Source organism: Mobula hypostoma, chromosome 4 (assembly GCF_963921235.1).
Source record: "Mobula hypostoma chromosome 4, sMobHyp1.1, whole genome shotgun sequence".
NCBI classification, from domain to species: Eukaryota; Metazoa; Chordata; class Chondrichthyes; order Myliobatiformes; family Myliobatidae; genus Mobula; species Mobula hypostoma.
The window spans coordinates 118,696,773-118,768,861 of record NC_086100.1 but is presented as its reverse complement, the minus strand read 5'-3'; positions in this window follow the sequence as shown (position 1 = coordinate 118,768,861).

The window sequence follows — 72,089 nt, the reverse complement described above, 5'->3', positions numbered from 1 at the left end:
TGGGGGCGGGGGGAGGTTTTTGACACAAAGAATTGTAGGTGCCTTGAATGGACTGCCTGGTGGAAGTAGATAGGATAGTGGTATATGAGAAGCTGCTATATGCACACATGAATGTGCAGAGAATGAAGGGATATAGATCATGTCCAGGCAAAGTGAAAGAGCAGGAACTGACACCAAGGATTCTACTTTCACTTTAAAACAAGTAGAATCATAAATGTAATCTTCAAAGACCTGAGCAGCTCATATAACAAGTTTTCAGTTTGACTTATTCCACCACTTCTAAGTGGTAGATCACTGATGACAGAGACTTTCTCATTGTGGCATAGTTAAAATAAACAATGTTGAGTTGTTGATATGGTAGCATATCCATAATGATTGCAGAAACACAGAACTGAAATTTGAAGCAACACATTTAATTTCCCAGTCGACAGTCCAACTGTATGTTATGCCTAAAGTCATAATAGCAAAAAAGTACTTCTGCTTCATTGGTTGATATATGTTGAGCACAGACTCTTGGCAGGAAGCTGTACAGCTACTGGGAATACTGGTACAATGTTGTAATGATGTGCGTTATGTTTTGTTACAAAACTTGGCAGTGCCTGTAGAAAATTAACGGTTGCTATGTCAACCACTGATGTAACCTATTTTTGGATCGTGGCGTCACAGGGATTAAATAAGGCTCGAAGGTGTTATTGGAATCAAATGCCTCTGGGAGGGCCAATACAGAATGATATTTAGGCAGCGAAGCTCATGCCCAGTAGACAGTGCACCCACCAGATACGTTTCTATCAACTGGACAAATGAAGCTGCTTTCTCTGCCAATTTCCCTGCAAAGAATTGAAAATTTTCGGTGCTTTTCTTTAAAGCACTCACATTATAGTTGTTGATTCGATGAAAGGGATTAATGTAACATGAGCGGAGAGCAACAAAAGGTGGCAAGGCATACAGAGTAGCCTTGGGGTGAACTGTCCCTGGACAGCTCTTTCACCAAGCCAAGCTGCACTGGTTTCTTCTCTCTGCCTGCCTCACTCGTTCCCTGTCAGTCTGGAGTTTCAGGCCACACAGCGTTCCCAGTGGGGCTAAATGTTGTCTTCTAGTAAAACTTTAAGAATTAATTGCACATCTAGGTCAGTGCAGTCACCCTTGCTTATTTATGCCTGGTTTCCATCCATGTTAGGAATAAGCCTGCTAATTATACATTTTGTACATTAACTTAATCATAACATGCTTGAAGTGGCCTTTCCGGGGTCGGGGAGGGCTGGTAGCGGGGTGGGGGTGGGTCTTGCTAAGACCCACCTCTCTTGGAAGGACAACTTCAAGCATAGTTCTTTCCTGCTTCCTGTTCATCCACAGAAAGATGCTTTATAGGCCCCCAAATAGCCAGCAGTAGTTACAGAGAAAATATGTAGGGAAATGTATAGAGATCACAGAATGCAGCATTAATAATAGGACTATAATAGTATGTGATTTTAAATTCCCTAATATTGACTGGACAGACACAAAACCTAAGGATTAAATGGGATGGAATTTGTCAAGTATGTTCGTGAAAAATTTCTCATCCGATATATAGATGGTCTTACCTGGGTGTCGTGGCATGGGATTAAACTAAGAACATCCTCTTGGGAGATGAGACTGGGCATGTGGCTGAAATGCTAGTGGGGTAGCCCCTTGTTTTAAACTAGTAATAGGAAGTAATGGGACAGCTGTACGAGGTCCAAAATTGAGGCAAGGCTAGTTTTGATAGCATTGGACAGGAACTTGCAAACGTTGATTGAGAGGCTGTTTAGCAGGTAAGGGGACCTCGTTTAAACGTGAGATGAGGAAGCAAGGCTGACAAGTCCCTGTTAGAATGTGGGCAAGGCCAGCAGGATTAGGGAATCCTGTCTGACAAAGGATATTGAGGCTCTGGCAGGAAAAGAAGAAGATATATGTCAGCTCAGGACAACTGAGATCAAGCAAATCAAGAATAAAGGATGTAGGAGTACACTTCAAGAAACAAATCAGGAGATAAGCTGGATGGTCACAGTCTTTTTCCAGGGCAGGAGAATCTAAAACCAGAGGATGGGTTTAAGATGCAAGGGGAAAGATTTAAAGGGGATCTGAGGGGCAAATTTTTTTTACAGAGATTGATAGGTATATGGAGGAAGTGGTAGAGGTGGGTATAATTACAACTCTTAACAGATATTTGGACAGTTGATAGGAAAGATTTAAAGGGATATGGGCCCAGTGCAGGCAACTGGGACCAACTCAGCTTGGCATCTTGTTTGGTAATGGATGAGTTGGGCTGAAGGGCCTGTTTCTGTGCTGTATAATTCAATAAGTCTAAGGTGAAGATTTAGAAAAACAACAGATGATTTAGAAGATTGCCAGAGAGACCCCAAGTTTGGGGGAGGACAAACAGCAGATATAAGGTGTAGCATTTATGGGGTGTCAGGCGACACCAGCATAGATGACTACATGAAATTAAGTGAGGAATATGTTCTGTCTGGTACCACAATACCCAAGGCTCCAGGATTTAATCCTGGTTTGAAAACACCAGAATCCTGTATTTTCTGCGGCTGCACCTCATTCCTCAAAGCTGCCAAATCTCATGCCCTGAGGCTATTGAGCACATAGCCAAGGATACCCACTGCAGCTCTCGGGTCACTTTGGAACCATCAAAAGCAATGACAATCCTTGCTATTATGAATGCTATGGTCCCGTCAGCACCCCAGGAACTCCAGAAAAGGGCCAAACTTCAGGACCATCCCCACAATACTGCACCATCTGGAAACTACGTCGATAGAAAAAAACTGTGACAACTCCCCCATAAAACAGTCCATCAAATTATCTGTGTCTATGAGCATCAGGAACATAAAGCCACCAGCACTAGTAAAGTCTTCCCCTTCAACCATGCTTCCTTTCCTAATGATCATAATTATCCTCTTTGCTCATTAAGGGAATGTATTACCACTGGGTTTGTAATCCTTCAATTATACAAAGACTGAAAAGTACTCAAGTATATTTATTAAACTGACATTGAAAAACTAACACTTACACATTTCAATACATCATGAAGGCCTTAAAGCTGTCTGCTTCTTTTTCAATAAAAGAACCAACCAGTTACCCTGCACCACCACTCTCCTCCATCTGGCAGAACTGAACCTCTGTCTCAACGATTTTTCCTTCGCTCCTCCCACTTTCTCCAAATTCAAGGGTTAGACAAAGGCACATGGATGGGCCTCAGCTTTGTCTACGTATAATAGTCCATGTTCCAAGCCAATGCTCAACAACTCTTCCTCTGCTACATTGACGACTGCACTGGTGCTGCTTCATGTACTCATGCTGAGCATGTCAATTTCATCAACTTTGCCTCCAGTTTTCAACCTGCTCTTAAATTCACTTGGCCCATTTTTGACACCTCCCTTCTCTTTCTCAATTTCTCTGTATCCAGCACTGGAGACAAATTCTCAACCGACATTTTTTACAGACCTACTGATTCCCATGCTTATCTTGACTATACCTCTTCCCACCCTATCTCCTGTAAAAATGCTGTTCCCTTTTCCAAATTCCTTCATCTTCACTGCATCTGCTCCCAGGATGAGGCTTTCCTTTCCAAGACTTCAGAGATGTCCTCCTTCAAAGAATGGGGTTTCCCTTCCTCCACCACTGATGTTGCCCTCACCCAATCTCCTACATTTCCCAAATCATTAGTGCTTACCCTATCTTCCCACTGCCTTAACAGGGAAAGTACTCCACTTGTCCTTACCAACCACCCCATGAGCCTTCGGAACCAGCACATCATACTCCCTCCGAAACTTCTGCCATCTCTAAAGCAGGGGTCCCCACCTTTTTCGCACCGCAGACCGGTTTAATATTGACGATATTCTTGCGGACTGGCTGACTGGGGGGGGGGCGGTGTTCAAGTTCAACGGTGCGTGACACAGGGAATGAGGAAAGGTGCAGCTGACTCATATCGTTTCATATCGCCAAATCTCATGGCCCGGTAGCACGTTCTTTGCGGCCTGGTACTGGTCCACAGCCCGGTGGTTGGGGACCACTGCTCTAAAGGGATCCTACTACCAAATACATCTTTACCTCCTCCCACTCTCTGCTTTCCACAGGGATTTCTCCCTCCATGATTCCCTTGTCCAGTCATTCTTCCTGGCATTTATCCTTGAAAGCAGCCGAAGTGCTACACCTGCCCATTGACCTTACCCCTCACCTCCATTCAAGGCCCCAGACAGTCCTTCCAGGTGAGGCATCACTTCATCTGCAAATCTTTTGGGGCCGTCTATTGTAAATTGTGAGACTGCTTCTTTGGGCACCTCCGCTTTATTCACCAAAAGAAGAACTTCCCAGTGGTCAAACATTTTAATTCCCATTCCCATTGCCATTCTAACATGTCAGTCCATGGCCTCCTCTTGTGCCAAAATGAGGCCATCCTCAGAGTAGAAGAGGAACACCTTACATTCAGTCTGGGTAGTTTTCAATCTGAAGGCATGAATATCAATTTCTCTTTCCAATAAAAAAAACTTTCCCTCCCCCACCACCCCTCTTCTTCTGTTTCCTACTCTGGCCTCTTACCTCTTATCACCTGCCAATTATCTCCTCCTGGTGGCTCTCCTCTTTCCGTATTTTCACTCTTCTTTCCTATCAGTTTCTTTTCTCTTTATCTTTCCTACCCACCTGGCTTTACTTATCATCTTCTAGTGATCCTTCTTCCTCTCCCCCACCTTTTAAATTTTGGCATCTTCCTCCCTCCTTTCCAGTCCTGAAGAAGGGTCTCAGCCCAAAGAATTGACAGTTTATTCATTTCCGTGGATGCTGCCTGACCTGCTGAGTTTCTCCAGCATTTTGTGCGAGATGCATAGAATTCTACTTGTCCTCACCTACCACCCGTGAAACTTCTCATCAAACATATTATTCTTTGCATCCTCTGCCATCTTCAACAGGCCCCTACCACCAAACTGGTCTTTACCTCTCTGCACTATCCACTTTCTCCTGGGATTGTTCCCTCTGTGATTCCCTCGTCCATTTGTCCCTCCCCACGAATCTCCCTGTTGGCACTTATCCCTCCAAGCAGGAGAAATGCTGCGTCTGCCGATTCATCTGATAAATCTGAAAATCTGACTGAGTGGTGCCAAAACAACAACCCCTTACTCAATGTGAGCAAAGTGAAAAGAGCTGATTATTGACTTCAGGTGGAGAAAACCTGAAGTCCATGAGCCAGTCCTGGTTGGAGGATATAGGTAGTGAGGGTCCAGCACGTAAGTGTAATTATGAAGGAAGCACAGCGACACTTCTATTTCCTTAGGAGTTTGTGAAGATTCGGCATGAGATCTAAAACTTTGACAAACTTCTTTAGATGCATAGTGGAGAGTATATTGACTGGCTGCATCACAGCCTGGTATGGAAACACCAATGCCCTTCAATAGATAATCCTGCAAAAAAAGTAGAAAATACAGACCAGTCCATCTCAGGTAAAGCTTTCCCCATCAATGAGGTGTGAACAACATGAAGTGTTGTCACAGGAAAGCAGCATCCATCATCAGGGGCCCTCACTTCTCAAGATATACTCTCCGTCAGGCCATCAGGATTGAATCGAATTGAACGCAAACAACAGGAATTCTGCAGATGCTGGAAATTCAAGCAACCCACGTCAAAGTTGCTGGTGAATGCAGCAGGCCAGGCAGCATCTCTAGGAAGAGGTACAGTCGACGTTTCAGGCCGAGACCTTTCGTCAGGACTAGCTGAAGGAAGAGTTAGTAAGAGATTTGAAAGACTCTCTTGAATTGAATTGAATTGACTTTATTACTTACATCCTTCACATACATGAGGAGTAAAAATCTTTATGTTATGTCTCTGTCTAAATGTGTAATGTGCAATTTATAGTAATTTGTAATAAATAGTATGTACAACAGGATAATCAATATAACGCAGAAATACAATTGTATCAGTATGAATTAATCAGTCTGATGGCCTCATAGGAGAAGCTGTCCCAGAGCCTTTTGGTCCTGGCTTTAATGCTGCGGTACTGTTTCCTGGATGGTAGCAGTTGGAACAGTTTGTGGTTGGGGTGTTTCGGGTCCTCAATGTTCCTTTTTACACACCTGTCTTTGTAAATATCCTGAATAGTGGAAAGTTCACAGCTACAGATGCGCTGGGCTGTCCGCACCAATCTTTGCAGAGAACGTATAGGAGCCTCAGGACTCACACCACCAGGTTCAGGAGCTATTATTACATCTCAACCATCAGGCTCTTGAACTAAAGGGGATAACATCACTCAACTCCACCGTCATTGAAAAGTTTCCACAAACCATGGTCTCTTCATCTCATGTTCTTGATATTTACTGCTTATTTATGTATTATTATTATTTCTTTCTTTTTATATTTGCACAGTTTATTTTCTTTTGCATCCTGGTTGACCAACCAAGTTGGTGCATCTTTCATTAATCCTATTATTGTTATTATTCTATTATGGATTAATTGAGGACACCCACAAGAAAATGAATCTCAGGGTTGTATATGGTGACATATATGTACTTTGATAATAAATTTACTATGAACTTCGAACTCTTGAACTTTCACCTTCTTCATCACCTCCATTCAGGGTTCCAAACAGTCCTTCCAGGTGACGCAATGCTTTACCTGTGAATCTTTTGGGATTGACTACTGAATCCAGTACTCCTGATGAGGCCTCCTCTACCTTGGTGAGACCCGTCATAAATTGGAGACTGTATCATCGAGCACCTCCACTCCATCCACAGAAAACTAATTTTTCCGGTGGCCAACCATTCTAATTCCTATCCTCAATCCCGTTCCGACATGTCAATCCATGTCCTCCTCTTGTGCTGCAATGAGGCCACTCTCAGACAGGGGGAGCAACAGCTCATTTTCCATCTAGGTAGCCTCCAACCTGATTGCATGAACACGGATTTCTCCAACTTCTGTTAATTTTCCCCCTCCCCCTCCCCTCTTCTTCTGTTCCCTACTCTGTCCTCTTAAGTCTCCTCACCAATCTGTTACCTCCCCAGGCGCCCCTCCTCCTTCCCTTTCTCCCGTGGTCTGCTCTGTCCTCCATTCAGATTCCTTCTTTTCCAGCCCTTTGCCTTTTCCACCTATCACCTCCCAGCTACTTACTTCATCCCCCCACTTCCCCCACCCACCTGGCTTCATGAATCTCCTTTTAGCTTGGCCTCCTTCCCCTACCCTGACCTTCTGATTCTTGCATCTTCCCCTTTCCATTCCAATCCTGATGCCTCAAAAGTCATCTGTTTATTCATTTCCATTGATGATGCTTGAACTCCTGAGTCCCTCCACTATTGCTTTGCATTTCCAGCATCTGCTGAATCCCTTGTGTTTTCATTTACACTAATCCCACTTGGTTCTCTTTCGATTCTTATTTCCAAGTTGTACCACTCACCTATACACCTACACACAGTGGCCTTCCAACCTGAGTATCTTTGGTATGTGGGAGGAAACCAGGATACCTAGAGGAAACCCATGCACTCACAGAGAGAATGGGCAAACTCTCCAGAAGTCAGGATTGAACATGGAATTATGATAAAGCAGCAGTACTAGCTACAACAAATGCTTGCAATGCATGGCGAAATGGTGCTGCCTAAAGCCAGGCGATCCAAGCACAGAATTGCTTGAGGTCATCCTTCAAGCCTAGTTGCAGCCTTTTATGCTACAAGACTTCACACTGTCACTAATATCCTGCTTTCACACGTAAAGGGATAGAGAAGACAAATTATTTAGCACATACAATTGAAAATATGAGGGCACTTCATGTTTTCACTGTTGCTGAGGATGTATTCATTCAGATAAATGGGGATATTATATTGCACCCCAGAATTTTAGCTTGTCGATGGTAGAAACACTTTGGGGAGTCAAGAAAGGAGTCGGTTACCACAGAACACTCAGGCACCTGGGCCCACAGCGGTTACAGGCTAAGTAAGACTCCGCTCAAAGTTGATCCCCAGCAAATAGATCCTCAGATGTGTGCATGCAACCCTGAATATTGCTCTGTTCCTGGTGAATGGAAGCACAATTTACCTAATACCCGGGATCTGTCAATGACCCATGGTTCACCATTACATTAAGATGGACAACCAGAGATGACCTTCTCATTTCTTTCTTCCCCTCCTTTTTCACCTCATTCTTCATCTGTTTCTCTCCTTCCTCAGCTCCCACTCACATTCTCCTTCTGGAGTATAGTTTTGAAGGAAGACCATAAGGCATATGATCAGAAGTCAGCTATCTGGTCCATTAATTCTGCTCTAAAGAAAGTCTCTGCATTCATCAAGCTGTCCGAAAGTGTCAGCAGTGGAAATGGTGAGCAGCTTCAAGATCCTGGGCATCAGCATCTTGGGCCCAACATACTGATGCAATCATAAAAAAGGCACGCCATCAGATATGCCCCACTATGAGCTTGAGGTAATTTGATATGCCAGCAAGGACTCTAGTGAATTTCTACAGATGTATGTTGGAGAGTGTTCTGGTTGGTTGCATCACCACCTGGTATGGAGACCCCAGTGGACAGGTTGAAAAAAACTGCAGATGGTTGTAGACTTAGCCAGATCCTTCACTGGTTTCTTCAGTAGTTGAAGAAAAGCAGCCAGCAAAATCAAACACTCCACCCACTCTATACATTCTTGTGTCTCCCCTTTTCCATTAGACAGAAAGTACAAAAGCCTGGAAGTATGTACCACCAGGTTCAAGGTCTCTATTCTGCTGTTGTAAGACTGTTAAATGGTTGCTTAGTTACAATAAGATGGACTCTTGACCTCACAGTGTACTTCATTAAGACCTTTCACCTTATCATTTATCTACACTTCACTTCCTCTGTGACTGTTACACAGTATTTTGTACTATGTTCTACACCTGCCCGTAGACTTCCCACCTCACCTCCATTCAGGGCCCCAAACAGTCCTTCCTGGTGAGTCAACCCTTCACCTGAAAATCTGCTGGGGTCATCTATTGTGTTCAGCGTTTCTGTTCTGGCCTCCTCTACACTGGTGAGACCCATCATAAATTGGGGGACTGCTTTGTCGAGCAGCTCCACACCATTTGCTACAAGTGGGACTTCTTGATGGCCAGACATTTTAATTCTGATTCCAATGTGCCAGTCCATAGCCTCTTCTTGTGCCAAGATGAGGCCACACTCAGGGTGGACGAGCAACCCCTTATATTCCATTTGGGTAATCTCCAACCTGATGACATGAACATTGATTTCTCAATTTCTCCTTCCAGTAAAGAAAATCCCCCCTTCCTCTTCATCTATTCCCACTGTGACCTTTTACTTCTCCTCACCTACCTATTACTTCCTCCTGGGTCCCCTCCTCCTTCCCTTTTTCCTATGGTCCACTCTCCACTCTTATCAGATTCTTTCTTCTCCAGCCATTGACCTTTCCCAACCACTTGGCTTCACCAATCACCTTCCCTTCCCCCAGCTTTTTATTCTGGCATCTTCCACCTTCCAATCATTCCTAAAGAAGGGTCTCGGCTCAAAATGTCAACTGTTTATTCTTTTCCATGGATGCTGCCTGACCTACTGAGTTCCTCCAGTATCTTGTGTGTGTTACTTTGGATTTCCAGCATCTTCAGAATCTTTTGTGCTTGTTATTGTTTTTACCTCAATGTTATGATCTGATCTATATGAATAGTATGCAAGAGAAGGTTTTTGCCTTATTTTGCAACATGTGACAATAACAAACTAATTAAAAACTTTTCTGGAGGAATTTGTAAATGTCACAGTTCATGCTCAAAAACGTACATAGGTTTAGTAAGGCTGCTGACTATATCAACTTACTTTAGAAATATTCCATTCCTTTTGAGCTGGTGGTTCAGGCTGGCTTCCAATAGTTGCAGCTAAACTTACTTGTCACCAGCAGTGTGGTGGTTTCATACTACCTGTTCCATTGGTGAGGACACGAATGGAATCACTGAAGGACATTTGTGCAGGGCATTTGCTGAGGTAGCCAGTGCATGAGGGTGACTATTGGCTGATTGATGGTGTTGTGGTGTAGTGACAATCGTTTTATTATTATTATTTATTCAGGGATTTGGCTTTGCAGGCTGAGCCAGTATTTAATTACCCATCACTAAATGGCCTTGAGGAGGTGTTGGTGACTTGCTTTTTTTTTAAATTGATGCAGTCCTTGAGGTGTGAGTATTCCTACAATGGGATGAGGAAGAGATTCCAGGATTTTCACCCAGTGACAATGAAGGAATGGAAATACACAGTATTTCCAAGTCCGATGGTGTGAAGCTTGGAGGACAAATTTCAGCTGGTGTCCTTCCCATGCTTTTGTTGATCTTGTCCTTTAAATATGTGAAGATTGTGGGTTTGGAGGAAGCTGTCCAAGGAGATTTGGTCAGTTGCTGTAACGCATCCTGTTAACGGTTTGAATGGCTGCTCATGTGTTTTGCTGTAGAGTGAATGAATAGTTGTGCAGGAAACCCTTATTGAATGGGTTGCCTTGACTTACATTGTGCTGAGCATCTTGAGTATTGTTGACCATCCAGTTAGATGTAAAGCATCTCATCATACTTGCAGCTTTGTACACTGCGTATAAAAAGTATTCACTCCTCCTTGGAAGTTTCATGTTTTATTGTTTTACAACATTGAATCACAGTGAATTTAATTTGGCTTTTTTGAAACTGATCAACAGAAGACTCTTTTGTGTCAAAGTGAAGACAGATCTCTACAAAGTGATCTAAATTAATTACCAATACAAAACACAAAATAATTGATTGCATAAGTATTCACCCCGCCCCCCTTAATATGACACACCAAATCATCACTGGTGCAGCCAATTGGTTTTAGAAGTTGCATAATTATTTAAATGGAGATCTATGTGCAGTCAAGGTGTTTCAATTGATTGTAGTAAAAATAAACCTGTCTCTGGAAGGTCCAACTGCTTCTGAGTCAGTATCTTGGCAAAAACTACACCATGAAGACAAAAGAACACTCCAAGCAACTCTGTGAAAAGGTTTTTGTAAAGCACAAGTCAGGAGATGGATACAAAAACATTTCCAAGTCACTGAATATCCCTTGGAGTACAGTCAAGTCAATCATCAAGAAATGGAAAGAAAATGGTACAAATGTAAATCTGCCTAGAGCAGGCTGTCTCCAAAACTGAGTGACCATGCAAGAAGGGGGCCTCTGAGGGAGGCCACCAAGAGACATGCGATAACTCTGAAGGAGTTACAAGCTTCAGTGGCTGAGATGGGAGAGACTGTGCATAGAACAACTGTTGCCTGAATCTTCGTGGTTGCAGCTTTATGGGAGAGTGGCAAAGAAAAAGCCACTGTTGAAATAAACTCACATGTGAAATCTCGGCAAGAGTTTGCCAGAAGGCATGTGGGGGACTCTGAAGTCAGCTGAAAGAAGATTCTAAGGTCTGATGAAACCAAAATTGAGCCTTTTAGGCATCAGACTATACATTATGTTTGGGGTATGCCGAACACCGCACATCATCAAATCGCACCATACATACCATGAAGCATGGTGGTGACTGCATCAGGCTGTGGGAATGCTTCACTGTAGCAGGCCCTGGAAGACTTGTGAAGATGGAGGGTAAAATGAGTGCAGCAAAATACAGGGAAATCCTGGAGGAAAACCTGATGCGGTCTGCAAGAGAACTGCAAGAGATTTGTTTTCCAGAAACACAATGACCTTAAGCATAAAGCCAACGCTACATAGGAATGGCTTAAAAACAACAAGGTTAATGTTCTGGAGTGGCCAAGTCAGAGTCCAGACCTCAATCCAATTGAGAACTTGTGGCTGGACTTGCAAAGGGCTGTTCACTCACAGTTCACATGCAATATGACAGAACTTGAGCAGTTATGTAAAAAAAGAATGGAGAAAATTTACAGTGTTGAGATGTGCAAAACTAATAGAGACTTATCCATACAGACTCAAGACTGCAATTGCTGCCAAGGGTGCATTTACTAAATACTGACTTGAAGGGGTGAGTAATTATTGAATCAATTATTTTGTATTTAATAATTGTAATAAATTTAGACCAATTCGTGGAAATGTATTTTCACTTTGACACAAAAGAGTATTTTCTGTTGATCAGTGTCAAAAAAAGCCAGATTAAATCCACTGTGATTCAATGTTGGAAAACAATAAAACATGAAAACTTCCGGGGATGGGATGAATGCTTTTTATAGGCAATGTAGATAGCAGACAGAAATTGGTAGATAAGAGATAAGCCATAGGATTCTAACCTTTGACCTTCTGTTATAGCCGTGTTGTATATATACAGTACTGGTTACCCAGGATCAATTCCTGCCACTGCCTATAAGGAGTTTGTACATTCTCTCCATGACCGCGTGGGTTTCCACTGCGGGCTCTGGTTTCCTTCCACAGTCCAAAGCCCAACCGATTGTTAGTTAATCAATCATTGTAAATTGTCCTGTGATCAAAATATTGTGCTTTGGCTTGATGAAGCAGAAGGTCTATTCCGCGAGTTGGAGAACTACAAGAGAGGAGGCAGCGCCTAGGTCTGGGAGCAAAGTTTAAAAGGGGAAAGCTTCGTGGGAACTTGGCTATAACCAGCACACTGACCGCGTGTTGGAGAACATGGAAGGTTCAGGCATAAAAGGAAGACACTGCCTAGCGGAACAGTCATCAAAGGAGCAGTCATCGATGGAGTGGTCAGAGTCAGAGTAGTATGGCTTTGGCTTTTTTAAGTATAGAAAAGGTAAAAGAGAGTTGAGGGTAGATATAGGACCAATAGAAAATTATGCTAGAGATATTGTAATGAGAGACGCAGAGATTGCAGAGGAACTGAGTGCATATTTTGCATCAGTCTTCACAGTGGAAGACATCTGCAGTATACCGGACATTCGAGAGTGTCAGGGAAGTGAAGTACGTGCAGTGAAAATTATGACTGAGAAGGTACTCAGGAAGCTTAATGGTCTGAGAGTGGATAAATCTCCTGGACCTGATGGAATGTACCCTTGGGTTCTGAAGGAAGTAGCTGGGGAGATTGCGGAAGATATAACAATGATCTTTCAAGATTCAATAGATCTTGGCATTGTACCGGATGACCGGAAAATTGCAAATGTTATTTCGCTATTTATGAAGGGTGGGAGGCAGCAGAAAGGAAACTATAGACCTGTTAGCCTGACATCAGTGGTCAGGAAGTTGTTGAAATCAATTGTTAGGGATGAGATTACAGAGTACCTGGAGGCACATGACAAGATAGGCCAAAGCCAGCATGGTTTCCTGAAAGGAAAATCCTGCCTGATTAACCTACTACAATTTTTTGAGGAAATTACAAGCAGAGTAGACAAAGGAGATACAGTAGATGTGGTGTACTTGGATTTTCAGAAGGCCTTTGACAAAGTGTTGCACATGAGGCTGCTTAGCAAGATAAGAGCCCATGGAATTACAAGGAAGATACTAGCATGGGTGGAGCATTGAATGACCAGCAAAACAGAGACTGGGAATAAAGGGATTCTATCCTGGCTGGCTGCCGGTTACCAGTGGAGTTCCACAGGGGTCAGTGTTGGGACCGCTGCATTTTACGATGTATGTCAATGATTTGGACTATGAGATTAATTGATTTGTGGTTAAATTTGCCGATGATACAAAGATAGGTGGAGGAGTGGGTAGTGTTGAGGAAACAGAGAGCCTGCAGAGAGACTTAGATAGTTTAGGGTAATTGGCAAAGAAGTGGCAAATGAAATACAATGTTGGAAAGTGTATGGTCATGCACTTTGGTGGAAGAAATAAATGGGAAGAGTATTATTTGGATGGGGAGAAAATTCAACACGTAGAGATGCAAAAGGACTTGGGAGTCCTTGTGCATGATACCCTAAAGGTTAACCTCCATGTTGAGTTGGTTGTGAAGAACGCGACTGCAATGTTGGCATTCATTTCTAGAGGTATAGAATATAAGAGCAGGGATGTGATGTTGAGGCTGTATAAGGCACTCATGAGACCACACTTGGAGTATTGTGTGCAGTTTTGGGCTTCTTATTTTAGAAAGGATATACTGACATTGGAGAGGGTTCAGAGAAGATTCACAAGAATGATTCCAGGAACGAAAGGGTTACCATATGAGGAATGTCTGGCAGCTCTTGGGCTGTGTTCCCTGGAGTTCAGGAAGATGAGGGGAGATCTCATAGAAACATTCCGAATGTTAAAAGGCCTGAACAGATTAGATATGACAAAGTTATTTCCCATAATAGGGGATTCTAGGATAAGAGGGAATGACTTCAGGATTGAAGGACGAAATTACTTTAGTCAGAGGGTAATAAATCTTGGAATTTGTTGCCACAAGCGGCTGTGGAGGCCAAGTCATTGGGTGTATTTAAGGCAGAAATAGATAGGTTCTTGATTAGCCAGGGCATCAAAGGGTATGGGGTGAAGGCAGAGGAATGGGGATGACCGGAAAAATTGGATCAGCCCATGATTGAATGGCGGAGCAGACTCGATTGGCCGAATGGCCTACTTCTGCTTCTATATCTTATGGTCTTATATAAATAGCTAAATAAATAATAAATAGGTACTCCCGTTGAGTTTCTGGTCAGTGATAACCCCACCATCACAATTTTAATAGCAGAGGATTTAGGACATTTTAGAGTGATAGATGAACTCTCTTTTTTTGAATATATCATTGCCTGGCACTAGTATGGTGTGGATGTTACTTTCTACTTCTCAACCCCTGCTTGGATATTATCCAGTCCTTGCTGTATTTGGATGTGGATTACTTCATTATTTGAAGCGTTGTGAACATTATGCTTAATCGGCGAACATCAGTACTTCTCTATTACAAACTTGCGAGGTAAGGTGGTGTGAGCACAGAATTGGAAGAGTAATTGCTTCAAGACTCAGAGTGTTGTGATGATTGACAAGGCAAGGAGCTGATAAATGAACCACTGTGCTCAAATTCCCTGCTTGCTGGGTCATGAAACAGTCTTTGACATTCAATTCCTAATGGTGACATTATGTTTTTACTTGGCGCTCAGTTTGTCATCTTCCTCCTATTAATAAGACTGAATATTTTCTATAGGTGTTTACAGACTCTTCTTTTTTTTAACCTTTTCCATTTTTTTATATGTATAAAACTACAATTATTTATACATTCTTAAGTACAGATTGAGATGATATAAAAGGAAAATAAACACTTAAATAGATAATTATGTACTGTGGTAAATCTAACCTATTAGGCTAAGTAATGGTATTAGTTGTTAAGAAAAATGGTAATAATAGTTTCCATATAACCCTTCTGGACCATTTCCACTGGTCCAAAATGTTGTATGTAAGCCTATGTAACAACCATTGTAGGTGTTTATATCCTAATTTGTTCATGCTTGCTCCTGCCCGCAGACATAATTATCCAATCTCTATGTACTTGTTTACTTAATTTTTTCATTTTTTTATCCCTTTCCCAAATCTTTCCCTTTACTTGTGTTAATTCTCTATTTTCCAAAAGAAAACAAAAAAAAAAGACATTTAGACTAGGGGTGCTTACGTTAGCAATACTACTGTGTTGTTTACGGGCTCCTCAAAGTCCAAGGTCCTTTCATTATCAAAGTAGAGTACATGAATGTCACCATGTACAAACCGAAATTCATTTTCTTGTGGGCATACTCAATAGATCCATAATAGAATTCATGAAAGATCGCACCAACTCGACCAATATGCAGAAGACAACAAAGTGTGTAAATATAAAAAGAAAGAGAAAAATAAATAAATAAGCAATGAATATCGAGAACTTGAGATGAAGAATCATTGAAAGTAAATTCATAGCTTCCCGGAATATTTCAATGATGAAGTGAAGTTGAGTCAAGTTATCCTCTTCAGTTCAAGAGCCTGATGGTTGAGGGGTAATAACTATTTCTGAACCTGGTGGTGTGAGTCCTGAGCCTCAATTACCTTCTTCCTGATGGCAACCATGAGAAGAGAGCATGTCCTGGGTGTTGGGGTCCCTGACGATGGATGCTGTTTTTCTGCAACAGCACTCCATTTGGATGTGCTCAATGGTGGGAAGATCTTTACCCATGATTGACAGGGCCGTATCCATTACTTCTTGTAGGCTTTTCTGTTCAAGGGCATTGGTGTTTCCATATGAAGCTGTGATGCAACCAGTTGATATACTCTCCACTACACATCTATAATGTTTATCAAAGTGTTAGATGTAATATTAAATCTTTGCAAACTCCTATGGCAATAGAGGCACTGCTGTGCTTTCTTCATAATTGCTCTTGTGTGCTGGGCCCAAGGCAGGTCCTCTGACATAATACCACCAAGGAATTTAGTTCTGACCTTCTCCAGCTCTGATTCTCAGATGAGGACTGGCTCATGGATCTCTGGTTTCCTCTTACTGAAGTCAATATTCAGCTCCTTACAACACACAGAGAAAATGCTGGTGAATGCAGCAGGCCAGGTAGCGTCTATAGGAAGAGGTACAGTCGACGTTTCGGGCCGAGACCCTTCATCAGGACTGAGGCTTTCCAACATTGAGTAAGAGGTTGTTGTTATGGCTCCTCTCAGCCACATTTTCAATCTCACTACCATAGCTAATTCATCACTCCCTTTGATTCAGCCTATAATAGGTGTTGTCAGCAACCTTGAACATGATATTGGAGCTGTGCTTAGCCACACAGTCCTAAGTGTAAAGCAATTAGAGCAGGGAGCTAAGCACACAGCATTGTGGTGCACATGTACTGGTGGAGATCGTGGAGATATTGTTGCCCATCCAAACTGACTGAGGTCTGCAAGTGAGGAAATTGAAGATCTAATTGCATAAGGAGTTACTGAGGCCAAGGTCTTCAAGGTTATTGATACTTGCCTCACATATAGTATACCTCAGTAGAAAAACACACAAAATTTAGCCAGGTCCATTCCACTCAGCCTTTTTGAGCACTGTGATTGTTTCAAATTAATAAAAGCTGTGATCTTTTTAAAAATGGCATTAAAATTGATTCTTGTCATAACTCCGGCTCATGCCGTTGGCCAGGGTTCTGGGATGGGATATGATGGTCAGTGAGAGTGTGGATGGAAGTGAAAGGTGAGGTGCGTGGTATTGACTGCCACCCTGTCTCTGCATTCCCACTGTGACTGTGAGCTCTGTGAGTCAGAACTAGAGATATCACTGAGTGGAAAATATGGTTGAATAGACTTCTGGTGGAGGTTCACCGTGCAAGATTTGAGTTTTTACTGTGCAGTAGTAAACTAACAAATCATAAAGATTTCAACTCCTGTGACTTCCATTTATATCTTAGTAATTAATTATTAGTAATAAACACATACAAAATTTAGTTTTGAGAGAAAATTAGAAGCAACAATGATTTGAAGAAAAACTACCGTGACTACCTCTTACCATCAAGCTTGAAAGAATTTGAATTTCTTTTATGTTGCAGAAGACCTGCATTGAAATTCGGAGTTGCAATATTAGTGGTGAATAAGTTCAAACAATACTTAGTGTCTCCTATGCCTGCTATTTTAGCAGAGTTACAGACTCAGAGTAAACAGTAATTTAAAATAGTTGTGATAATGCTGATTCAGTTAAAATAAAGCAATACATGTGGAAAATATTATGAAATACAATTTCCGATTTCATTAATAAAAGAACAAAGTGCTTATGAGAATAAAATCTCCATAAATGAATTTCCTTTATGTTGTTTCCAGAAATAGATGACTTTGTTGATTGAATATCTGATACAGGAATAAATGTTTTAACTGTGTTAATTTATTTAACTATCTCATTGAATCCAATGCATTAATTTAAATCCTTTTGCCAAACTGTGTGTCAGTATGTTAAGCTGTTTTCACAAACGTTTTTCCTTGGGTTCAAAAATCAGTTTGAGATGTTTCAGAGTCATTTTAAACTCATTGAAATCTTTTGGCAGTCAATGTGATAAGTGCCTCAGTTCAGGTGCCAATGCCTGGGCTGAAAATTTGTCTGTGTCAGCACCTCACAATCTTTTGACAGAAACTGTTTCAAACATTCTTAAAATATCACATTTACAATCTTGTTTTTTTATTTTATTGTTGGTTTCTTGATCAAGTAACATCAGTGATCGATGTCTAAATTGGGGGAGCTGTCTCACAGATTAGGCAAGCAGCAGTGAAAAGGGAAGTGGGGGGGGGGTGGAATGGGAGACTACAAATGCCAGAAACGGAAAGACAAAGTGAAAATGTTGGAATGCACCTGGGGCATTCACTTTTTTAACTACTCTGGTGTGCATCATCTATAAAATCCTCACCAAGATTACTCCAACAGCACATCTCAAAACACAAAGGACAAGAGCTGCAGGCAATTGGAAATGCCACTACCTACATCATCACTGTATCTAAATCCTGGAAGCACAGCTGAGATTCTGGAAGTCAGCTGACCTCTATGGACCATCGTTAAGGACCATCCCCACCTGGGACATGCTCTCTTCTCATTCCTGCCTTCAGGGAGGAGGAACAGGAGCCTGGTGATCCATATTCAACATTTAGGAACAGCATTTCTGGGCAGTCCATGAACCAATGAACAGTATCTTACTATTGCTCCATGGCACTATTTATTTGTTAATGTAACTTTTTTTTTGTCTTGCACTGTACTGCTGCCACAATACAGCAAATTTCACGACATATATCAGTGACAATAAACATGATTCTGATTCCCTACTGTCTCAGGAGCAGCATTGGATGGACAGCCACTGAACGACTTGCAGGAGAGATCTGCATCCTGAAATGCGAATAAATTATTAAAAGTTAAAATAAATTATTAAAATTTGTAATTATAAATGTATTAACACGTGACATGTATATCAAAGGAGGTGTTAGGACCACTGTTTAATTCGTAGATTAGACTATTTAATTAATATTTTCTTTGCAGTTTGACAATTAATTATCCGCATTTAACAGTTTGATATGCCTCCAGTGGCTCAGCTAAGTATAATTCTGGGAAGCCTCTTGTTCTGCATTATTTCAATACCTGATTTCTCATTGGTTAACCTTGCACTGCAGCATTGAATGAGTGTTTCCTCATTGGTTGGCTCTTATCTAGAAATTTGAGTTGGATCTTTCCTTATCTGTGGGTATAAAATAGTTAAATGCAGAGCAGTGCCATCTTTAATCTTAGTCTTAATCTTCTTAATTTCTTAAACTCTTTGTCTTTCAGCCTTCTGTTTCTGCTCCTATTTCTTTTGTTTTATCAACGTTTAATAAAATGAATGTGGATCAACAAGTTCTTTGCCTCTTTCCTGACTTCTGAAAGAACCTTGCATCAAAACATCAGAATCCAGCTGGGGGGTGGGTAATGGCTTTCTGCAAGGCATTACTCTTAAGCTATGGTTCGGGAGGAGAAGATGGCAGCGCGCCTGCGTGTGCACAGCCCTCCCATAAAAAATGATGTCATATCTGTTAAATAGGGGCCGTGGACAATTCTGATTTGATGGAGAATGGACTACTGTCGTTACTGTGCGGTCGAGAATCTTTTTGGAGAGTAGGCCTCAAAATCCCTGGCCTTGCCTGCTTTTGGCAACTGAGAAGGAGGTTGAATCGTTTGGACAGAGATGGCGCTCAGTACTCGGTGTTGGAGAGCTGATCAGAGCTTGAAGTTTTCGGATGACTCAGAGTCGGATTGTGGTCGGCATGGCAGGGAGCGATTTTCTTCCTTCTCCTGTCTGCATGAGATGTGGGACATTTGAGAAACTTTGAACTTTACTGTGCTCATGGACTTCTTCATCAAGTTATAGTATTGTGCACTGTTTGCAGCTATATGTTATAATTATGTGGTCTTGTCAGTTTTTTCAGTCTTGGTTTGTCCTGTGTTTTGTGATATCACACTGGAAGAAGTAATGTATCATTTCTTAATGCATGCATTACTAAATGACAATAAAAGAGGACTACATGTCTTCATAATCATATATATATATATATTCAGCTAAATATATCTATGGCAATATTATCCTGGCACAAATGTGGAACACACCAGACAAGTATATATTAGTAATTTAACAAGATGCACATTGAATGAGCAATGATAAATTTAAATGTGTCTAGAATCGAGTTTCAGGATTCTTCATGATCTCTTCTGAAATGTTGTTGATAAATGGTTTTGAACTCTATGGCTTTCCATTGGAATTTAAAGAAAGTTTTATTTGTTTTTCAATTGCGACTTGTAAATTCTGCTTGGATTAAAATTTGTCATTCAGTATTTCCCATCCAGGTTTAGTTTATCAATCGGCATCTTTGAATTTTGTTTTCAATTGCAACCAAATACTTAATGGTTCTGCAAACCGTTACTATAGTTTCTACTCCCAGTTTTGTGAACACAACTTGCCTGGTGTGCCAAAAAATGTGAACATATTGTACTTGTTTAATTTGATTATAGACTTAGTGACATCCATAATTGAACTGATTTTGTTCAACTTTTGAAGCGAAATTTGATAAAATGTGTCTCAAATGTGTTCTCAAACCTATGAAGAGTTCTATGGGTATATACACTATAGTTATTCATGGAAATACTTTGCATTTCAACAGGATGTTGGCTAAGAAATAATTCATGCTGACTTTTCAATATCTCTACAATGCTTGCTTCTTGAGAGCTCTCATTAAATTTATGATTGACATCTTGGTTGCTCCATATGAAGCACAATAATTTCTTACTATTTCCTCAGGGTTACAGACTAGATCAAAATGGAAGATATTCTCAGAAAAAAAAGCTTTTTCAGAAAAGCTATAATAGAGCCAGGTGAAACAGAGCATTGTGCTTGCTTCTTCCGGCAGGAGGGAAAATAGCGCTGGACATTCCACCCCAGGTGGCATTAAAAGTGTGTTCCCACAGGAGCTTGGGCCACTGTCACTGCTACTTGTGAAGCTTCTTTTGCACATTGCAGGATGGTATAGGTCTTTGTGTGAGTCACAGCTTTAGCTTTTTATTTAATGCCTTTTTCTTAATTTGATTTTGTGGTATTTGTATGGTTGGTTTTAAATCTCCACGTAAGCCTGAGGCACAGATGTGCTTTATTATACTTGTGTGGTAACTTTACCTAGCACATGTTATTGCACTTTAATAGGTCTGATGATAACTCAGGAGCTGTATTTTATTTGAAATCTGACTTTGCCTCTGTATGTACAATGCTTTTAACTAAACTTTTGTTTGTAAGTAAAACTTGTTATAACTTTAAACTACCTTGTTGGACTGCCTGCCTTAAAGAGGCCCAGAACTTGTCTGTTCTACTGGTGCAGTAGTTACAATAACATGCTCATATAGACCTCAACTCATCAGCAGAACATTAAGTTATGGGACATGATCCCACGTGCTGCACTTCACTCCATTTTGAGTGACTACTAATTAACACTTGTTGTCGTCGTCATCATCATCTTGTGTTGTACCTACATAAGTGATCCGTGACCATGATTGTTCTTGGCAATTTTTTCTGCAGAAGTGGTTTGCCATTACCTTCTTCGAGGAAATGTCTTTACAATATGGCTGACCCCAGGCATTATCAATACTCTTCAGAGATCGCCTGCCTGGTGTCAGTGGTCGCATAACCAGAATTTGTGATATACGCCGGCTGCTGATATGACCATCCACCACCTGCTCCCATCGCTTCATGTGATCTTGATTGGCCGTCCAAGCAGGCGCTACAGCTTTCCCAAGGGTGACCTGCAGGTTAATGCAGGAAAGGAGCACCTTACGCCTTCTTTGGTAGAGGCATATCTCCACCCTGCCACCAACTGATTAGCACTAGGGTGTTTTAATTCTCTTTTACACATTAATCTATCTCTGGACATGAACATAACTATGATTGTAAAGCAGCTGTTAGTAGCTTTTTCCTACAATTCAGGCAAATGCTCTTTTTGGTTGTGTGAGGGCAAGGGCAACAGGACACTGAGTGCTGTCAGAAAAACAATTGCTTTCTTCCTCTATCTGTGCTAAACATTCCCTAATTCAATTTAAAGTTGTTCATAGAGCACATATGTCCAAAGATAAGTTAGCGCGCTTTTATTCTCATATTAATCCTTTTTGTGATAGATGTCCGGGGCAGATAGCCTCTTTAACTCATATGTTTTGGTCTTGCCCTACTTTGGAAACTTTTTGGAGAGACATTTTTAATATTATCTCCAAGGTATTGAATATAGATATCTCTCCTCACCCTATTACTGCTGTCTTTGGACTACCTAAAATTTCCAGTAATCTCTCCCCTTCAGCCCGTAGAATGATTGCATTTCTTACTTTAATGGTGAAAATATGTATCTTACAACATTGGAAAGAGCTTAATGCTCCAACTACCTTTTTTTGGTTTTCTCAGCCGATATTATGCTTGAACTTGGAGAAAATTAGAAGCAATCTTTATGACTCCTCTTTTAAATTTGAACAGACTTGGAGATCTTTTATTCAATATTTTCATTTAATGTAATATATACCCTTCTTGTTTTTTTCACTGTTTTTAATGGAGGTCGGGATTGAGGACGTGATTTTAAGTTTAACTCTGTTTGGTTTCAAGTTAGCCCATTGCTTTGCGTTGCTTTTAGTTAGTTGCACGGTGGGTTTTTTTTGGGTTTTTTTTTTCTTTTTTTCTATCGATATATATATAAAATTAGTATACTATTATGTTACCTTGGTATATTATGTTTAAATTACATTGTAGTTTTTTTTGTATTAATATCTTCTGTAATTTTATTATATTTTAACAATGTATTAGTGTCTATATGGCTTACCTTTTTGTATACTTACTTAATAAAAAGATTTAAAAAGAAAAACAATTGCTTTCATTCTGACTATCCCTGTGCACTTGGTATGAAGGCTTGCTCAAAATCAGCTCTCTTGTCTGCCTTATCACCTAATGTCTCCATTTGATGCACTTCAGTTTACAGAACATATCATTACAATAAATGTCCAGATTGATCAAATTCTGAACATTACAGTAAGTGCCTAGATTGGTTAAAAGCCGTTGAAACTTTCAATGTCTATTTAGAAATTTTTTTTAAAACAGTGGGTGTCATCCTCATTCTCAAACAGAGCAACTGGTGAGCTCTCATTGGTCTTATTAAATGCATAGTTATTCTTTTCTTTAATTCCATAATAGTCCTCATGTGATATTTGAGCAAAAAGCACCCAAAATGATATTCTCCTCAGAGCTCCTTTTGATTGTAAAGTTGTACCGTATGGGTGGATTGCACATCTTTGTATTCCCAATGCCTTAATAGTAGGTTTTGCTAATTTGTTACTTAATATTGCTTGTAGTGACTTGTGAGCTGTTATTTGAGTAAGCCATCTGTCTCATAAAATTACATGAAATTTCATGATGCCATGTTTGAATTCAAGTGCTTCATTCTTGATCTGTGTTTCACTGTGCTTGCTCTTTGTAAGAATGCAAGAAGCAAATTAAATAGGTTTTTCTTGTCCACCATTCGTCGTACGGCTTGTCAATGCATTGTCACAACTTGATGCCAACTTCAAGTCATGCACGATATGAAAACATAGATTTGGTATATTCAGGCTTGAGTATGTAAAGGGTGCTGTGATCCATTGGGTATGGAGGACTGTGGTCCCAGTGCAGCTCGATGGAGTCGGCAGTTTAAATGGTTGGCCATGGACTAGATGGGCTGAAGGGCCTGACACTGTTCTGTACTTCTCTGTGACTCTCTGACGCTCATCCTGGTTATGGTTCAAAATGCCCCAATTTTGTTTTACTTTCTCTAATTGTTTCTCTGTTCTTTCCCAGCTCAACTCTTTTGAGCATATGAGACAGAACTGAGCTTGAAATAGACCAGCTTTGTATCTATTTTGAAGCCAGAATACCCACCTTTGAGTATGTAACCACAACGTTCTAACACTATGGTGAAACATTTTAGCATCACTGTTGAAAAATATCCTTCTAAACTATCTGGAGTAGCTTCTTTATTAAAATATTGTCTATTTAAATAGGGTATAGCAATGATAGATACCAGGTACTGCAGATGCTGGAAATCTAGAGCAATACACGCAACGTGCTGGAGGATCTCAGTACATTGTGTGTATAACAATGATAGTTGGCTGCACTGTCCATTACATGGAGATGAGACATACTATTTGAACACTTTTGCTATCAATAGCACCTGGCTGCATTCGCAAGGCTAAATTTCTTCACCATTATCAAACATTCTGCGGCAGCCTCAAGGTGAGTGTACCACCTGTTATTTAACATCTACTTAAAAGTTTGTCTGCTGCAATACAGCTTGTGAAATAGATACGGTACAGTCTCACTGTCTAATAAACCTATAAACTATGAACTTTTCCTTTTCTACTGACATTTAAATTGCCATTCAAATGGCTTTAGCTGTTAGTATTTGCTTTGAATCTACAAGTTAATGAAAGTTTCTGTTCTTTTCGTAACTCAAGTATTTGGCTATTCAAAGCTTGTGGCAATTAATGGCTATTGCAATGATATTAACTAATTGAACTCTCTCCTGTATGCCTAGGACTTGGTTTTCTAAAATTCAACATTGTTACCATTCTTACTGCCAACTGTAGATGGGCATGGCTTGACAAAATTCTCAGCACAGCAGAGAAGTGAGTTCTTGAGTGAATATATTTCATCTGTTCACACGAGGAAATCTGCACATGCTGGAATTTCAAGTAACACACATCAAAGTTGCTGGTGAATGCAGCAGGCCAGGCAGCATCTCTAGGAAGAGGTACAGTCGACGTTTCGGGCCGAGACCCTTCGTCAGGACTAACTGAAAGGAGAGATTGTAAGAGATCTCTTACTATACCTCTTCCTAGAGATGCTGCTGGCCCGCTGCGTTCACCAGTAACTTTTATATTTCATCTGCTTATAACTTTTGGAAGTCAGAATTCAGAAACAGCATAATTATGTCATGCAACATATCTAAATTGTTATATGGCCCTCTTTTAGTCAAGGTCAACCACGGATGTTGCATCCTAGTTGTTAAAGTCAATATACAAGTCAGTACGCAAATCAGGGCAGTAAAACTTGGAGATCAGCTGTTGCTTATGCGGCAGACCCTTTTCCAAACAGCTGATGAATCATAAAGAACAACAGACACCGATACAGTTTGGCACCAGCGGCATCGCTGGAGTTGCCAGACAGCGTTGAACTCAATGTACAAGCCTTAGAGACTTCAGCTTTGTGTTTTACCTTCGTTTACTCCCAAGGCCTTCCTCACAGGTTGGTATTGCCTCAAAGCAGCAGAGGCTTAAAATCAGAGTCTTCCTTCTAGGTGCGCTGCCAACCACAGCTGACTTGCACCCTCTGCCCAAAGCGATTGGTTTTAAGGCGGCAGTAACCCACCTTTTTGCCTTCTCCTGTCAGTAGAAACAGTTCCACCTGGCTTAGTAGCTAAGCCACAGGTGAAGACCAGAAGCTGGACTTGGTTGTGAGAGGCTATTTAAAATGCATGCCATTGGGAGCATTTAGTAGGGTGAGGCAGGTTATCCCGACTACCATTTCCCCTCACCCCCACAGCCTGCTTTGACAACCTGAAGCAACCTGTAATGTATCTACGTTACAAAAAGGAAGTGCAGGCTGCCTTGAAACACAAAGGTGAGTAAATCCCTGGAGCTTGAACAAGTTCTAGGGCATTATGGGAGAGTAAGGGAGAAATTGATGGGGGCCTGTGGCCCATCAATAAACCATGGGTGATGTATTGGAAGACTATTGGATGGTGTTTTTAGTTAAGTCTTGCAAGGAGAAACGAGAAAATTATAAGACACTGAGCCCAACTTCTGTGGTGGGAAATTTCTGGACAGGATTTGGCTGCATTTGGAAAGGAAAGGATCTGATTAGACAGCGGGGGCACAGCTTCGTGCATGAGAAACTCTGTTTCATGAATTTGTTTTTCTTTTTGAAGAAGTGACTGAAAGGATTGATGAGAGTGGGGTGGTGGATATTGTTTGCATAAACTTTAGTAAAGTCTTCGGGTAGGCTGGTCCGAAAGGCTAAATCACATGGGATCCAGGGTGAGCTTGCCAATCGGATGCAAAATTGGCTTGGTGGTAGGGGACAGAGGATAGCAGTGGAGAACTGTTTTTCAGACTGGAAACCTGTGAGCTGTGGTCTGCCAATGGGATCTGTGCTATGTCAACTGTTCATCTATACCAACTACTTGCGTGAGAATACAAGTTTGCAGATGACACTAAAGTTGGAGGTGCATTTGACAGTGAAGAGGGTTATTTAACATTATAAGAGAATGTAGGTCATCATGGAAACTGGCCAAGGAATAACAGATGGAACTTAACCTGGACAAGTGAAAAGCGTTACATTTTATAAATTATACCAGGGCAGGACTCACATAGTGAAGGGCAGGTTCCTAGGGAGTATTGTTGAACCCAAATCATGTAGTACAAATACTGTGTAGTATACACAGAAAATGCTGCAGGAACTCAGTAGGTCAGGCAGCATCTATGGAGAGGAATAAAGAGTTCACGTTTGGGGCCAAGATCGTTCAACAAGTCCAGAAAGGAAGGGTGAAGAAGCCAGAACACAAAGGTGAAGGGTAGAAGCTGGAAGGTGCATAGTTCCCTGAATAAAGTGGTGAAGGAAGTGCTTGGCAAACTTGTCTTCATCAGTCAGGGCATTGAGTAACAGAGTTGGTTAGATGACATTTGGACTACTGAATGCTATTCTGCTTATCCAGCTATAGGATTAAGCTGGAAAGGGTGTAGAAAGGAGTCACAGGGATACTACTGGGACTGGAGAGCTTGAGTTAGAAAGAGAGAATAGATGGGCTTGGGCTTACTTACCTGGAGCAAAGGAGACTGAAGTGTGATGTTACAGAGGTAGATACAATCATGAGGGGTTTAGATAAAGTGATTGTAACAATCTTTTTTTTCTCCAGGGTAGGGTATACTAAAACTAGATTTAAATGAGGAGAGTTAAAGGAATGTTTACACTCAGAGGGTAGATGGTAAAAAGAGCCTTGGGACGCTCACCACCAGGTTCAAGAACAGTTACTACCCATCAAACATCAGGCTCTTGAACAAAAGGTGATAACCACTCAACTTAATTTGCCCCATCATTGAAATGTTCCCATAATCAATGGACTCACTTTTAAAGGCTCTTCAGCTCATGTTCTTGCTGCTTATCACTATTTATCTGTATTTGCATTTGCACGGTTTGTTGTCTTCCTCTCTTTGATTGAAGGCCCTAGTTGGGTAGTCTGTCACCAATCCTGTTATCCTACTATTCTATAGATTTGTTGAAAATCCCCACAAGAAAATGAATCTCAGGGTTGTATATGGCGACACACATGTACTTTGATAATAAATTTATGTTGAACTTTGAATGGCAGCCTTTGTATGCTCAACTGGTTTGTTTGAATATTTTCATCTACAAGTGCCCACAAAACCTATTATGCACACCTAGAACTTAAAGCTGCAAGGCAAGGATAAGATTTGTTTTAGAGAAATAATATATTCACCAATGGACTCACCTTGCTCACGGTTGTGAACTTGTGGTTGTTAGTCAGCACCTCTACACTCTCCAGTTTGGCTTGCTGTTTTTGTACTCTCACCTGTAAAGATAGAGCCCATACACAAGCACGATTCTGAGTGGGCAGTTACAGGTGAATTCTGGTGTTCAATCTCACCTAAAATTTGCCATGCTTGAGTCATCAATGTCTTTCAAAACCTCCACAGAAAAACTATTATTCTCGTAGTCAATTTGTACAAGTGAATTCAGATACAACATCTATATCCAAAGAGGTTTATTTGTTAGGCAGCCAAATTCAGCTGTCTACAAAGGTGACAATATTGCAATTGCGCAAAGCAGGCAAATCAATGACTCTTCAAAGATGGAAAATATAAATGTAATTTATCCAAGTATGTAGGCAGTATACAACCCTGAGATTTGTCCTCCTCACAGACAGTCACAAAACAAAGAACAACCATGGAATCAACCCGTTCAAGAAAACAAAACATCAAAAATCAAACCCCCTTAATCCTCCACGCACAAAAAAATCTGTGCAAATGGCAACAAAAAAACAAGCGAGAGCACTGAATACAAAGCACAAAAGACATACAGTATCTCAGTTCAATTCATCTCTGTGTTCATTATCTGCAGTCTGCCCCAATTCAAAAGTTGCCTAAAAAGTAGTAACGAAAGAGCGACCAGAACTAGAACACATAAAAGCGGAATTAGAGTCCAAATCTGCAATCTGCGTTGATTAAACCTAGCTCTGGCCCCATCCGCCAACAGCGTAAAACATGTCTTTCAATATTAAATTTAAATGACAAAGTCATTATTAAGTTAACTTCTGCTCTCATTATGAAATGCCTTCTGGTTTACGAGTATTCATGTCAAGCTATTTTTTTTAGATGGATTCAACATCCTATAAGTGACTAATTGGATATATAATTTTATTTCGATTATCACTAAGACCACGCAGCTCTACGGAACCTTAATCTGAATTTGTAAAAGGGAAGCAAGAGTATTTATATTGCAGTAAGTTACCGGTAAACTTGAATTTAAGCTATGCAGTTATGTATACAGATGAGGAATCCAGCTTCTCAGTTTAGGATTGACAACAGAATAATATTGGATATCTTTGTAATTTTTCTATTGTACAGTTAGCATAAATTGATCTGGGAAGGTAACATCCTCCTGTAACTTTCCATGGGAAATCACTAAATTTACTGTTTAAAATATAGTTACAGTCCAAAACATTCAGCAGTAGTCACTTACAATGCACTGGAGCTAACCAGATAGTAATTGCAAATATATCAGAAATCATACACTATTTTCAATAAGACTAAAATTCTTGAAGGTTGAGTTTCTTCATCAAACAGGTAAATTGTTCAATAAATGGATTGAATTCCCCCCCAAAATGTTCCCAATGGCGAAGAATGAAAAAATCATTACCTTAATTGATTTTTCTATTACATTTTAAAAAATAAGTATACTCAAAAATAATTATACCATTTTGGATACTGTTGTTGGGGGTGACCTTCCAGGGGAATGCCACAGAGACTGGGTTGATGGCACTGAGAATAGGTCTTGGTGCAGAAGGGAAAGAGGGAGAAGAAGGGAGTGGTAGCGATAGGGGACTTAACAGTCAGGGGAACAGACAGCAGATTCTGTGGATGTGAATGGGACACACGTATGGTATGTTGCCTCCCAGGTGCCAGGGTCAGGGACATCTCGGATCACGTCTGCAGCATCTTGGAGGGAGAGGGAGAGCAGCCAGATGTCTTTGTACATACTGGTACCAATGACATGGGAAGGAAAAGCCAAGAGGTCCAGAAAAGAGAATTTAGAGAGCTAGGCAGAAGCTGAGAAGCAGGACCTTCAGAGTAGTGATTTCTTCATTGCTGTCTGTGCCATGCGGCAGTGACGGTAGGAACAGGATGATTTTGGCGGATTAATATGTGACTAGTGTAGGGGGCAGGGCTTCAGGTTCTTGGATCATTGGGATCTCTTCTGTGGGAGGTATGGCCTGTAATGAGTGGCGGATTGCAGCTGAACCTAGGGGGACAAATATTCTCATGGCAGCTTTATTAGAGCTGTTGGGGAGGGTTTAAGCTAATCTGGCAGGGGGATGTGAACCGGAGTGCAGGGACTCAGGCAGGATAGGATGGGTGGTAAAAAAGCAAAGATAGCATGCAATCAGACTATCAGGAAGGGCAGGCACATGATAGGACAAAACTGCAGCAGGCAGAGTGAGTATCAGTGCATTATGGATGCAGAATCAAAAAGGGTAGCAAATTCAGTACTCAAAGTGTTATATCTCAATGCATGGAGTATAAGAAATAAGGTGGCTGATCTTGTTGCACTATGACAGATTGTTGGGAATGATACTGTGGCCATCACTGAATTGTGGCTGAAGGATGGTTTTAATTGGGAGCTGAATGTTCATAGTTACATGTTGTATCCAAGGGATAGGAAGGTAGGTAGAGGGGGTGGTGTGGCCCTACTGGTAAAGAATGGCATCAAATCAGCAGAAAGATGTGATATAGGATTGGAAGATGTTGAATCCTCATGGGTTGAGTTAAGAAACTGCAAGGATAAAAGGACCCTGATAGCAGTTATATATAGGCCTCCCAACATTAGGTGGGATGTGGACCACAGATTACAACAGGAAATAGAAAGACGTGTTAAAAAGGTAATGTTATGAGAGTCATTGGCAATTTCAACATGCAGGTTGATTGGGGAAAATCAGGTTGGCAATGGATCACAAAAGAGTGAGTTTCTTGAATGCCTACAAGATGGCTTTTTAGAGCAGTTTGCCGCTGAGCCTACTAGGGCATCGGCTATACTTGATGGGTGTTGTGTAATGAACTGGAGATGACTAGGGAGCTTAAGGTAAAAGAAACCTTAAGAGACACTGATTACAATATGATTGAGCTCAACTTGAAGTTTGATGGGGAGAAAGTAAAGCCTGGTGCAGCAGTATATCAGTGGAGTAAAGGAAATTACAGTGGTAAGAGAGAGGAGTTGGACAAAGTAAATTGGAAGGAGATGCTGGCAGGTGTGACAGCATTGCAGAAATGGCATGAGTTTCTGTAAAAATGAGGAAGGTGCAGGATAGATGTATTTCAAAAATGAAGGAATACTCAAGTGGCAAAATAGTCCAACCATGGCTGACAAGGGAAGTCAAAGCTAAAGTAAAAGCAAAATAGAGGGCATACAACTAAGCACAAATTAGTGCGAACATGGAGGATTGGGAAGCTTTTAAGAACCTACAGAGAGCAATTAAAAGAATCATTAGGAGGGAAAAATGAACTGTGAAATCAACCTAGCAAACAATATCAAAGTGGAAAGTAAAAGCTGCTTCAAGTATATTTATACTGTGAGGGGATCCAGGAGTGCCCCTATTAACTGTTTGAAGAGAGACAGAGAGAGACATTCATCATTGATGGTTTGTTTGGAAAGGAGAGAGAGATGAAGATTAGCAGTTGGACTGTCACTTAAAGGCATTGGAAGTAACTTTGGATTTTTACTGAGTTTGGAGTTGGAGACAGCACCGAGCAGCTCGAAAGTTGCTATGGTGACTGAAGGCAGTGTTAATTAATGGACATTCGATGTTATAATTTTCAACATTGTTGATATTTCTTCAAGGACTTGTTGCCTGCTTGTGCACTCCTTTACAGACAAAGGAAGGAGGGACTCTTTGAATGACAGGTGATGCTCAGCCTGGTGAAATAAATAGGACGTCAGATGATACAGACTTCAGAACACATGATCTGGACACTGAATGAGCATTGTTATGCCCACAGAGAAAGTGGGTTTTGGAGGATCAATCAGGCAGATTGATCCAAATTGCTATTCCAATTTGAAGGAGGAGGGGTTGACTGGTGGGGAGTTGTCTATGTGTCCACCCTCGCCTGGGTAATAGCTCCACCACAGAAGACCGGTCCCCCTGGTTAAAGTCACAGTCGGTAACTTGTGAAGGATTTCGGAGGACGACGAGAAGATCGGTATCAGCTCACCTGAAGACTCAACTCACTCTCTCTCTCTCTCTCTCCTCTCTCCATCACTACTCAACTAAATACCATGAACTGAACTGAACTGAACTGAACTTTACTCAACATCGTAAGACTGTATCTTTTATCCCTAGACTTAAAGAAGCTTGGTTTTTTCATACATATATATTCCACACTTACTTTTTTATATATATATATAATCATTGCTAACCTGTTTGATTTATTTACATTTATATTACTGTATTGCGTAGTTACTAATAAATATTATTAGTTAATAGCAACACTGGACTCCAAAGTGTTTTCCATCTCTGCTGGTTCTTAACCCCCGTCACGGGGTACGTGACATAAATTGGGGCCTGTGTCCGCGATATGAACAAGTTGGTTGGGAGGCTGGTTTGAATTGATTGGGGAGAATCTCTTTTGATTTGGGCTGTTGATTTGGTTGTGTGGAAAAACAGCAGAAATGGATGTTAGAGACTTTCTGAAATCACCAGACCTAGTGACTTTGAAGGTTGCTACAAAGTATGAGCTGCGGGACATTGCTAAAGAATTGAGAATTGAGGTAAAGAAGGTTGTGACTAAGGTAGAAATTCAAAGGAAAATAGTTGAATATTATATAGATAAGGGAATATTTGATGAGGAGTCATTAGAGTTGTTCGTGGAAGGTGAACCTACTGAGGATGAGCTTCAGCTTCTGTTGGAAATAGTAAACAGGGAGCATGAACTGAAATTAAAACAGCTCGAGAGAGAGGCCAGAGAGGCAGAGAAACAGAGAGAAGAAGCAGCAAGACAGACAGAAAAGGCAGCAAGACAGAGAGAAGAGGCAGAAAGACAGAGACAGCTTGAGAGGGAGAAATGGCAACGTGAAGATCACGTGGCAGAAAGGCAGAGACAGTTTAAAAGGGAGAGGTTGCAGCAAAGAGGTTTGGTGTCGGACCCTGATGATTTTTACAGCTCAGAGGGGCTAGTTTTGTGTGATGAATTTAAAAGTTGTGTTCCTAATGAGGTAAGGGCATATTCAGTGGCACAGGATGCCCCTACCCTGAGGAGATCTCTTGATAAAGCAGACGAAGAAGTTTTAACCCATGAGGTTGAGTTTACTCCAAAAAGGAGTTTGCCAGAGAATAGCTGGGAGGTTCGAGGTGACCTTGAATTTGAAACTGGGACAAGTGATGAGAGCCCAGAAGAGGCAGTTGTTCCGATTGAATGTGTTCAGGTTGTTGAAGTACCTGTGAGTTCACAGGATACTGAACCTTGTGTTGAAACTCAGTTAAAGTCTGAGGTGGCTGACTTGGTTGAAAGAGAATGCAGTCCTTCTGTGTCAGATGATCTTGGTTCAGTGAACAAGGGGTTAACCTTGGTACCAGTGGAATGTGAGGATTCTCAGTTATTTGTAGTAGACCATGTTTTAAAAGTTGGTCATGAAATGGAACCTGGTGAGGTCAATGTTGCTGGAAGTAATGGGAAAAGTGCTCTTCCTGGACTTTTGGATAAAGTGATGGAAAAGGTTGGATTGGTTGCACGACCTTTGACCCTGCTTGCAGGACAAAGGCCTGCTGAGGCAGGATGCACTAGGTTGTTGAACTTTGTTTGGACATTTGGAAGTAAGCACCTGCAAGGTCATGCTGTTGTTCAGAAAAATTGTTGTGGTTTTGGAGTGAAAGTTGCCATGGATACAAGTTGAAGTATAGGTCATAATGAGATGGGTAGTTTATTTGGTCTCTTTCATATTCTCATCAGCCTGATGATGGTACTGAGTTTGGTAAACAATGGAGGCATGTTGACAGCTCTCCAAGATAAGAGTATTTCGGCAATTCAGCTAATGAGCAAAGTTGCTATTGAGACCTGTGATAGGAAAACCAAAGGTTTAAATTATTATGATGTGTTAGAGACTTTTCTACCTTCTAGATTTCAGCAGGACTTAGAGGGTAGTACAGCTGATAAGGGTAAGGTGTATAAGAAAGGTTTGTCTTTGTTGAGAAAGGACTGTATCGAGGAACAGAAGCAAGATTCTGGAATGGTGGCTTTAAGGGAGATGGCTCTCACAGGAGAGGAGGAGAGGAGGTTCAGAGAGAGTCAGTGGGATGTTACCTTAAAAATGTGGTGTTGACGAGGAGGTGGAGACCAGCCACAGTGCCTGCAAGTCACGTGGTGGTTCTGGAAGGTTACAAGGCTGAAATTTTAAACATGGCCTACAATATGCCTTTAGGTGGACATCATGGAGTGAGGGAGACAGGGAATAGGATTGTGAAGGAATTTTACTGGCCTAGTTTAAGGAATGATGTAGTGAATTGTGTGGGCCCATGGCAAAAGACTGCAGCTGGTTATCAGTATGTGTTAACAATTGTATGTGCTGTGTCTAGGTCCCCTGAAGCAATGTCTTTTGAAAACACCAAGAACAAGACTGTGGTAACAGCATACAGTAAGTTTTACACACTGGCAGGTCTGCCCAAAGAAATTCAATTTGACCGGGGTAATAACTTTACTTCGAGAATGTTCCAGGAGATAGCTAGAGAATTAGAAGCTAAACACATGATGTTATTTACATGTCACAGAGAATCCAAGGGAGCCTTGGAATGACTGAACTCAACTCTTAAGACAATGATTAAAGCACATTGTGTGAGAAATGAAGAGAATTGGATCAAGGGGGTTCCCCTCTTCTTATTTAGTGGTGGAGATTCGATTCAGAAGGCAGTAAAGGGTAATTTTTTGGAACCTGTGTTCAGTTACAGGCCAAAAGGACCTTTGACCCTACTCAGAGAACTTTGGAAGGGATGTAGTAAGCTTTGTGACTTTGCCAAGGAAAGTTCACAAAATGGTCAAGTCAAAATAAGACACTTGTTTACTGAAATTGCAGCTGTGAGAATTATTGAAGTACAAAATGGAATGGAAAAACACGTTTTCTCACTGAATCTAGACTCACCAAAATGTCAGAATTCCATTGTTTTGAAAAATATTACTGATAAGGTCCATCAGTTGGACCCAAAACTGAAAAAACAAGTAGAAGGACTAACTGATGTTTTGAAATGGTATCTTCACAGAGTGAACTTTGAGAAAAGTAAAATGGGTGGAGAAGAAATTAGAAACAGGAAGGAACAAAGAAAGAAAGTGGATGACTCTATTGATAGAGTGGGGAAGGCTAAATACCTTATTAAGATTGACTTGTTAAAAGGATACCGGGGTGTTTCTTTAACAGAGACGGTTGAAGAGATATCAACATTTGTGACACCGTCTAGACTGTATGAATACAATGTTTTACACTTCGGGATGAAGAATGCTCTAGAAACATTTCAAAGGATAATCAATTTGGTGATTGGAGGATTAGAAAGCACAGGAGTTCATATTAATGACCTAGTGGTTTGGAATGATACGTGGGAAGAGCATATTGCAGTGGTAAAGAAATTGTCTGATAGACTTTCCAAGGCCAATCTTACTGTGAACCTCGCTAAAAGTGAGTTTGGCCATGCCACAGTTACATATCTTGGCTACGTAGTGGGCCAAGGCCAGCTGGCTCCTTCACAGACCAAGGCTCAAGCTATTGCTGAAGTTCCTGTTCTGACTGGCAAGGAAGCTTTAAGAAGGGTTTTAGGAATGGTTGGGTATTATCATAAGTTATGTAAGAACTTAGCTGACATTGCTTTCCCCCTAACAAAACCCCTAGGGAAGAGTGAAAGACTTGAATGGAGTGATCTTTGCCAGGAGGCATTTGAATGTCTGGAAACCATCCTGTGTTATCATCCTGTGCTCAAAGCACCTGATTTTTCAAACCATTTTCTATAACAACAAGTGTTAGTGATGAAGCTGCTGGGGCAGTACTGTTACAGAAGGGAGTGAATGACATTGAATATCCAGTAGCTTATTTCTCAAAGAACTTTAATGTACAACAGAAAAAATATTCAACTGTTGAAAAGGAATTACTAGCACTTATTCTGGCTTTACAACATTTTGAGGCCTATGATCAGAGACCTCAATACCTTTCTGTTGCTCAGAGACCACTTGTGGTTTACATGGGTTATAATCTGTTGATGTTTCTAACTAAGATGAAGGATAAGAATAGGAGGTTGTTAAATTGGAGTCTAGTATTGCAGGAAGGTGACTTAAAAATCAAACATGTTAAAGGTACTGACAATATTATAGCTGATTAGTTATCCAGATGTTAAGTTGAAAACTGTAACCATTTTTGCTTTGTCATCTGATGTTTTTTTTCTCTGTATTGTTTAAAACCCTGTGATGGACATTTTAAAAAAATCGTCTTCGACAATTTTTTTCCCTTGAGGAAGGGGAGTGTGAGGGGATCCAGGAGTGCCCCTATTAACTGTTTGAAGAGAGACAGAGAGAGACATTCATCATTGATGGTTTGTTTGGAAAGGAGAGAGAGATGAAGATTAACAGTTAGACTGTCACTTTAAGGCATTGGAAGTAACTTTGGATTTTTACTGAGTTTGGAGTTGGAGACAGCACCGAGCAGCTCGAAAGTTGCTATGGTGACTGAAGGCAGTGTTAATGAATGGACACTGGATGTTATGATTTTCAACACATTGTTGATATTTCTTCAAGGACTTGTTGCCTGCTTGTGCACTCCTTTACAGACAAAGGAAGGAGGGACTCTTTGAATGACAGGTGATGCTCAGCCTGGTGAAATAAGTAGGATGTCAGATGATACAGACCTCAGAACACATGATCTGGACACTGAATGAGCATTGTTATGCCCACAGAGAAAGTGGGTTTTGGAGGATCAGTCAGGCGGATTGATCCAAATTGCTATTCCAGTTTGAAGGGGAAGGGGTTGACTGGTGGGGAGTTGTCTATGTGTCCACCCTCGCCTGGGTGATAGCTCCACCACAGAAGACCAGTCCCCCTGGTTAAAGTCACAGTTGGTGACTTGTGAAGGATTTCGGAGGACGACGAGAAGATCGACGGTAACAGCTCACCTGAAGACTCAACTCACTCTCTCTCTCTCTCTCTCCTCTCTCTCTCTCTCTCTCTCTCTCTCTCTCTATCACTACTCAACTAAAAACCACGAACTGAACTGAACTTTACTCAACATTGTAAGACTGTATCTTTTTACCCCGAGACTTAAAGAAGCTTGGTTTTTTCATACATATATATTCCACACCTACTTTTATATATAATCATTGTTAACCTGTTTGATTTATTTACATTTATATTACTGTATTGCGTAGTTACTAATAAACATTATTAGTTTATAACAATACGAGACTCCAAAGTGTTTTCTATCTCTGCTGGTTCTTAACCCCTGTCACGGGGTACATGACAATACCAAAAGAAATTACATCCTGCGTTATTATATCCTGCATGTTTAAGGGTTATTTTGCCAGATAAGTCATGTAAGTGGTTTAAATCAGTGATGGAGGCATGTCAATTTCTTGAAGAGCTTGACTAACTTTCAACTGTTTAATAAATTTACTGTGTTCTCATGTTTGAATGTAGTTGTCTATTAGTTTAAAACTAATGTGTATATTTGCCCTTAAAGTTCGGGAATTCTCATTCTTGGTTGGATTATACCTGTATTTTTGTTTTGGAGTATAGATGGTTATTATGCTTTTAAGTTAAGATTTTTTTTCTCTTTTGTTATTTTATGTAAATATTTTAACTTTTCGTTTAATATTTTGACTTGGTGATAGATTGTTCTTTTTTTTGAAATATTAAGAAGATTGTATTTTGTTTCATTTTTCAAGATTTCACCTTTCAAAATGTCTCGCAATGACTGGGTTCTTTTTTTTCAATGTTTGTTTTGTCCTCTTCTTGGTATTTCTCTCATAATGTTTTGTCTGTGGGTGGTTTATTACATTCCTTCCATTTGGAGTTATGTCTTCATGAGAGTTGGGGGTAATGTATTTGGGATTAGTTAGCATACTGGCTGGCTGTGGCCAGTTGTTTTTTTTCGGGCTTGGTGGGTGGGGGATGGTATTCCTTTAAGATTAGTATTTTCCAATTGGGATGTTCTGAATCTACAAATATGTCTGAAGTGTCGTAGATTCCAGTTCCTCTTTAAACTTTTTCCTCTTCCTGAGTCATGGGTTTCCCGTGCAGTAAGGTTAATTGGGTAAATTGTGGGCAGACCAACTGAAAGCTGCTTCGGCTAAACATTTTCTAAACGGGATGGTACCTTGACGGTTGATCATGACGAAATTAGTAAATCTTTTCAAGACTTTTATACCTCTCTATATCAATTAGAACTTCCTGAAGAGTCTACCATTATGCATGAATTTTTAAGGAAATTGAACATTCTGAAATTAATGAACATGTAGAACTAGATGCATCCATTATGGAAGATGATATTAAGGAAGCAATTTCTGCGATGAATACTGGAAAAGCACTAGGTTTGGATGGATTTACAGTAGAATTTTATAAATCTTTTTCAAATTTACTTTCACCATGGCTATGTAAAATTTTTAAGGATGCCTTGCTTGTAGGTAAATTACCACAATACTTTTATGAAGCATCCATTTCTTTAATTCCTAAAAAAGATAAAGACCTTACTGATTGTGCATCATATAGACCTATATCTTTTCTGAATGTAGATTCCAAATTTTTTTTCTAAAATAATAGCAAGTAGATTGGAAAAGGTACTGCCACAAATTCTTTCTGATGATCAGACAGGATTTATTAAAAATGGCTTTTCGTATTTCAATGTTAGGAGATTAATGAATATTGTATACACTCCTTCATCTAAAATTCCGGAATGTGTTATTTCGCTTGACGCTGAGAAGGTGTTTGACAGAGTTGAATGGGAATATTTACTTAGTGTGCTTGAGAGATTCAACTTTAGCCCAAAATTTATTTCTTGGATTGAATTGATATATTATTCATCTTTGGCTTCCGTAGTTAACAATAATCAGAGATCCCCCTTTTTTAGGCTTTTCAGAGGTATTAGTCAGGGTTGTCCGTTAAGTCCTTTGTTATTTGATATAGATTTGGAACCCTTGGCAATTGCCTTTCATGATTCACCCAATATATTTGGAATTACTCATGGGAAGGAGACGCATAAGGTATCATTGTATGCAGATGACTTGTTACTATACATCTCTAACCCAGAGAAATCTATTCCGGCAGTTTCATCACTACTAGCTCAGTTTAGTAGTTTTTCTGGTTATAAACTAAATCTTAATAAGAGTGAGCTTTTTCCATTAAATATGCAAGTTCCAATTTATAGACAATTACCATTTGAATTAATTACTGATTATTTCACTTACTTGGGTGTCAAAATTACTAAAAAATATAAAGGTCTATTTAAAGTTATCTTTCTACCCTTAATTGACCATGTTAAACAATTGTTTACTAAATGGTCCCCACTGTCCTTATCATTGATTGGTCGAATTAATGCAATTAAAATGACTGTTTTACCTACATTTCTGTATTTATTTCAAATTGTACCAATTTTTATCTCTAAATCCTTTTTTGATATTATTGATTCTAAAATCTCTTCATATATATGGCAGAATAAAAATCCTAGGTTGAGTAAGAAATATCTACAGAAATCAAAAAAGGACGGTGGTTTAGCATTGCCGAAATTTAGATTTTATTATTGGGGAATTCACGTCCGGTATTTAATGTTTTGGACGCAAGATTGGGCTGAAACTCATTGTCCACGATTGGTGAACCTGGAGGATGAGCCTGTGAAGGGGTTCTCATTAGTTTCTATTTTAGGACCTTTGCTCCCCTTTGCATTAACCAAACTGAATAAACAAATAATTAATCCGATAATTAACTATACAATATGAATATGGTTTCAATTTCACAAATTTTTTGGATTGAACAAATTTATTTTATCTAGTCCTATTATATCTAATTTTGTCTTTCAACCTTCTAGAATTGATCAAGCTTTTTCCTTATGGAAAATGAGGGGAATAGCATGCTTTCATGATTTATCTATGGATAATTGTTTCATGTCGTTTGAACAATTATCTAATAAATATAAGTTGCCTAGTTCACATTTTTTTAGATATCTGCAGATTAGAAGTTTTTTGAATGGCATTTTACCTAACTTTCCAATATTTCACCCAACTTAATATTACAGAAAAAAAATTAGGTTTAAATCCCTATCAGAAGCGTTTAATAGCAGTTTTGTATGATTTAATTATGAAAATACATCCAGGTACATCTGATAAAATAAAAAATGAATGGGAAAGAGAACTTCAGGTATCTTTACCTATAGAGAAATGGGAGAAAATTCTTCAACTAGTTAATACTTCCTCAATGTGTGCTAGACATACACTGATTCAATTTAAATAGTCCATTGGGCTCATATGTCTAAAGATAAATTAGCTCATTTTTACCGACATATAAATCCTGTGTGTGACAGATGTAATTCTGAGGTAGCCTCTCTGACACATATGTTTTGTTCTTGCCCTCTTTTAGATAAATATTGGAAAGATATTTTAGATATTATTTCAACAGTTTTGTATATTAATTTAAAACCTCACCCTATTACTGCAATTTTCGGATTACCAGTGACAGATGTTGGTCATTTATCCTTTTCAGCTTGCTGTTTGATTGCATTTGTTACACTAACAGCTAAAAGATCCATCTTACTTAAATGGAAAGATTCTGATCCTCCTACTACTTTTCAATGGTTTTCTCAAACTATATTATGTTTAAACCTGGAAAAAAATTAGGGGTGGAATGGTTGATTCTTCAGTTAAATTTGAAGAAACTTGGAGACCATTTATTCAACATTCTCATATAACGTAAGTTGTCCCTTTCAGAAACTCTTTCTTTTTTAAGAATCTTTTGTTTATCTATGGAGGAGTGGAGTTAATGACAAATCATGTTCTTATCCGAAGGAATAGGACATCCCACTTTTGTTTTGTTTTGTTTTTTTTAGTTTAGGGGGTTCATTATAAACTTCTTTTTTCATGTTCAATTACTTGGAGATTGGGAGGATTGAATGAATATATTTTACTCAAATTATGTTTGCATATGTTAACCATTATCAATGTTATACCAATCTCTTTGTATCATTAATATTTTTATGTATATTAATCTGAAACTTAATAAAAAGACTGAAAGAAAAAGGAATTGATGGCTTTGTTGCCAAGTTTGCAGATGATACAAAGACTGTTGGAGGGGCAGGTAGTGTTGAGGAAACAGGTAGGCTGCAGAAGGCATGGATAGATTAGGCGAATGAGCAATAGAATGGCAAATGAAATACAATGTTGTAAAATGCATTTTGGTAGTAGAAATAAATGTGCAGACTATTTTCTAAACAGGGAGAAAAGCCAAAAATCTGAAATGCAAAGGGACTTGGTAGTCCTTGTGCAGAACAATTTAAAGGACAACTTACAGGTAGAGTTGGTGGTGAGGAAGGCAAATGCAATGTTGGCATTCATTTCAAGAGGTCTAGAGTACAAGAGCAGGGATGTGATGCTGAATGTTTATAAGGCACTGGTTAGGCCTCACTCTTGAGTATTTTGAACAGTTTTGTGCTCCTCATCTAAGAAAAAATGTGCTGGCATTGGAGAGGGTTCAGAGAAGGTTCACAAGGATGATTCCAGGAAAGAAAGGGGGTTATCATACGAGGAACGTTCGATAGCTCTGGATCTGTACTCACTGGAATTTAGAAGGTTGAGGGGAAATCACATTGAATGTTGAAAGGACTAGACTGAGTAGATGTAGAAAAGGTGCTTCCCATGGTGAGGGAGTCTAGGACAAGAAGGCATAGCCTCAGGATAGAAGGGTGTCCATTTAAAACAGAGCTGCAGAGAAATTTCTTTAGTTGGAGTGTGGAGAATTTGTGGAGGCCAGGTCATTGGGTGTATTTAAGGCAGAGATTGATAGATTCTTGTTTGGACATGGCATCAAAGGTTACGGGGAGAAGGCTGGGGAGTGGGGCTGAGGAGGGGGAGAAAAGGATCAGCCATGACTGAATGGTGGATCAGACTCGGTGGGCCAAATGGCCTAATTCTGCTCCTAGTATCCTATGGCCTTAATTTAATCTTTAGCAGACTCAGCTCTAATACAAATCTCAATTCAGCAGATTGAGGGTTCAAGTTCCACTTCAGAAAACGGAACATACTATCTAGAATTGTAGTTCCCCACAAAAGTGAGAGGAAGTCAGGTTTCCCTGTACCAGCAGCAAAAGGTAATTGAAGTGAATTTGGAAATAAAATGTAGCTGCTGGTCTGTGCCACAACCAATGTAAGTGACTGAGGGGCTTCTAGCTCACCGTCTTTTCTGGTCAGTTATTAAATTAAAACAAAACACACAAAATGCTGGAGCAACTCATCAGGTCAAGCAGCATCAACGGAAAAAAATAGATAATTAATATTTCAGGACTAAGAGGAAGGAGGAAGAGGCTAGAATAGAAAGGTCGGGGAGGAGAATGAGGATAGCAGGAAGGTGAAAAATGAAGCGAGGTGAGTGGGAATGGAGAAAGTGTCATGGTCCAGATCGGGGTCCCTTTAAATTTAGCTTGTTTATGTTACGATCCGGACCGTTGATTCCCTGTTTTCCCATGTCCCTCGACTTTGGTGATTAGAGGCAATTAACACTCGGCTGAACCGGTAGTTTACAGTCTCCGGCTTTCAGCCATTTGGTGCGGGAGCGTCTGCAAAGTCTGCAAAGTCATGGTGTACCAATGTCATCTGACCGGAGCAAGCCTTGTCTCTGCCCGAAGCGAGTGCCGGTAATTCGCCTTTCCTCACTGGACCAACCTTGTCAAGTAACCTCGCCAAAGCGAACCTGCAGAGTTTCCTTCCGAGGTGGGTCCGTCAGTTAACCTGCCGGAGGGAATCAAGAACTGCTGTCTTCTGTTCCTGGGCTGAGTCGAGAGCTCAGCACTACCCGAAGGTTCCAAGTACCACGTCCTGGCTCCAGCGGCATCCAAGTACCACGTCCATGTCCTGGCTCCGGCAACATCCAAGTACCACGTCCACGTCCTGGCCCTGGCGGCATCCAAGTACCACGTCCAAGTCCTGGCCCTGGCGGCATTCAAGTACTATGTCAAGTCCTGGCCCTGGCGGCTTCCCAGTTCTGAGTCTAGTCCTGGTCCTGGCGGTCTGTAATTCTTGTCCTACCCCCTTGTCTGAATTCCTTCTCTGCCCCTCTCACATCTAGCCCTTGTCTGCAGCCCTCGCCTGCACTTCGGCCTAGTTCCATCACCGGAGCTAGATAGGTACTGTCTGGTGTGCTTTTGTGTTGGTCTTGTCTTGTCCTCGCCTCCATAGGGTGAGTCTGGCCATCTTGCCATTGCCCCACGGGGAGTCATGTCTCGTCCTGTCCTTGCCTCCGTGGGGTAAGTCAGGCCGTCTTGCTGTTGCCCCGCGGAGGGTCATGAGTCCCGGCCTTATGTCCTGCATCCAAGGAGGGGTCCTGGCTCTCCATTCTGTGTGTGTGTCCAAGGTTCCATGTACCTGCTCTCCTGAGACCGAGGCTCTGTTTTCCATGTTCCTCCTCTCCCTAGCCCATGCCATGTCCATGCATGGTTCTGGGGTCCAAGCCCGAGGCAAGACCCAGGTACTGGGCTCGGAGTCCATACCCTAGCCTCTTCATGTCTCCTCTAGTTCTGGGAGCCGATTCCGAGTCCAAGCCCAGACCCTTGGTCCCAGCCTAGTCGAAGTCCTGAGTCCTTATCCTGTTCGCTATTCCTGCTTCAGTCTTGCTCTCCTGGTATCATACAATAAACTAAACCTAAGTAACCTCAGAAGAAGTGTCTTGCATTTGGGTCCACCCTTGCTCCCAATGTCCCGCCATTGTGACAGAAAGAATCTAATAGGAGGGGAGAGTGTACCTTAGGAGAAAGGGAAGGAGGATGGTAGCTAGGGGGAAGTTATAGGCAGGTGGGAAGAAGTAGGAGTGAGGTATAGAGAAAGAAGTGGCGGGGGCGGTGGGGGGAAGGAATTTTTTCACCGGAAGGAGAAATCGATATTCATGCCATCAAGTTAGAAACTCCCCAGATGGAATATAAGGTTTTTTCTCCTGCACCTGAGGGTGGCTTCACCTTGGCACAAGAGGACGCTGTGGACCAACATGTCAGAATGGGAATTGGAATTGAAATGTTTGGCCACTGGGAAGTCCTGCTTATGACAGAGGCCAGAGGTGCCCTTTCAGTTAGATAAAAAGAAAGATTCCTTGGCACTATTATAATGGGAGCATGGTGCATTCTCATCATTTTTCCCTGATTGCCAACAGAAAATCTACTCATTAATTGGTAGCAAATTGTAGGACTTTATGCTCATTTAGTGTTCGGGCAGATTGCCTTCTTTCACCTGTAACAACACCCCCCCCCCCCCCAGGTTCGGTGGGCTGCATTAATTTAGGGGAAGACAGTTGTCGCCCCCGCCAAACAGATGAAATTTCACTCGTGTGGATGCTGCGTGATGTGTTCCCCGTTATAATTCAGTACCACGAAAGATCAGATGCTACACCATATGCAATTAAACAATTGAGCTTTATAATTCTTAAGTTGGCTATAGGGTTAGTACAGAAAACAGAAAGAAAAAGGGCCCATTTTAATCAAACAGTCTATTGTGCATGTTGGAGCTCACAGTTTTCTGTCCTTGAATTCCCCAACAATTTCCTCCGAGCATTGTCGACTCCCGGACCCTCACTCCAAGTCCACTCCGCCCTGCGGTCTACCAGCTCGCTCTTCTCATGTCCTCTCTCTTGTCTCTCGCTGACAAAAGACCGCGAATTCCTCCTCTCAGACACACAAGAAAGAAACAACACTCCTTTTATTGGATGGTGCACATTCCAAAGCCCCTGTTGTCTCTAGTCATAACCCAAATACTGCTGCTACAGAGAAACCATTACATTAGCAGTGAAACCTTACAGAGCATTAAACTCCCCATTGACAAAAGGTTGCTGAATATTATCAGCAGTGTTGTAGGAACCATATGCTGATCTTACTGGGCACTGAAAATACAAAGACCTGTGATAAAGGATGCTTCCATTCCCTTTCAATTCAATAGTGATATACTGTACAATCCTCTGGCTTCTGTCTAATGAAGATATAATTACCAATACCTACACTGCTCATACCTGAAGGACCATAGGGTTTCAGAGTCTACTACTTCGGAAAATTCTTACCATGCATGATAATTCTTCAACAATTATGAAATTTGCATTGATTGCATGCAAGTCCAAATTAACACTGGTTAATATAGCAAAACATAAAGGGAATGCAGTAATTTTGACTCTCTGCAATGCTAAATAGTTAAAGACTTGAAACATGTTGATTGATACTGAATTTGTATGCAGGTTGGTCTATTCAATACCCACCTTTATTTTCAATAGAAGTCTCCATGATAGGGTCAATTGGAGTGGTAAGGCATCTCTTTCCAATTACCTGTTATCAGAATCAGAACCACTTTATTGCCAATACTTGAAACATACCAGAATTGATTGTGGTTCGGTGCCAGGCATAAAACACAGTTCAATACCATAACAGACAACACAGTAGCAATGAACAATTTACAAGACAATAGTGCAAACAGCCATAGCAATCAACAATGAGCAGAATGGTCACACGTTCAAATGACATTAATCATATTTAAATACATGTGAACATATGAACAGAATAATTATCTACAGAACAGGGAGAGCAGGAAACACAATTGTGCGGGAGCAGTTAGAGTATTACACTTGAGTGTGTTTTGTTGAGAAAATGGATAGATACAGGAAAGGAGCTTTGGAGATGACGTGTGGTCCTGGTCTTGTAGTGTCTCCCTGATGGCAGATTGGTGAATAAGTGACTGCTAGGGTGGGCGGGTGAAGTCAGCGGTAATTATTTCAGCTCTTTTCTTCGCTCTGGCGATGAACAGGTCTTTTATTGTTTGTGACTGACAACCAATGATCTTCCCTGGTGAGTGGGCCAAGTGTTGCAACCTGGACTTGGATTCCCTCATGTTGAAAGCCTCTTAAAGCAGCTTTAAAATTTCAGCAACACTGTACCGGCAGGTGGTAATCATATAGATTTGGGTGAACTTATTGGGAAACCTTACAGTATCTGCACTTCCTATATGTTCCCTATTAATCAATGATACATATAGCCTTGAGCACTGCAATGTGATGCAGGTTCTTGGCGAGTTTTGTCCCACGGTTTACAGTGGTGCATTTAGTAGAGCTGCTGCTTCACTGCTCCCGTGACCTGCGTTTCATCTGGAATTCCACTGCAGTCTGTGTGGTGACCATGTAGGTTTCCAACAGGTGCCCTAGTTTTCTCTCCCATCCCAAAAAAATGTGTTGGAGCAGTTTACAGCAGCCAATAACCCTAAAATGTACAGTGAGTGGTAAAATCTGGAGGTAACTGAACCTGGGGAGAATAAAAAAGGTTAGGGTAAGATTAGGGTAAGATTAAATGCATGCTTAATTGTTAGTGTGGACTCAGTGGACCGAGCAGATTGCTTCAATGTTGTATATCTCTATAGCAGCATATCTCTTTCTAAAAAAAAGGCATTTTGCTTGCTCATGCCGGAGAAGGTGTCTGCGTGTGGTGATCTCGCTCTCTCTCACTCGCCACTCTTGAAGGAAGGTCTTTGCATTCAAGTGATCTCTCTCTCTCTCTCTCTCTCCCTCCCCTGCTCAATGTTTTCAGAGGATGGTGCCAGAGCAAGGTTTAATTGATGCGGATGGTAGATTTGGACTCTAATTCAGGTTCATGGCGTGTTCTAGTTTCTAGTTCGAGTTCTGGTTGCTCTTTATTGTTCCTACTTTTGGATGATTTTTGGATCTGGGCAGCCTGCAGATAATGAACATGGAGCTGAACTGAACTGAAATAGCCTTTTGATTCCGTGTTTTTGCTCTTTTTTTTGTGTGTGGGGGGCGTTTAATGTTTTCCTCTGAACAAGCTGGTTTTATAGTTCTTCATTTCAAATTTTGAAAGATGAATTCAGGGTTGTATACTGCATTCTGTACGTACTTTGATAAGAAATGTACTTTGAATCTGAATCTTTGAATATCTGGGTCAATCTTGGTCTTGATTTATTAAGTTTGTAGGGATTATCACTTCACTGACTATTTCAAGAACTTTTAAAGCAGTTGGGTACAAATGAACACTAACTTAATGATGTGCAGCGATCAACAGTTGTAGCTTTATTACTTTCTGAGATGACGCTCTCTTGTAAGAAAAATTGTAATTATGATTATAGACTTCTATGTGGAAGAGTACAAGCGTTTTATTTGGGCTGCACATCAACCATAGTACGAAGGAGGAAAATAGTCACACTTTCTTCATCGTTTCTAAGACTTCAAAATACATTTGTCAGCATTTGAAAAGGCTTGGGTCATGTAGGTGCAGGGGAAAGACAAAGTCTGTCAAAAATAAAAAGAAGATGTTATCCTGAGTCAAAGCGTGAAATCAATGTGATGAAAGCTTTACTTCATAACATGGCAAAGTGAACTGTATGAGGAGGTTTGATCTAGCTGTTGTTTCAAATTGCATCAGAGCCTAATCTATCTACTAAGTTGTAGTGATAAACTCAACACCATGCAAAAAAAGGCACTGCCTCTAAAATTGCAATAATCAAAGCATCACAAAGTCAAACAAAATGTAAACATGAAGACTAAAAACATCTGCCTGCACATTTAGTCGAGTTATCCACCCTCTACTTTAGAAAAAGGATGAGACCAAAAAAGCATAATTTTGCAAATAGTTTGTGGAAATAATGAAGATAAAATCATGAAAACTAAGAATTTAGAAGGCTACTGTCTTTTAGTCAGCAAAAATGGCTTCCTAGTATGTCTGTCTGTACTTCATTTGGGTAATTCATTAAGGTCAACTGTAAAAGCGAGAAACTTGTCCAACACTTTAAATACATCATAAGATGCAAGAGTAAGAACACGTATTAGCTGACATATTAGCTGTTGTTGACTGAGTCCAAAGCATGGTAGAATATTTCTTATGAAACTGTGTATAATGTTGAATTTCTGCTTTTCGTGTGATTGCTGTGTAAATGATGTGACTATGGTACTGTTGTAAATAAGCTTTAATTTCATCTGTTCATACGTGCGCTCATGGACATGACAAAAATACAGCTTTGACTTGGTCAATGTCTGTACTTCCAAATACATGGCAGGGAAACAATTTCATTAGGAGTTTGGGGAGATTCAGTATGGGGTCCAAGACTCAAATTTCTGTAGGTGTACAGTGGAGAGCATTTTGACTGGTTGCATCACTGCCTGGTATGGAGGTTCAGATGCAGAGGATCACAAAAGACTTCAGAGGGTTGGAAGCTCTGCCAGCTGCATCCTGGGTACAACCCTCCCCACCATCGCGGACACCCTCAAGAGGCAGTGCCTCAAGAAGGCAGCATCCAGCATGAGACCCTCACCAATCAGTGCATGCTCTCCTCTCATTCCGACCATCCCAAACCTGAAGATTTATACTGAGGTGTCAAAAACAGTTTCTTTCTCTCCTCCATCAGTTTCCTGAATGGTCCAGGAACACTACTTCTTTATTCTTTGTTTTTTTTTGCTATTTATTGTTGTCCTTTATAGTAATTTTACATCACTGCACTGCTCTGCTGTGACAAAACAAATGTCACACAATCTAAGTCTGTAATAATGAAAACACGAGGAAATCTGCAGATGCTGGAAATTCAAGCAACACACACAAAATGCTGGTGGAACGCAGTAGGCCAGGCAGCATCCATAGGAAGAAGCACAGTAGACGTTTCAGGCTGAGACCTTTCATCAGGACTAACATTCCTGATGAAGGGTCTCGGCCTGAAACGTCGACTGTGCTTCTTCCTATGGATGCTGCCTGGCTTGCTGCGTTCCACCAGCATTTTGTGTGCGTTGTCTGTAATAATGAATCTGATTCTAAATTTTATTCTTCTTATTGGTTCAAAAGACTTTCTGTCACACAAACAGTAGGAAATTCCCTGACCAGATGTCTGAATCTGTTTCATCCTGTTCTGAATATGAACCAAGTTCAGATACATTGGATCAAACTATCTGCAAGCTGGGATAAGAAAACTGTTATGTAAGCCGGAAGTATTGTGAGTGGTAGTTAAAAATCCAGAACCTATTTTATTAGACTGAACTGAATGCTTTCCTAGACTTGGTGCAGCAAAATGGCACAGCTAGTAGAGCTGCTGCCTTACAGCTCCTCTGACCCAGGTTTAAATCTGACCTTGGGTGCTGGAGTTCGTATATTCTCTCTGTGATGGTTTAGTTTCTTCCTGATGTCCCAGTTTCCTTCCACCTCACAAATGTGTGTGGGTTTGTGGAATGTTAGGTCATTGTGAAATGGCCCAGAAGTGTGTATATTAAAGAAATTGATTGAAATATTTTTAATTTCCATATGAACAGGGATTGTGGCGTTGGAGTGATTGAGAAACCTCATATATGGCTGTAGCAACATTAACCAAAAACATAATGAAGTGAAGACTGCAAAACGTGGAGCAAAGTAGAATCAGAATTCATTCAAGGAGGATGCAGCCCAAAATGTATATCTATTGTATACTTTTCCCAGCTCAATAAATGTGCAAACAGCAAGAATCATGGGTGGCCTTTGGTGTGTCATGTAAAACAAGAGAATGCTTCCCAGGATGGCAAAGTACTTCTATCAATAATTTCATGAAGGCTCATTGTTATTAGTCTGTCTGCATGAATGGGCTCAGCAGATCTCTGTTATGGCAGCAGGGAAACAAGGGACTAACACACTTCAAAGGAGAGCTGGCAACTTCAAAATTGTGAGATGGACCATCGAATTTGCAATGTTGCTCTATTTCCCAAGTTCCTGTATCCGCACAGAGCTACACAATGTCATAAATTGCGTATCATCTCTTTCAAAGCTTACTTGGAAGCAGAATAGAAAGGAGCATCATAATGATCAGAAATTAGAGAAATCCATGGCAACAAATGCAAAGGACGTTAGATCACTTTGAACCCCTTTACTTAACAGTAATTCTTTGACAATTTGACAATACAGTTTTACTTCTTCCTTCCTTGTCAACTGAGGAGACACTCCTTCAATCAATCACCCATGTTGTCACCAAGAGGTTGGTCATGGTCTTCCCGAACCAGAAAACCTGGATCAATAGTTCTTTGTGAGCAGCATTTACCATACGACACAGAGCTTACATTGGCTGATAGGCAGAAAGCAAAGGGTGGGAGTAAAGGGATCCTGTTCTGATTGGTTGCCAGTTACTAGTGGTGTTCTGTAGGAGTCGGTGTTGGGGCTGCTTCTTTTTACGATGTGTATCGATGATTTAGATTATGGATTAAATGGTTTTGTGGCTAAGTTTTTGCGGATGACACCAAGATAGGTGGAGGAGCAGGAAGCGTTGAAGAAATGGAAAGGTTGCAGAGAGACTTGGTCAGTTTAGGAGAGTGGGCAAAGAAATGGCAGATGAGATACAATGTTGAGAAAGGTACGGTTGTACATTTTGGAAGAAGAAATAATTGGGCAGATATTATTTAGATGGGGAAAAAATTCAAAAATTGAAAGTGCAAAGGGACTTCGGAGTCCTCGTGCAGGATACCCTAAAGGTTAACCACCAGGTTGGATCGGCAGTAAGGAAAGTGAATGCTATGTTGGCATTCATTTCAAGAGGAATAGTGTATAAGAGTAAGGATGTGTTGATGAGGCTTTATGGGGCACTGGTGAGCCCTCTTTTGGAATACTGTGTGCAGTTTTGGGCCCCCTATCTTAGAAGGGATGTACTGATGTTGGAGAGAGTTCAGAGAAGATTTACGAGGATGATTCCTGGAATGCAGGGGCTAACATATGAGAAGCGTTTGTTCGCTCTTGGACTGTATTCATTAGAGTATAGAAGAATGAAAGGGGATCTCATAGAAACATTTCGAATGTTGAAAGGGTTGGACAGGGTAGATGTGGAAAGGCCATTTCCCTTGGTGGGTGAGTCCAGGACAAGAGGCCACAGTCTCAGAATTAGAGGGTACCCATTTAAAACAGAGATGAAGAAAAATTTTTTTAACCAGAGGGTAGTGGATTTATGGAATTCATTGCCATATGGAATACGACTGTGGAGGCCTGATCATTGAGGGTGTTTAAGGAGGAGATTGATAGGTATCTAATTAGTCAGGGTATCAAGGGATATGGGGAAAAAGCTGGAAATTGGAACTAGATGGGAGAATGGTTTAGCTCATGATGGAGTGGCAGAGCAGACTCGATGGGCTGAATGGACCACTTCTGCTCCTTTGTCTTGTGATCTTGTGATCAGCTAGAGTGCAAGAAAAGCAGCTAAGATCTGCGCAAAGCTATCAAGGCTGCGAAACAACAATACAGGAACAAGATTGAGTCAAGATTCACGTGACTTGTGGCGAGGGTTGCATACTATTGCTAACTTCAAAGCCAAATATTGTGGTGCCGCCAACATCCCGCCTCTCTCCCAGATGAGCTCAATCACTTTTATGCTTGGTTTGATGTCACTAACTCTGATCCTCTGAGGAAAGCCACTGATACAATCTGCAACCTGGTCTTCTCTGAGGCTGAAGTACGCAGATGTTTCCAACGAGTGGGCAGTCGCGAGGCTGCGGGACCGGACAGTGTCCCAGAGCGAGTACTCGGGATGTGCGCAACACAACTGGCAGGTGTGTTCACTGACATTTTTAATCCTCCCTCTCCCAGTGTAGAGTGTCCTCCTGCTTCAAATTATCCATCATTGTCCCTGTACCAAAAAAGACCAAGGTAACATGCCTGCACGACTGGAGTCCTGTCACACTCATCTCAATAATAAGCAGATGCTTTGAGAGGCTGGTCAAGGACTACATCTGCAGCTTGCCACTACCCACACTGGACCCCCTACAATCCACCTACTGACACAACCGATCGACACTGTTCTACCTACCGTCCTTACACATCTGGAGAAGGAAGTTGCTTATGTGAGAATGCTGTTCTTGGACTACAATTCAGCACTTAACACCATAATTCCATCCAGGCTCATCAAGAAGCTCAGAGACCTCGGCCTTGACCCTCCCTTGTGCAGCTGAATCCTGGACTTCCTGTCAGATTGCTGGCAGGATGTAAGGGTGGGCTCCCTTACCTCCACTCCTCTGAATATCAACACAGGAGCCCCCCAGGGCTGTGTACTAAGTCCCCTCCTTTACTCCCTGTATACCCATGACTGTGTCACTATCCACAGCTTTAATCTGTTAATTAAATTTGCCGACGGTGCTACATTGCTTAGTCTAATCTCAAACAACAGTGAGGTGGCCTACAAGGAAGAAGTCATCTCTCTGACACAGTGGTGTCAAGAAAACAACCTCTCCCTCAATGTTGCAAAAATAAAGGAGCTGGTTGTGGATTACAGGAGGAATGGAGACAGGCTAACCCCTATTGACATCAATGGATCTGGGGTTGAGAGGGTTCAACTGTTAAAGACAGCTTTAAGTTCCTTGGCATCTACATCACCGAGGACCTCATGTTGTCTGTATATACCAGCTGTGTGGTGAAAAAGGCACAACAGTGCCTCTTTCACCTCAGATGGTTGAGGAAGTTTGGTATGAGCCCCCAAATCCTAAGAACTTTCTACAGAGGCACCATTGAGAGCATCCTGACTGGCTGCATCACTGCCTGGTATGGGACTGTACCTCCCTTAATCTCAGTATTCTGCAGAGAGTGGTGTGGACAGCCCAGTGCATCTGTAGTTGTGAACTTTCCATGATTCAGGATATTTACAATGACAGGTGTGTAAAAAGGACACGAAGCATCATTGGGGACCCGAGTCACTCCAGCCACAATCTATTCCATTTGCTACCATCCGGGAAACAGTACCACCGCATAAAAGCCAGGACCGACAGGCTCCGGGACAGCTTCTTCCACCAGGCCATCAGACTGATTAACTTAGAAATTATTATGATTGCACATTTAGACGGAGAAATAACGTAAAGCTTTTTACTCCGCATGTATGTGAAGGATGTAAAAAATAAAATCATTTCAATTCAATTCATGAGAAAAAGGTAAATTAAAACAGTATTCTATGACAATATGATCAATTGGCTTGACTTTCACGCCTGTGTGCGTGTGCATGCACGTCTGTCTGTGTGTTCATGCTCCATGTCCTAGGGTGTAGCTCAGCTCAAAACTTGCACGTAGCATCTCTGACAACAAGAGGACAATGAAACAGTTCTCTGGTTAACCTCAGTCTTCAAGAATGTACATAGGTTTGTGGTTGGCCTGATGAGTCTCAAGCAGACTACAGCCAGAGGTCATGGGTTAAGGGTGAAAGATGAAAAGTTTAAGGGGAACATGAGGGACACTTTTTCACTCAGAGGGTCGTGAGAATTTGGAAGGAGCTGCCAGCACAAGTGGTGCATGTGAGTTCAATTTCAATGTTTAAGAGAAGTTTGGACAGGTACAGTACATGGATGGTAGGGATATGGAGGGCTATGGCTTTGGTGCATTTCAATGGGAGTAGGCAGCTTAAATGGTTCAACGTGGACTAGATGGGTTGACAGGCCTTTTTCTGTGCTATAATTTTCCAAGACACTATGACACTTTATTTAATTGTTTTATATCACAGTCCCAAGTTTGCATAAATACACAAGGCTTGTGTGGTAAGTGTGACTGGGTTCATGACAAATCATTAGTACAGCCTGAAGAAAAGCAGGGGAAGTAAGAACTTTGAACATATTTAGTTGTGATTTCCATAGCTCTGAATGAATCTGCAGTATTTCTATTCTGCAGGTATGCGCCTGCATTTGGTTCTCACTGCTTTCCTGGCACCACCAGGGGGTCCTCATCACTTGACTCACAGTCAGTCCTCTCAGAAGCAGATGGCACTCCCTACAATAGAGCTCTTGAGTTCGATTGTCTTTCAAGAGGAACTGCGTAAAGTGGAGCAAAGAAGAATCAGACTTCATGCAAGGACGATGTGGCCCAGAATATGTGTGTAAAAAAAGAGGTTCTTTAGCAAATCATATAAAAGAGGAAAATGCTTCCCAGGATAACAGCAAGATAACAGAGCATTTCTACCAATAGCCACATGATAGCATGCAGCTATCATAGTCTGTCTGCAAATCTAGGCTTAGTGGATCTATGTAATGAGTGTGCGTGTGTGTCTGTGTGTGTGTGTGTTTTCACACATGTACACACAGCTATGCAGGTCCACATTGTGCTTGGGTTTCAACTAACATGTCAGCCTTACAAATCTCTCAGATCATTGAGTTTCATCTTGTATTATTCTTGGCTGCAGTGAAAGAACCTGCTGCCATTGCGCTGAGGAAACACATTTCAATGTCTTCCCAGCGGTATTTTTTCATGAAGGGCTTGACTTTATGGAGCCTTTCCCACCATACACAGTGGAATCTTCCAACCTTTAGTAATGGGGTTGTACAAATGTGTATGTATTGCTGGCATGCTGTATTTCAAGCCAATATTTCTGTTTATTCTGTAATATGATTGTATCTACATTGTGGGGTGCAGCAAATTCTGATTCATGTGTAGTCCTGAGTTAACTTTTTGGGTAATTAAAGATGGTATCTCCTCGTGCCTTAGAAAAAATGGGGTGGTTCACTCTCAGTAGGAGGGAGAGAGACTGAGCTGTCAGGGGTTCACACAGGACAAAGTATGGAGCTGTTAATGTGTTTTCTGGTAGGTATCTTTTTGTAAATATTGGCATTTTTCTTTTCACTATTTTCACTAATTTTTGCATTTGATTTTTGATGCACCAAATAAATACCCTTGCACGAAAGTTCCAAGTGCCTCCAGCCATTTGTTCTTTGGTCATTGCCCACATATTGTACACCAGAAATGGGCCATCAAATGTTCTTGATGGAACTTGCAGCGAAAAACACGAGGCAATACTGGGCATTTCAAATAGACCACAAGATCACAATCAAATTTTCACAAACCTCGTGATCCAACATGGAACATGTCGGCTCAACAGGCTTAGGCAGAAGCGGGCGAGGCGAGGAAGGTTTGGCATTCATTTTCTGTTGTTATTTGAGGAGAGGGGCAGTATGAGTGTGAGGGCAGTTTGCTGTTCTCGGTGTCGGATGTGGGAGGCCCTGGAGTCTCCAAGCCTCCCAGACGTCTACATCTGCGCCAAGTGCATCGAGATGCAGCTCCTAAGGGACCGCGTTACGGAACTGGAGCTGCAGCTCGATGACCTTCGTCTGGTCAGGGAGAGTGAGGAGGTGATAGAGAGGAGTTGCAGGCAGGTGGTCACACCGGGGCCACGGGAGGCAGACAAGTGGGTCACGGTTAGGAGGGGGAAGGGGAAGAGTCAGGTAATAGAGAGTACCCCGGTGGCTGTGCCCCTTGACAATAGGTACTCCTGTTTGAGTACTGTTGGGGGGGGACAGCTTACCCGGGGGAAGCGACAGTGGCCGTGCCTCCGGCATAGAGTCTGGCCCTGTAGCTCAGAAGGGTAGGGCAAGGAAGAGGAGGGCAGTTGTGATAGGGGAATCGATAGTAGGGGGACCAATATCCTGGCAGGGAGATTAGCAAGGGCTACTGAGGTGACTTTAAACTAGAATGGTTGGGGGGTGGGAAACAAATTAAAGAGGCTAGGCGTGAGGAGGTTAGTTCACAACAGGGGGATGGGAACCAGTGCAGAGAGACAGAGGGGTGTAAAGTGAGGGTAGAAGCACAAAGTACTAAGGAGAAAAGTAAAAGTGGCAGGCCGACAAATCCAGGGCAAGCATTAAAAAGGGCCAGTTTTCAACATAATTGTATAAGGGCTAAGAGAGTTGTAAAAGAGCGCCTGAAGGCTTTGTGTGTCAATGCAAGGAGCATTCGTAATAAGGTGGATGAATTGAAAGTGCAGATTGTTATTAATGATTATGATATAGTTGGGATCACAGAGACATGGCTCCAGGGTGACCAAGGATGGGAGCTCAACGTTCAGGGATATTCAATATTCAGGAGGGATAGACATGGAGGAAGGGGAGGTGGGGTGGCGTTGCTGGTTAAAGAAGAGTTTAACGCAATAGAAAGGAAGGACATAAGCCGGGAAGATGTGGAATCGATATGGCTAGAGCTGCGTAACACTAAGGGGCAGAAGACACTGGTGGGAGTTGTGTACAGGCCACCTAACAGTAGTAGTGAGGTCGGAGATGGTATTAAACAGGAAATTAGAAATGTGTGCAATAAAGGAACAGCAGTTATAATGGGTGACATCAATCTACATGTAGATTGGGTGAACCAAATTGGTAAAGGTGCTGAGGAAGAGGATTTCTTGGAATGTATGAGGGATGGTTTTTTGAACCAACATATCGAGGAACCAACTAGAGAGCAGGCTATTCTGGACTGGGTTTTGAGCAATGAGGAAGGGTTAATTAGCGATCTTGTCGTGAGAGGCCCCTTGGGTAAGAGTGACCATAATATGGTGGAATTCTTCATTAACATGGAGAGTGACGTAGTTAATTCAGAAACAAAGGTTCTGAACTTAAAGAGGGGTAACTTTGAAGGTATGAGACGTGAATTAGCTAAGATAGACTGGCAAATGACACTTAAAGGATTGACGGTGGATATGCAATGGCAAGCATTTAAAGGTTACATGGATGAACTACAACAATTGTTCATCCCAGTTTGGCAAAAGAATAAATCAAGGAAGGTAGTGCACCCGTGGCTGACAAGAGAAATTAGGGATAGTATCAATTCCAAAGAAGAAGCATACAAATTAGCCAGAGAAAGTGGCTCACCTGAGGACTGGGAGAAATTCAGAGTTCAGCAGAGGAGGACAAAGGGCTTAATTAGGAAGGGGAAAAAAGATTATGAGAGAAAACTGGCAGGGAACATAAAAACAGACTGTAAAAGCTTTTATAGATATGTAAAAAGGAAAAGACTGGTAAAGACAAATGTAGGTCCCCTGCAGACAGAAACAGGTGAATTGATTATGGGGAGCAAGGACATGGCAGACCAATTGAATAATTACTTTGGTTCTGTCTTCACTAAGGAGGACATAAATAATCTTCCAGAAATAGTAGAGGACAGAGGGTCCAGTGAGATGGAGGAACTGAGCGAAATACATGTTAGTAGGGAAGTGGTGTTAGGTAAATTGAAGGGATTGAAGGCAGATAAATCCCCAGGGCCAGATGGTCTGCATACTAGAGTGCTTAAGGAAGTAGCCCAAGAAATAGTGGATGCATTAGTGATAATTTTTCAAAACTCGTTAGATTCTGGACTAGTTCCTGAGGATTGGAGGGTGGCTAATGTAACCCCACTTTTTAAAAAAGGAGGGAGAGAGAAACCGGGGAATTATAGACTGGTTAGCCTAACGTCGGTGGTGGAGAAACTGCTGGAGTCAGTTATCAAGGATGTGATAACAGCATATTTGGAAAGCGGTGAAATCATCGGACAAAGTCAGCATGGATTTGTGAAAGGAAAATCATGTCTGACGAATCTCATAGAATTTTTTGAGGATGTAACTAGTAGAGTGGATAGGGGAGAACCAGTGGATGTGGTATATTTGGATTTTCAAAATGCTTTTGACAAGGTCCCACACAGGAGATTAGTGTGCAAACTTAAAGCACACGGTATTGGGGGTAAGGTATTGGTGTGGGTGGAGCATTGGTTAGCAGACAGGAAGCAAAGAGTGGGAATAAACAGGACCTTTTCAGAATGGCAGGCAGTGACTAGTGGGGTACCGCAAGGCTCAGTGCTGGGACCCCAGTTGTTTACAATATATATTAATGACTTGGATGAGGGAATTAAATGCAGCATCTCCAAGTTTGCGGATGACACGAAGCTGGGTGGCAGTGTTAGCTGTGAGGAGGATGCTAAGAGGATGCAGGGTGACTTGGATAGGTTGGGTGAGTGGGCAAATTCATGGCAGATGCAATTTAATGTGGATAAATGTGAAGTTATCCACTTTGGTGGCAAAAATAGGAAAACAGATTATTATCTGAATGGTGGCCGATTAGGAAAAGGGGAGGTGCAACGAGACCTGGGAGTCATTGTACACCAGTCATTGAAAGTGGGCATGCAGGTACAGCAGGCGATGAAAAAGGCGAATGGTATGCTGGCATTTATAGCAAGAGGATTCGAGTACAGGAGCAGGGAGGTACTACTGCAGTTGTACAAGGCCTTGGTGAGACCACACCTGGAGTATTGTGTGCAGTTTTGATCCCCTAATCTGAGGAAAGACATCCTTGCCATAGAGGGAGTACAAAGAAGGTTCACCAGATTGATTCCTGGGATGGCAGGACTTTTATATGAAGAAAGACTGGATGAACTGGGCTTGTACTCGTTGGAATTTAGAAGATTGAGGGGGGATCTGATTGAAACGTATAAAATCCTAAAGGGATTGGACAGGCTAGATGCAGGAAGATTGTTCCCGATGTTGGGGAAGTCCAGAACGAGGGGCCACAGTTTGAGGATGGAGGGGAAGCCTTTTAGGACCGAGATTAGGAAAAACTTCTTCACACAGAGAGTGGTGAATCTGTGGAATTCTCTGCCACAGGAAACAGTTGAGGCCAGTTCATTGGCTGTGTTTAAGAGGGAGTTAGATATGGCCCTTGTGGCTACGGGGGTCAGGGGGTATGGAGGGAAGGCTGGGGCGGGGTTCTGAGTTGGATGATCAGCCACGATCATAATAAATGGCGGTGCAGGCTCGAAGGGCCGAATGGCCTACTCCTGCACCTATTTTCTATGTTTCTATGTTTCTATGTAGTGGCACAAAAGTAAGTAAACGGTACCAGCTCAAAATGGATATTTTGTGCTGAGTCAAAGGGGGAATTGTTAACTTTTTTTTGTGCATTTCCTTTGGAACCATAGGAATTGGGTATCTGCTATACTGTGGCATAATCCTTGTCCTACCCCACCACTGTTATTATTCCTTTTCCTCCTGATTCGGAAGGAGCCTCACAGCTTGCCCTCCCCATCTCACCATCAACATAACAAGCATTGGGGACCAAAACTGGCTTTTGTACCCAATATTCCACCCTGTCGGTTTCCATGTGGTGAGAAGTGAACAGACACTCACAGTTCCAGCCATGTTCATCACACAGCGATTATAGAACAGTCAAAACTAATGAAATTGGGACTAGCTGCTTTCTCCCCTTGGTTTCACATTGCATGTGAATGTATTGTATCCTTCGTGCTGACCTTTCAGAATACCTAGTCAATACAAATATTAGATGTTTAACCACCACTTTAAATCTTTATGATAGGTTAAATTAAGTAATAGTGAATAGGCAGTCTCCCCTGTTTTAAACTGCCTCTCCTGATTAATCTTGTCTTTAGTATAAAACAGGCTGGCAATTTATTCTCATCCATTTTACTCCTTTGACTATAGTCAGAATCAGCAGCTTTTTGCCATGTGGGCATTTTAACCATTGCTGTAAAATAAGTCTTGAATTCAAATAATGACTTCCACTCTTTCCTCCTCCACCACACACATAAACTATTGATTGTACTGTTACAAGAAGATGGTTGTTAGCAGTAAACACCAGACACCCCTCCCCCCACACATTGCCATGTGATAATTACCAGATAAACTTTTGTGATTTGATTTGGTTTGAGGGATAAACATTGGCTATAACTCCTAGAATGCATGACAACACTACCTGTCCTTTCTTGGGAAAGCACCTTTAATCATGTCCATCACGAGAAGGACACAATAGATCCTGTGAGATGGTTTCTTGAACAGGCTGACAGAAATATTTGGCAGTATGCCTCATCACCAGAACCTGGCATCAGGTACCAAGACCTCACTTGGGTGGCAGTGAGAAAGGCCCTCCCTCAGACCTATCCTGTGGCTACAGAGTCTCACTTCCAATGCACACTGCCCTTAAGACAACTGTGGTGAGAACAAGCTGCATGCCTGATTTACAGATTGAGCATTTGTAATGTTCTGATGAAAGAAGAGAGTCCTTATTGAGGTTTGTCCAGTGCAGCTACATACAGAGGATTTTATGATCTATGAGCTGTTTCCAGGGATGCATATTGAGACAAACAGCAAGTAATTGGGTCAAAGCATTGAGAAGCACCTGCTCTCAATCTTCAAGAGTGACTCTGGGCTTCATGCTCCCTTCCATTTTAATTTACCATCCCACTCACACCCTGACTTCTGTGTCTGAGGCCTCCTGCTTGTACATCATGAGGCCCAGTGTGGGCTTGAAGAGCAAACCTTATTTTTCACTTGGGACTCAATACTGAATTCTCCAACTTCAGGTAACTTGCCCTTTCTTATTGAAAGGGGGATCTTATTGAAATGTATAAAATTCTAGAGGGATTGGACAGGCTAGATGCAGAAAGATTGTTCCCAATGTTGGGGAAGTCCAGAACGAGGGGTCACAGTTTAAGGATAAAGGGGAAGCCTTTTAGGACCGAGATGAGGAAAAACTTCTTCACACAGAGAGTGGTGAATCTGTAGAATTCTCTGCCACAGGAAACATTGAAGCCAGTTCTTTGGCTATATTTAAGAGGGAGTTAGATATGGCCCTTGTGGCTAAAGGGATCAGGCGGTATGGAGAGAAAGCAGGTACAGGGTTCTGAGTTAGATGATCAGCCATGATCATACTGAATGGCGGTGCAGGCTCGAAGGGCCGAATGGCCTACTCCTACACCTATTTTCTATGTTTCTATGTTTCGGTTTGATTCAGGACTGGCTATTTATGCTTGCTATTCCTCCACGGTCCACCCTTCCCTTTGTATTTGTATATTCCGGCCTGCTCAGCATGGCCCGGTAGGCCAGATTATAAGGCATCAACCTGGGTTGTATTGCAGAGCAGAGAGACCCAGTGGGTATAAGAGGCAATACTGGTAGACAAGTGGTGATAAAGGCAAATGGCATGTTTTCTCTCACCAGTCAAAGCATGTATACAACAGTTGGGATGTCTTGTTACAACTATACAAAACATTTGTGATGCTACTCTTGCAGTATATGTGCATTTCTGGTCAGTTTGCTGGAGGAACATGATGAAGCGATGGACAGTACAGTACAGAAAAGAATCATTGGGATGTTGTGGGGAATGGAAGACTTGAGTTACAAGGAGAGACTGGTTAGGCCAGGACCATTTTCAATGGAGAGAGGGAAGTTGAGAGGTTTTATAACATCATGAGGGACATTGGAAATATGGATGCTCACAGTATTTAGGGGTGTCCAGAATGAGAGGACTTGGATTTAAAATGACAGGGGAAAGATTTAAAGGGAATTTTCCTTACAGAGAGGATCATGGGCAAATGGAAAAAGCTGCTAGATGAAGCCATTGGGGTGTGTACAATTACAATGTTTAAAAGATGGTACATGGATTGGATGGGTTAGAGGAATATGGGTCAAAAAAAGCCAGTGGACTAGCTCAGGCAGGCATCTTGGTTGGCATGGAGCAATTGGGCTGGAGGGCCTGATTCTGTAGTGTATAACTCTGTGATTCCATTATTTTATGAGTCGGAGGGGAATGGTATCAAGTGGGTCATGCCTGACACAACCTCATCTCATTCAGCAATCTGTATCGTTTCCCCCATCTACCCCACTTTCAAAATACTTTTATTATGAAAATATGTATGCTTTATACAACCTTGAGATTTGTCTCTTAACAGGCAGCCACAAAACAAAGAAACCCAGAAGAAGTCCACAGAGAGAGCTTATCCACAAACACTTAGTTTAGTGCTGAGCTGAGCAGTGAGCTGAACCGGCCCATCCCTCACCTCCGGCCCTGACACCCTGACCTTTTCCATCTAAATCGTTGTCCAAGCTTTGGGTTCAGTTGCTTCGATATGCTTCGGGAGTAAGGAAAGCCTTTAAAACTTTGATGTTCGTACAATGGCATATAGAAAGACCTCTGTGGAAGAACGTTGAGCTACAGTACCTACCAGAGACTGTTTGACCCTGATACTAAAGGCCTGAAATGTGAAGGGTCACCATACCTGGACTAACATTTTTCAATTGAAAATGCAGAAAATTTTCCAAGAACCAAATGACATTGGTGGGGAGAGAAACAAAGTTAATGAGTCAGGTCTCTGACCTAACATCCAAAAAAATCAGCTCACCGATCTGATATTTTAACTCTTTAAACTCTTTATCTCTCCACAGAAACTGACTGACCAGCTAGATACTTACAGTACTATTTATTTTATTTCTACTCTGCAGCATCTGCAGTATTTTATTTAAATTAAAAGCCTAAGAGATGCCTTTAATTCTTTCAGAAAGGGGTTAAAATTGAAACTTATTGATGCTTACATTGAAAATAATACAGCCAGGGTGGGGGATGGGGTTCAGTACATACATTTGAAATAAGATATTTTGAAAGGTTATATTTTCTTTATTTTACAAATGAAGCAATGAACATCCTTTGGCAAAGGAAATATTATTGCTTGTCGAGGTGACCGAACGTTACCATTTTACAAGGTAGTGTTTATGCAGCCCTTGAAATTTCTTGATCTTATTATTACAAAACATCTCACTGGACATGAAAACCACTTTAGGGTGGATTCAACACAATTGGTATTTGTGGGAAAGAGGTTGTTGCAAGTCTTGGTTAATAGATTCTGCGTGTTTTGGATGCCTGTGTCTGTTGCTGCTTTGAGAAACAAGGCATTTACCTAACAACAAACCAACTCTCAATTGCAAATACCTGTATCCATGTTCATAGGTATCAAAAGCAGATTACCACTGCTCGTTCTTAACATTGCAGAGCAGCTTTCTAACCAAAGTTACTATGAGACACAATGAGAATCAGAATCAGAAACAGGTTTATTATCATCGGTATGTGTTGTAAAACTTGTTAAATCAGCAGCTGCAGTTCAATGCAATACATGATAATACAGCAAGAAAAAAATAAGTAAATCAATTGCAGTAAGTGTGTGTGTGTGTGTGTGTGTGTGTATACATAAGAACATAAGAAATAGGAGCAGGAGTAGGTCATTTGGCCCATTGAGCCTGCTCTGCCATTCAGTAAGATCATGGCTGATCTGGCCATGGACTCATCTCCACCTATCTGCCTTTTCCCCATAACCCTACTATGCAAAACTCTATCCAACCTTGCCTTAGGTATATTTACTGAGGTAGCCTCCACTACGTCATTGGGCAGAGAATTCCATGGATTCACCACTCTTTGGGAAAAGCAATTCCTCTTCATCTCCATCCCAAAATTCACTTCCCTGAATCTTGAGGCTGTGTCCCCTAGTTCTAGTCTCACCTACCAGTGGAAACAACTCTCGTGCCTCTATCTTATCTATCCCTTTGGTGGAAATGGTGGGATCTGAACCCACGCCCTGAAGAGACTGGAGCTGTGTGTGTGTGCGTATATACAGTACCTACAGTACCTATAAAAAGTATTCACTCCCTTGGAAGCTTTCATGTTTTATTGTTTTACAACATTGAATTACAATAGTTTTAATTTGGCTTTTTTGACACTGGTCAACAGAAAAGTCTCTTTTGTGTCAAAGTGAAAACAGATCTCTACAAAGTGATCTAAATTAATTACAAATATAAAACATAAAATAATTGATTGCATAGGTATTCACCCCCTTTAAATGATGCACCTAATTATCACTGGTGTAGCCATTTGGTTTTAGAAGTCACATAATTAATTAAATGGAGATCTGTTTTTGGAGTCCTGTATGCTGTCAAGGTGTTTCAATTGATTGTAGTAAAAATACACTTGTATCTGGAAGGTCCAACTGCTGGTTAGTCAGTATCCTGGCAAACACTACGCCATGAAGACAAAAGAACACTACAAGCAGCTCCGTGAAAAGGTTATTTAAAAGCACAGGTCAGGAGATGGATACAAGAATATTTCCAACTCACTGAATATTCCTTGGAGAATATTTAAGTCAATCATCAAGAAATGGAAAGGATATGACACAACTGTAAATCTGCCTGGAACAGGCCGTCCTCAAAAACTGGGTGACCGTGCAAGAAGAAGACTAGTGAGAGAAGACATCAAGAGACCTATGACAACTTTGGAGGAGTTACAAGCTTCAGTGGCTGAGATAGAAGAGACTGCACATACAACACTGTTGCCAGGGTGCTTCACCAGTCACAGCTTTGTGGGAGAGTGACAAAAAGGAAGCCACTGTTGGAAACAAAGCTCACATGAAATCTCAGCTAGAGTTTGCCAGGTGCATGTGGGAGACTCTGAAGTCAGCTGGAAGAAGGTTCTATTTTGTTCTATTTTCAATTTTGGTCTGATGAAACCAAAATTGAGCTTTTTGGCCATCACACGACACACCATCCCTACCATGTAGTGTGGTGGTGACTGCATCATGCTGTGGGGATGCTTCACTGCAGCAGGCCCTGGAAGGCTTGTGAAGGTAAAGAGTAAAATGAATACAGTAAAATTCAGGGAATTCCTGGAGGAAAACCTGATGAAATTGGCAAGAGAAGTGCGACTTGAGACAAGACTTCTTTTCTAGCACGACAATGACCCCAAGCATAAAGCCAAAGCTACACAGGAATGGCTTTAAAAACAACTAAGTTAATGTCCTGTAGAGGCCAAATCAGTATCCAGACATCAATGTATTTGAGAAATTGTGGCTGGACTTAAATAGGTCTTTTCTCTCACGATCCGCATGTAATCTGACAGAGCTTGAGCAGTTTTGTAAAGAAGAATAGGGAAAAACTGCAGTGTCTGGACGTGCAAAGCTGATACAGACCTATTCTTACAGAATCAAGGCTGTAATTGCTGCCAAAGGTATATCTACTAAATACTGACTTTAAGGGGGCGAATAATTACACAATCAATTATTTTGTGTTTTATATTTGTAATTAATTTAGATCATTTTGTAGAGATCTGTTTTCACCTTGAAACAAAAAAGTCATTTTTCTGTTGATGTGTCAAAAAAGCCAAATTAAATCCACTGTGGTTCAATGTTGTAAAACAATAAAACATGAAAACTTCCAAGAGGGGTGAATACTTTTTATTGGCACTGTGTGTGTTAACTAGTTTAAAAATAGTGCAAAACAGAAATAATATAAACAATGTTGAGTTAGTGTTCAAGGGTTCAGTGTCCTTTTAGAAATCGGATGGCAGAGGGGAAGAGGCTGTTCCTGAATCACTGAGTGTGTGTCTTCAGGCTTCTGTACCTCTTTCCTGATGGTAACAATGAGAAGAGGGCATGTCCTGGGTGATGGGGGTTCTTAATGATGAACGCTGCCTTCCTGATGTATCAATGCTCTTCACCAATGAGTGCATATCTTACCTGTGTTATTTATTAGTTGTTTTTTGGACTGAGGTATGTTCTCCAGCTATATATTTTGAAATATGTTTTCTTTGAAAAGTGCGGTAATTAAGCAATGCATTTGGAATTCCCATTCAGTCTACAGCAAATAGTTTTCCAATTAATCTCCAAGTGTGCTACTGGAAAAAATACACAAACTGTTTTGGGCTTTAGAGCTTCAGTAACCCAAAGCGTTATAATTCAGATTTTTAAAAGAATAGCTTAGGGATTCTAATATGATCAAATGTGTGCACTTGAGGACCATTACAGTGACGCACCATTCTTGTTGTTAGTCATTTGCTGTAGACTACAGTTATGTCTGAAGCCTAAGGCTTCACTTGCAACTTAGTGGACTGTTAACTGAAAGTATGCTGTTCAAGACCTTCTGCTGATGTCAGGATACAGGACTGGGAGTGGAGAGAGGCATTGTGGTTCTTGATTCTTTTTGGAGGTTGATAAAAGAGGATGGCATTAAGGATCAGGCACTGAATTCAGCAGAAAATCCGGGGCATTCGTACACCTTATATCAATTTGATGCGTGGGGTTTGGTGATCAAGTTATCAACTGGTGGATTTCTGAACTGCAGGGTTGAGCCTTAAGTTTCAGAGGATTTGCGGAGTTATGTAGCGATAGGAAGGAGGGATATTGGGAGACTGGGGCTTTGGATTGTTTCGATGACAGTGTGGGATGGAGGCTTGACTGGTGTAATCTAGAGAGGAAAATCAAGTTTAATTTGTCTAATAAGAGTCCCTGTCCAACTTTGCACTAGGAAGATCAGATTGTCTCAGAATTGCTTCAAGATGGTTGATTCAGGGACAATGTGGCCCAATTTCCTCCCAGCTCTGACTGACGCAGAAACTGCATCAGACCTACAATGCTAACTCATTCTTGGAAGATAGATTTGAAGTACTTATAAATGAATGCCATTGTATTTTACTCTGGAAAAACCTACAGTTTGTTTATTGTTGAAATTGCAATTGACTTTCTCAGATGTGCTTTGAAAATTAGCATTCAGTCTGTGAGGGCTCAGAAAAAACATGTAATAAATAATGCTAATTATATGGCATAATCTAACTCACATTTCCAGTTCATTTTTATTTTCATTTATGTTGTTATTAATAAGCTGCAATTTAGCAGCACTGCACAGCACTTCAATGTGTGGGAATATTCATGCGTTAAGACTATTAACGAGGCACTCCAGGAGCTGAGTATCATCAAGGATTGAGTAGATATGCTAGATTTATTGTTTTTCTTTCCATTCGCTTAGTTAATATGAGATCATTGTTCCAATTTCCCACCAAGCAGAACAAATAGCAATCCCAGCGCACAGTAGTAGACGAACATTATGACTTTCAAACAGGCTAAACCTTTGGAAACAAAGTGGAAGGTGTTAAGAACAGGAGCCTGGCTAGGTTGCTATAATTAAGAGATTGTCTGGATTGGTATCACCTTTACATTTCATAGCTGTATGCACTCTGAAAGGATGAACTTCATTTGGCCAATTTTCTATGCAAAACTTTTCAAGTCCTTTCTATAAGTGTGGCATTATTTTTGCATCTGGACACAAAATACTGAGGGATTATATGGTTTGTGTAATCATTTATCAAATATTGGATTATGTACAGCACTGTGCAGAAGTATTACGGACATGTACGTAGCTAGGATGTCTAAGGCTTTTGCACAGTATTTATTTGTCAAGGTGGAGAGGAGAGTGAGTTTGTAAATCTAGGGGGAGCAAAGGATATTGGAAATGGTGAAGGTGGAACGCCATGTGGGACAGGTAGCTGAGAATGAGTAGCCCTGAGAATGTCATTTGATTCCAAATAATTAGTTTACTGATCATTACAGTATGTCTCTCTGGTGCTTCCTGCTCCCTCCCTCTCCCTTCCCCTTTTCCCAACCATGATTCCCCGCTACCTGCCCCCTTCCCACTCTCAGTCCACATTAGGGACCCATGTCAGAATTGGGCTTATCATCACTCACATATGTCATGAAATTTAGATTTCTTTTTGTGGCAGCAATACAGTGCAATACATAAAATTACTATAGTACTGTGCAAAAGTCTTAGGCATGTATGTATAGCTAGGATACCTAAGACTTTTGCACAGTACCGTATAATTAAATATTTCTTATAACTCATAACATGAGCCATCATTCATGAGTTTAAATTATTTCAGGAAATTACAGATTTTTTGATTACAAAACATTAACACACTAACAGATGCTTGATCTCGATATGAAGATCGAAGCATACTTCTTCCAACAGAAGTAGTTTGAATTGGCTCTCCACATGAAATTTATAACAAAAACAAAATCGGAAGGAAGCCTAACATGTGCATGCTGGAATATATGCCCTGGCACGCACATGAGCAACAAACCCTTCCTTTAGAGCCAGTGTTGGAGAGACACTAAGTAGATGCCTCCATCTTATTAACATAACTTAAGTGACCAGCCACTTTGTAGGCCTTAGGAATACACATGGATGCTAGTTTTGTGTGTTGCTTAGCACCAGATGAAGTTAGTTGATTCAAATTGAAGCCATTCATGTACATTATTCCAGGGATTTTGGATTTTGATGGAAACCAAAAATACATAGGAGATGCTCAAGGAGATGTGTTTTTTTTTGTGAGAATGATGTAATGGTCTTTTGGAGGTCACCTGATGTGATTTTCCCACCGATGTGAGGTCACGTGATGACACATGACCCATGACTATATAAGGGTCGACCCAGGTGACGCAGTGGGTTTTTAGTTTGTAGATTTCCAGGTGGAACGTGCTGTATCTCCGTTTCTGTTGTGTGTTTGTTTTTGTGACGCTGTTTCATTTTTAAAACGGAGTGTGCGTTCTGTTGCAAGATACCATATTATTGGACTGGAAAATTTTGCTAGATGTGTTGATTTACCCAACTCCAACAGTAGAAGGGAGAGTGAAGAATTTATCGAAGTACGGGATTGAAGGATCGAGAGAAGTCGGCATCGTTTGGCAGTTTAATAAAGGATTGACCTTATTGACCTTATTCATTGGAGGAGTAGCTACCTGCATCAGAGATAACTCTTGCCAAAAACAGCAAGGAGTTCATGCAAAAAGGTGCTCTCTCTCTCTCTCTCTCTCTAAAGGAATTTAAACTGTTTACTTTCAGCATCATGAATCCTGTGGACAGAGCCAGCAGGAAAGTTGCGTCTGTGAGGAAATCCTTCTCCAGAGAAGTATCTCCCAATTGAACGTGTAAATTTGTTGGACTTTCGAAGTTATTGCTTTAAGAACTATATCTGACTGTATCATTTTAAGAACTGTTTTTGCATTTAACACTTTAAGAACCAGAGCCGAGTGATGAGTTGGTGAACGGCTGCATATCTGTTAACTTCCAGTTAAAGTTTTCATTAATTTTTTTTCTTATCGTTTATCCGCAGATATCCCACCCTGCAAAAACTCATTTCGGGGAGCTAGCACCATTTGCGGGAGACTTCCGGGAAAGGTGGGAACTCTGCAATAGAGTAGCTCCTTAGCAGCAGGCCAGCTAGTTTAAATAATGTTAGCTATGCTAGTGAATGAATGACACCTGTTAAACTCACCTCAACATGTCTTTTACAGTCTTAACCCACCATGGGCAATAGAAAAGTCACTGTTGCAAACAGTGCAGCGAGAAACACTGTCATTATTTTGACCCCTATTAGGCAGGGGTACACTTTAATGTAGTCTGGGGTGATGTACGTTTTATATTTTTTATGGAACACTCTGCCATAGCGTGCTCTTGCCTGTGCTCTCTCTCTCTCTCTCATGGTCGCTCGTGCTCTCTCAAGCGCTCTTGCTTGCTTTCTCTCTTGCTCGCTCTCTCTCGCTCTCTCTCGTGGTCACTCACGCGCTCTCAAGCGCTTTCACTTGCTTTCTCTCTCGCTCGCTTGCTCGCTCTCAATCTCTCTTGCGCGTGCGCTCTCTTTCGTAGTCGCTCTCGCGCTTTCTCTTGTTTTCTCTCGCTCACTCTCAAAAAAATTGATTTCCGCGATATTGTATATAATTTGTGGGCATCAGGGAGCAGTTATTAATATGCGGGAGGCTCCCGGAACTTCTGGGAGAGGTGGGATGTCTTTATCTGTGTTTAATAAATGTTTGGTTGTTTCTATATAACCTGTCTCGGTTGATATTCATTGTTGGCATTTACGTAACAGGAGGCACAGGTTAATGAAACAGAGAACTGGAGCAAGGTGCTTTACCGACAAGGGCCAAAGAAGAGCTCTGGGCAGCTGATCAGTTGGCAATGGAATGGGGTTTCTATTGTGGTCAATGGTATAAAGTGGGGAGCAAGGGGCAGTTGCAGTCAGCCGTGCAGAGGTTCAGGGTTTCTGCATTCGGGAGTTTCAAGCCTTCTTAGAATTGCAGAGATTAGCACCAGTAGTTCCAGGAAGATTTATTAGTGCATTTTTGAAACACAGGGAATAGATCATCTAGCAACCGTTTTGATAGAATGAACAGAACCATAGCTGGACACAGATCACAGTCACCAGGGCACGGTAGATCCCACTGATATGTCTAACAGGAAGCAGATGCCAAACAAGGAAAACCAGGAAACTGCCAGCTGTAAAATGTTGAAAGAATGGAAGGCAGAAGTTTTATGGCAACTGGTTACTCTGTGCTGGTTACAAAACTGAAAATATCAGGCAACCTTCAGACCTTGAGATTCAATGTGGCATAGCAGAGTCAAAGAAACATTCATAAAATAATATAGCAAATGTTGTATTGGTTACTATCAATGAAAGTAGGAGAGGAATACTTGTTTACAGAGCTCTGTGATTATAGGTTTTAACACTTGTTTGTAAAGCAATCTCTCTGAGCCCTAGAGGATGCTTCCTCCAAAATTAAACTGTTCTGCTGGACTCTCATGAAGTGATGAAAAAGATGCTAACGGTCTTTGTAATATTTGAGAAGCAATTGCCTTAAAATGAAAGTCACAATTGAAACCATCTCCAAAGGCACAAAAAGATTAATTATCATAGATAGGGAATCTGTAGATCAGATAGACACTAAAGGTTATGTGTCTTAAGCTAAATTTGGGAATTTTTATCCTTGTATGAGCAAAAGTAAATATTCACTGTAGTGTAAGTTTGACATGTAACTTGAAATAATTGCAATAATACACATTTTATGAGAAGAATAAATGAAGAAAAGGGCATTCGTCTGTAGGGAATGTCAACCCAGTCCATTCCTGTGTTAAATTAATTCACGGCAAGACTAATGAGTCGATAAAATTAATGGCAGGAGATCTACTTTTAGGCATAAAAGTATTAAGTTTGTAAGGTAAATGGCCTATGGCTTACTATGCAATTAAATGAAATCTAATATTGGGATGCTATCATGGATAAACTTCAAAAAATGAGGTATCTTCGTTACATTGAATTTCCCAGGATGCATCTACAGCCTTCAGTTAGATCTACTGAAATACCATTTTATTTTTCTGCATTTTTTCCCACATATTAAAAAAAAATAAATTTGAAAATCACTGTTGAAATAAAATTTGCAAAGGCTGTATATCTCAGCAGAGTAACTATGTGAATGTGCATTGGGAGAGAAATAAATTTTACATTTTGAATTGTAGTTTTTCTTTTGTATTCTATTGTTAGATATACAGTATTTTAACTCAGTTTTCCAAGGTAATTTAGGCTGTGGACCAGTAATTATACAACTCAATAGTTAAAATATTTTAAAATTATTGTTAATTGTATGCAAAATTTGATTTGTTTATTACCCCCAAAACAGGGAGTATGGGCTGGAGTTTAAATGGGGAGAAGTTTATAATACAGCTTTACAATGCCTTGACTAAATTATGCAGAATCTGCTTGGAAGCTCCCAGACTACCCTGCTGCATCCACCACTGTCCCTGTACCTAAAAAGACCAACGTGACATGTCTGAATGACTGGCGTCCTGTCACACTCACCTCAATAATAAGCAAATGCTTTGAGAGGCTGGTCAAGGATTACATCTGCAGCTTGTTACCACCCACAGTGGACCCCCTACAATTCACCTACCGACACAACCGATGGAAAGATGATGCAACAGCCACTGCTCTACACACTGTTCTTATACATCTGGAGAATAAGGATGCTTCTCTGAGAATGCTGTTCTTGGGCTACAGTTCAGCATTCAACACCATAGTTCCCACCAGGCTTGACTAGAAGCTCAGAGACCTCGGCCTTCACCCTGCCTTGTGTAGCTGGATCCTGGACTTCCCGTCAGATCGCCGGCAGGTGGTAACAGTGGGCTCCCTCACCTCTGCCACTCTGACCCTCAACACAGGAGCCCCTCAGCACTGTGTCCTAAGCCCCCTCCTTTACTCTCTGCATTGCAAAAGTGTGTATATCAGGAGACTCAGGAGCAGAATTAGGCCATTTGGCCCATTGAGTCTGTTCTGCCATTTCTTCATTGCTGATTTAATATCCCTCTCGACAACATTCTCCTGCCTTCTTGTAACATTTGACATCCTTACCAATCAAGAACCTATCAACCTCCGCTTTAAATATACTTATTTTGTAGCTAACCTGATGACTTTCTGAGGATATGTTGGCTAGAATAAGTAAGTTCACAAAACAATAGTTTATGTCTGTTATTTCTCCTTATCAATTTTTGGTTATTCTATGCCAGTTTCTGAATTCCTTCTTGATAGTTGCAGAGTGTGTGGCGGCTGCCTTTGAACAGCCCCAACTGGATAGTTGCAGCTTGGAAGTCAGGAATTGTCAGATGTGCTCGGTTTGAAGACTCACCTTCCCTTGGACTCAACATCTGATGCAGCCCCATACATTTGGATGGGTCATCAATCATTTAAAAGGTAAGTGTGGGTAACTTTTTTTGCTTACTTTTCTTTATTTCCAAGTTCATTTTTGTATTTACTGTGCCCATGGTCTGCTCTTTATCAAATTACGGTATTGCTTCGCACTGCTGTAACTATGTGTTATAATTATGTGGTTTTGTCGGTGTTAGTCTCTGGTTTGTCCTTTTTTTTTGTGATATCACTCTGGAGGAACATTATATCATTTCTTAATGCACACATTTCTAAATGACAATAAAGGAGGACTGTGTGTCCTCATAATCTAATAATCTAATCTAATACCAAAGTTTGCATTTTTACTATTCTTTTTGCAATATTACATATCTCTTCCTTTAATACTGTCTTTCAGTTGGGTAACACACCAACTGGATTTTTATTTAAGAGAAAGTATGTCAGTTGCAAATTATAAAATATTTGCGTTTCTTATGCACATGCAAATTTATAATTATTTATGATTAAAATATGCTTAAGCATATGCATTGCTTATTTGCTATTATATTTGAAATTTATTTTCATGATATATTTTAGCCTGTTCCTCTATCGTATCTTACAAATTTATTTTGTTTTAATATAATGTCTTACTTAGCAAAATCATTCTCAAACTCAATATAAAATTCTATCATATTGCAATAATGTTTCTAGAGATGCTTTTACTGCATTTTGATTTATTGAGTCTGCAGACTGCACAATAACTTATATTTGAATGTTCTTAACACGCATAAAGATAGCTTTTATAGGCACAAGGCAACTGCGTATGTTACTGGGCTACTTGCTCTCCAACATGTAATGAATTGCTCAAATATTTACCCTTAGCTTTTCTGCAAATTTGACTTCTCCCATTTCTAAATTAATGTGAGATTT